The sequence below is a fragment of the Salvelinus namaycush genome, chromosome 13 (assembly GCF_016432855.1).
Source record: "Salvelinus namaycush isolate Seneca chromosome 13, SaNama_1.0, whole genome shotgun sequence".
Taxonomy (NCBI): domain Eukaryota; kingdom Metazoa; phylum Chordata; class Actinopteri; order Salmoniformes; family Salmonidae; genus Salvelinus; species Salvelinus namaycush.
The window spans coordinates 40,789,078-40,851,509 of NC_052319.1; the positions used below are offsets into that span (position 1 = coordinate 40,789,078).

The window sequence follows — 62,432 nt, forward strand, 5'->3', positions numbered from 1 at the left end:
CCGTAACTCAGCTCACACGTTCCACTACCTCGGATGACCTTTTATCAATGACCTCATGGGATCACTACGGTTCTCTCTCAAAATGGCACCCTATTCCCTATTTAGTGCACTACTTTTGACCAGGGGCCCATAAAGCTCTGGTCAAAAGTAGTGCACTATATAGGGAATAGGGTACCATTTGAGATGCAAAACATGACTATTGATATCTCGTAATAACGCCCCGTTTTAGTTTACAGCGCTAACAGAACAGCATGCTGGCTACAGAGCTCTGGCAGTAATCCATTTCAGTGGCCCATTGCACTAGACTAGAGCAACTACCCACTGGGCACACACTGGTTGAATCAATGTTATTTCCACGTCATTTCAATTGAATTACGTTGAACCAACTTGGAAAAGACGATGAATTGACGTCTGCCCAGTCAGAAGGGTTACGATGATGACGTTACATTTTTCTTTTTAAGTAGGAGCATGGATCAGAAAATCAGTCAGTATCTGGTGTGACCACCATTTGCCTCATGCAGCGTGACACATCTCCTTCGCATAGAGTTGATCAGGCTGTTGATTGTGGCCTGTGGAATGTTGTCCAATAAATTTTTAATGGCTGTGCGAAGTTGCTGGATATTGGCGGGAACTGGAACATTCTGTCGTAAACGTTGATCCAGAGAATCCCAAACATGCTCAACGGGTGACATGTCTGGTGAGTATGCAGGCCATGGAAGTATTGGGACATTTTCAGCTTCCAGGAATTGTGTACAGATCCTTGCGACATGGGGCCATGCATTATCATACTGAAACATGAGGTGATGGCGGTGGATGATGAATAGCACAACAATGGGCCTCAGGATCTCGTCAAGGAATCTCTGTGCCTTCAAGTTAAAATGCAATTGTTTTCGCTATCCGTAGCTTCTGCCTGCTCATACTATAACCACTGCCACCATGGGGCACTCTGTTCATAATGTTGACATCAGCAAACCGCTCGCCCACACAACACCATACACATTGTCTGCCATATGCCCGGTACAGTTGAAACCGGGATTCATCCGTGAAGAGCACACTTCTCCATCGTGCCAGTGACCATCGAAGGTGATCATTTGTCCATTGAAGTCGGTTACGGCGCCAAACTGCAGTCAGGTTAAGACCCTGGTGAGGATGATGAGCACACAGATGAGCTTCCCTGAGACGGTTTCTGACAGTTTGTGCAGAAATTCTTAGGTTGTGCAAACCCACAATTTCATTCTCTAAAACGACATTGTTTGGCTTATGGTACAGAAATTAACATGAAAGTATCTGGCAACAGTTCTGGTGGAAATTCCTGCTGTCAGTGTGCCAATTGCATGCTCCCTCAAAACTTGAGACATCTGTGACATTGTGTTGTGTGACAAAACTGCACATTTTAGAGTGGCCTTTTATTGTCCCCTGCACAAGGTGCACCTGTGTAATGATCATGCTGTTTAATCAGCTTCTTGATATGCCACACCTGTCAGGTGGATGGATTCTCACTAACAGGGATGTAAACCAATTTGTGCACACAATTTGAAAGAAATAAGCTTTTTGTGAGAATTGTTGTGTCTTTACTGTCATTAAGGTGATGACGATTATTTTATCAAATCGATTAACTATGTTTAATTATTATGATGATTAAATTAATCCTGTAACAATTAACTCATTAGCAATCTTGGGGAACCACGGAAAAAGTTTAGTTAACGAGTTACCGTTTTCCGAATGAACTCTTAAAGATATAAAGACATTACATTTCAGTCATCAATCAGTCATTAATTAATTTACCTTTAGTCTCATTCTGGATGTTGCAAAATCCTTGGATATCTGCACAACCCCAGCATAAGTGATGAATCAGTGATATACACATTGGCTTAATTTTTTATTTACTAACTAACTAAATAATCACACAGAATTACATAAACGCACAAACAGAATAGCTTACACATTGATTACTACATAATGCAATGAAAAGTCCCTAGTGGACTAAACCGATATGACGGCTTGTTACACAAAATGGCGGATTCAAAAGAGAGGGAAAGGGAGGGGCATGTAAGAAAGAGCTGGAGAAAAAGGGAAAGGACTTCACTAACGTACATACAGCTGAGAACTTATGCTCTGGGAAATGCGAATACTTTGCACATGAACGGCCGCTCATTCGAAAGAATTGCAATGTACACATTTACGTGTGTATGTCTTTGTTGTCTCTCTGTTGAAATCGCCGGTCCGTCTGGGGAGTAATTTGACTGAAAGTCTCTGGTTTGTTCACCAGAGATCAATGGGGGAATCTGGCTCCTATGATCCTCACTCAAAAGGGCAAGTCATGTCAGAATGGAACATTTCTGGGATTTTTTATTTCAGCTCATGGAACATGGGACCAACACTTTACATGTTGCGTTCATATTTTTGTTTAGTATAGTTGATTTTGCAAACTCATCAAAACAGAAGCTTCCGAGATAAATAGTGGGTGAGTGGACAGCGCACTGCATGGCATCTGTCATGGAAATCTGCCTCAATATGACGTTGATGGTCTACAGTAATCCTCTTAAACATTAAGTCCACTATTTGGGTGACTTTGAGCGATTCTGGAACTGTTCTGACCAACATTTTTCTGTACAGAGCGCTCTGTGAATTGCTCCGTGACATCTCTGGTTGTCCTGCTCCGCTCTCATCTGAGACACAGGTTGCGTTCCTCTGCCCAGATCTTACCATGCCAGGATAGGTATTTTACGCATCATCTAACCGCATCATATGTTACAGCAATCTGTCAGTCGATGACACAGTCGATGACGTGGCACACAACCATTGGTTGATGCACGCAATGTCTGAGCAGGGGAACCCGACCCCAGTATGTGAAATCTGACACCTCATTTGAGTAGGTAGCAACATGTCATATTTTCTGGCCTATCCAGACAAAGGATGGAACTCCATTGCCTGTGAACCTCACAGCTTCATTTACAATATGGCATACGAAACGGGAGACTCTAGAGCAGAGGTATTCAACTCTTACCCTACGAGGTCCAGAGCCTGCTGGTTTTCTGTTCTACCTTATAATTAATCGCACACACCTGGTGTCCCAGGTCTAAATCAGTCCCTGATTGGAGGGGAACATTGAAAAAATGCAGTGGAACTGGCTTCGAGGTCCAGAGTTGAGTTTGAGGGCTCTAGCGGTTACAGCAAACATAGTCTCATCTCGCTGTGATGTTCTCAGATGGATTTAGAATTGAAACAAGACTACTTTCTCTTGGTCACAGAGGGCCAAAATCAATGTGTGCTTAAAGCTGAAGTTGTAACGAGCCAGCAGGCATTTGAATGGTTCCAATTGTATATTGTCATTAAGTAAGCGCCGACAGACAGCTCTACTTCTAGGTCCAAAGCACCTTTGCTGTATTTCGTTTTTGTGTGTGTTATTTCTTACATTATTAGCTCAGAGCGTTTTTTGTCTTATTACATACAGCCGGGACACAACTTTTGGATATCAGAGCGGCGGTAACTCACCAGCATTACGACCAGGAATATGACTTTCCCGAATTGGATCCTTTGTTCGTACCCCCCAGGGCAATTGAACTGAAGTCCCAGAGGCTCCAAGATGCCGCCGGCGGAGAAGAGGTATTTAGAGTGGACTTCTAGTCCGGCTCAGGAGGCGTGCACACCATCCACCGCTTACAAGTATATTACTCGCTCTTGTTCAGTCGCTGGACAATAAAGTAGACGAGCTCAGAGCGAGGTTCTCCTTCCAGAGAGACATCAGGGACTGTAACATACTCTATTTCACGGAATCCTGGCTCTCTCGGGATATACTGTCCCCGTCCATACAGCCAGCTGGGTTCTCAGTACATCGCGCAGACAGGTATAAAGAATTTCCGGGAAGAAGAAAGGAGTGGTGTATGTTTCATGATTAACTACTCATGGTGTGATTGTGATAACATAGTCCTTTTTTTCATCCGACCTAGAATACCTCACAATCAAATGCCAACCATATTACCTCCCAAGAGAATTCTCTTCGGCTATAGTCCCAGCCCTCAAGCCGATACCACGACGGCCCTCAAGGAACTACTACACTGGATTTTATGCAAACTGGAAACCACATATCCTGAGGTCGCATTTATTGTAGCTGGGTATTTTAACTAAGCAAATTTGAGGAAAACGCTACCGAAGTTCTGGAAAAACACTCAACTACTGAAAATTCCCCATTCGAGATGCCTACAAGGCCCTCCACCGCACTCCCTTCGGCAAATCAGATCACGACTCCATCTTCTTCTTCAGTGGGGTTTATCGGCGGTTGGCATCCAATGTCATGGTGCATTACCATTCTGGAGTGTGGGCCATAGACAGGGAGAATCTAAATCCTACCTGCCAGCCCCGTTGCTCTTAAAAAAGATAACAACATATTTGAGACTATGTCTAATGACGTTCTACTCAATATACTCTTTAAACTAATTTCCTGAATCCCCTTCTCCCTCATACTAGATCTCAGCCTCTCTCTTTCCCTCTGATACTGCCCACACTGTAGCAATACATGCTGAACTGTCTCGGTTTCCTGGCAATAATCACAATTTCCTGTTGGATGCTTTCCTATCACACTTAAGGTCTTATTCAACTGGCTGTGTCCCACCCTTAATCTTGTCCCTTCCTGCTGTCCTCGTCTCCCTGACTTTCCTCTGTACTTGAAATAAATGCCTGCCCTTAGTATCTCTATTCCACTGCGCCTGCCATCTCTGCACCACTACTGTCCATATCAGGCTTTTTGCCTCTGCCTTGCTCATGGAAATTACAACCTTAACATCCCCAGTACTAAGTGCTTGTTTAGCCAGTACATCAACTGCCTCGCTCCTCTCCACCCCCACATGGGCTGGGACCTAAGTAAATCTTATCTGTATACTCATTACTCTAATCCTGCAATGGGCTTGTAGCATCTCATAAAACATGTTTTGTCTGCTATGTGAGCTAAAGGACTAGAGACTCATCAACACTGCACATGAATCAGAGCAAATAACTACTCTGTCTGGCTTGACTTCCTCCATCCACTGCAAGGCGAACACTATGGCCATCATCTCGGCTGTATACACAGCCAGATGATCTGTAATACGTTTCCTGACTCTGACCCCACATTCCTGCACTACAAATGTTGACCCAGTACGTCCTGTCATTGGATCTTTTGAACCATCTGTGTAAATGGCACAACATCCTGATACACAAAATCCAGACGTCTATTAAACAAATCAGATGGCTCAACACCCTCCCTATCTTCCTGTAGTCTCTCCAACATTTCTAGATCAACTACTGGAGGTGGGAGTAGCCGTGCTGGATTTACAGGAATAGCTACCGTTGGACTAAAGTCCCTTCCATACAGTCCCATCTCATTCGCCTGGGTATTACCCTCCCACCCAAAGCTCGTGTTCTGTCTTCGCTCATGTTCCAAGCATGCCTGTAAAATTCCCTTTGCAGGATGAGGCACCCCATGTCTCTGTAGGTTGACCCAATAATTAATTGCCAGTTGCTGTCTCCTAATCTGCAATGGCATTTCCCCCCATCTCCACCTGTAGTGCAGCCTCTGGGGAGGTCAGAAACGCCCCACTACATATTCTGAGTCCTTGTCCCTGTATGACTTCTAGCCTTTCCAATAAGATCCAGGCTGCAGAACCATACGCTATACTGCCATAGTCTATTACAGATCAGATCAATGCAACATACATGGTCCTCAATGAGGAACGTCCAGCCCCCCACTCCTTCCCCGTCAGACCGGATCAATGCGACATACATGGTCCTCAATGAGGAACGTCCAGCCCCCCACTCCTTCCCCGTCAGACCGGATCAATGCGACATACATGGTCCTCAATGAGGAACGCCCAGCCCCCCACTCCTTCCCCGTCAGACCGGATCAATGCGACATACATGGTCCTCAATGAGGAACGCCCAGCCCCCCACTCCTTCCCCGTCAGACCGGATCAATGCAACATACATGGTCCTCAATGAGGAACACCCAGCCTCCCACTCCTTCCCCGTCAGACCGGATCAATGCAACATTCATGGTCCTCAATGAGGAACGCCTAGCCCCCCACTCCTTCCCTGTCAGACAGGATCAATGCAACATACATGGTCCTCAATGAGGAACGCCCAGCCCCCCACTCCTTCCCCATCAGACCAGATCAATGCAACATACATGGTCCTCAATGAGGAACGCCCAGCCCCCCACTCCTTCCCCGTCAGACCGGATCAATGCAACATACATGGTCCTCAATGAGGAACGCCCAGCCCCCCACTCCTTCCCCGTCAGACAGCGCGTCACATTTAGCACCTTCTTACACTTTCCCACCACTCTCTCAATGTGTTCTGCCCAGGTCAGTCTAGTATCAAAGTTTACCCCAAGGAACCTGAAGGCCCCCAAGCTCTCCAAGTTTCTCCCATATAACCTCAAGCATACCTCATCTTCCACCTTCCCCCTGGTAAAGAACATTGTCTAAATTCTCTACAGAGAACCTGAATTCCAACATTAATGCCTACCACTCTATCTCATCAATAGCTTCCTGTACCTTTCTGACTACGTAAGGCACATTTCTTCCTCTCTTCCATAAGGCCACATCATCTACAAATAACAACCTCCCAATATCCGGCCACACCTGAGAGCAAACATCATTGATCATCATTTCACGACTTCATTTTGCTCCTCCCTTCCTATAGGCAGAAACTCAAACAGGAAATACTAGTGCTAAGGTCTATTCAACGCTGGTCTGACCAATCGGAATCCATGCTTAAAGATTGTTTTGATCACGCAGACTGGGATATGTTCCGGATAGCCTCTAAGAATAACATTGACGTATACACTGAGTTCATCAGAAAGTGTATTGGGGATGTTGTTCCCACTGTGACGATTAAAACCTACCCAAACCAGAAACCGTGGATAGATGGCAGCATTCGCGCAAAACTGAAAGCACGAAGCACGGTATTTTACCATGGCAAGGTGGCTGGTAATATGGTTGAATACAAACAGTGTAGTCTTTCCCTCCGTAAGTCACAATTCAACGGCTGAGACACGAGACGTCTGTGGCAGGGTCTACAGACAATCACAGATTACAAAGGGATAACCAGCCACGTCGTGGACACCAACGTCTTGCTCCAGGACAAGCTAAACACCTTCTTCGCCCACTTTGAGGATAATATAGTGCCATTGACACGGCCCGCTCCCAAGGACTGTGGGCTCTCGTTCTCCGTGGCCGACAAGAGTAAGACATTTAAGCGTGTTAACCCTCGCAAGGCTGCCGGCCCAGACTGCATCCCTAGACGCGTCCTCAGAGCATGCACAGACCAGCTAACTGGACATATTCAATCTCTCCCATTCTGCTGTCCCCACTTGCTTCAAGATGTCCTCCATTGTTCCTGTACCCTAGAAAGCAAAAGGTAACTGATCTACATGACAATCGCCCAGTAGCACTCACTTCTGTCATCATGTAGTGCTTTGAGAGGCTAGTGAAGGATCATATCACCTCTACCTTACCTAACACCCTAGACCCACTTCAATTCGCTCTGCACACTGTCCTATCCCATCTGGACAAGAGGAATACCTTTGTAAGAATGCTGTTCATTGACTACAGCTCAGCCTTCAACACCATTGTACCCTCCAAGCTCATCATTAAGCTCAGGGCCCTGGGTCTGAACCCCGCCTTGTGCAACTGGGTCCTGGAATTCCTGACGGGCCGCCCCCCAGGTGGTGAAGGTAGGAAACAACACCTCCACCTCGCTGATCCTCAACACAGGGGCCCCACAAGGGTGTACTCCTGTACTCCCTGTTCACCCATGACTGTGTGGCCACGCACACCTCCAACTCAATCATCAAGTTTGCAGACAACACAACAGTAGTAGGTCTGATTATACAACAATGACGAGACAGCCTACATGGAGGAGGTGAGGGCCCTGGTGGAGTGGTGCCAAGAAAATAACCTCCCCCTCAACGTCAACAGGAGCTGATCGTGGACTTCAGGAAACAGCAGAGGGAGCACACCCCTGTCCACATCAACGGGACCGCATTGGAGAAGGTGAAAAGGTTCAAGTTCCTCTGCATACACATTACTGACAATTTTACATGGTCCACCCACACAGAGGTGCAAAAGCGCCTCTTCAACCTCAGGAGGCTGAAGAAATTCGGCTTGGCCCCTAAGACCCTCACAAACTTTTGCAGATGCACAATTGAGAGCATCCTCTCCAGAGGGTGGTGGGGTCTTCTCAACGCATCACTGCGCACACTGCCTGCCCTCTAGGACACCTACAGCACCCGATGTCACAGGAAGGCCAAAAAGATCAACAAGGACATCAACCATTCGAGCCACGGCCTGTTCACCCCGTTATCATCCAGAAGGTCGATGTCAGTGCAGGTGCATCAAAGCTGGGACCGAGAGACTGAAAAACAGCTTCTATCTCAAGACCATAAGACTGTTAAATAGCCATCACTAGCGGCTACCACCCGGTTACTCAACCCTGCACCTTTGAGGCTCCTGCTCTATATACATAGACATGGAATCCCTAGCCATTTTAATAAATGAACACTAGTCACTTTAATAATGTTTACATACTGCTTTAATCATCTCATATGTATATACTGTATTCTATTTCCTGTATTTTAATCAATGCCAATCCGACATTGCTCGTCCTAATATTTATATTTTTCTTAATTCCATTCTTTTACTTTTAGATGTGTGTGTATTGTTGTGAATTGTTAGATATTACTGCACTGTTGGAGCTAGGAACACAAGCATTTCACTACACCCACAAAGCATCTGCTAAATATGTGTATGTGACCAAAAAACTTGATTTGTTGATATATTTTACAGTTATAAGACATTTTGTTTATAATTTGATTCTTACTATATTTAGAAATCATTTCGATTATTTCAAGCTCCCACTTTTGTTGTACAGGAAAACTGTGATATGTGACTAGTTTTACCAGAAAGGTGATATTATAATTTTTCTGGCAGTATAGGCATTATTAGTTATTGTTTATGATCCTCTAATGATAAATCATTACTTTTGAGATTGTCCATCTACTGTAGGCGGGAAATCAACATTTAACAGGATCATACTGTTCTGCTTCCTAATCAACACTGGCATATCAGCTCCTCTGATGCCACAACAACAACAGTGGAGCTGTATTAGTCTCAGCTGTATTTTTTTTATTCCCAGCCCTGTGTATTGTATAGGACACTGGCCAACAGCTGCATGCAAATACTGGCACTGTCAATCGATAGCGACTTCATGCATACTTCCCCATCATGTTCCAGCTGATGAAACTTACAGATGAACAATGCAAACAAAGCCAGAGGGAAATAACAAATTATTGATTGAATATTTCACACACACACACACACACACACACACACACACACACACACACACACACACACACACACACACACACACACACACACACACACACACACACACACACACACACACACACACACACACACACACACACACACACACACATAAAGAAAGTGACTGCAGCCAAGCTTATTGAATTTGACCTTAGTATACAGTTACTTCTTCAACCGGATCAGCTTTATTTTTTGTTTCCATTGAACATGCGTTACAAATAAAGGCATTTGAATTATATGAAGAGTGCCTTGGTCCTCCTTTCTTTTTGATGACACATTGTATAATATGGTCTAAGTCTATAAGTAAAATAAGAGTAAGACTGCTAACTAAACAAACTAAACAGTAGAGATATCACCCTACAAAGGATAAATCACCACCACCACACTTACTACCATGATTAAATGTGATATCTTGTATTTGTTAATAAAAACACAAAAACATTGCCATTATCCCTTACCAGTTACTTCTCCACACACAGCCTGGGTGACAGATGAACACAGCACTGTCACAGACACCTTGAAGAGTGGCAAAGTGCTGAGAACATCAGTTTTCTTACTTCAGGAGCCTCTTTCTCTCTCTCAGCCTTAGTTGGTCTCTCCTGCTTAATCTGCCTTTGACACTATTTCTGAAATTCTCCTCAAAAGCACACACACACACACACACACACACACACACACACACACACACACACACACACACACACACACACACACACACACACACACACACACACACACACACACACACACACACACGCTCACACACACACACACACACACACACAAACACACAATCGTTTCTCTCTCTTCTCTAATCCCCCTCAAAAGGAAGCAGAGTGTGCTTCAAATAACTCCAGCAGGCAGAAGTGACTTCTCAGGCTTTTCCTCTATGTGTTGTGTTGTTGGCTGGGATCATTAACTTCCTCTTTGTGTTGTGTTGTTGGCTGGGATCGTTAACTTAGTCCCTGGAGACTTTAGGAGGTAAATAATCCCCCTCCTGTGGTGGGAGGCTGTCAATCAAACTTGGTGGCGGGGACTGGGGAGTCTGGCTTCCAAGGAGACATCCCTGGTTGGTAATTAGGGTACAGCAGTGCCCTGCATGGAGATATATGGGACATGGGGATGGGGATATGGGGGTGGGGATGGGGGGATATGGGGGTGAGGATAAGGGGATATGGGGATGGGGATAAGGTGATGGGGATAAGGGGATATGGTGATGGGGATAAGGGGATATGGTGATGGGGATAAGGGGATATGGGGATGGGGATAAGGTGATGGGGATATGGGGATGGGGATATGGTGATGGGGATAAGGGGATATGGGGATGGGGATAAGGTGATGGGGATATGGGGATGGGGATATGGTGATGGGGATAAGGGGATATGGGGATGGGGATAAGGTGATGGGGATAAGGGATATGGGGACGGGGATAAGGGATATGGTGATGGGGATATGGGTATGGTGATATGGGATATGGGGGTGAGGATATAGGGATATGGTGATGGGATATGGGGATGGTGATATGGGATATGGGGGTGAGGATATGGGGATATGGGATATGGGGGTGAGGATATTGGGATATGGTGATGGGGATATGGGGATGGTGATATGGGATATGGGGGTGAGGATATGGGGATATGGGATATGGGGGTGAGGATATTGGGATATGGTGATGGGGATATGGGGATGGTGATATGGGATATGGGGGTGAGGATATGGTGATACGGGATGGGGATATGGGGATTTTGGGATAGGGAGTTGGGACAGCTGAGCTGGCCTGTATATTGATAATGGAGATAACTTACTCCTATTATTTTGCAATAAGAGACTTGACACATGAAATATATGTGTACTTAGCTATGTACTGTAGATGCATTATTGTTCACCGTACGATTTCACTGCTCATATGCTACAGTTACAAGCGAGTACAGTACGAAAAAAGTATTCAAGTAAGATCCTTTTTAATTGCATGAGAAGGGATGGCATTGAGGAGAGTTGGCAGTGCTTTGGTAAGGCTTTGGTTGCCATGGTGGTGTGCAACAGATCCACAGTGCATCTTGATTCTTGTGCCAAACAGCACTCTAATCTTTTCATGGCAAGTCCTCCAGCTCAGCTCTCTCGCTCCAACTCAGATGAAAGCCTGCTTGTCTCCGAGTCAGGCCCATGGCTGCCAGTCACTCCTGCTCTCCTTGTCTCCACCGCCTACTGTGAAGACGGGTAGAAGGCGAAGCAATTCGTTTACAAAGGCTTTCTCCGCACAATGGGACTGGACGTGTGAAGGGTCTTTCTGTTCCCACCGACCCCAAATATACTCAAACTGACGGTTTGACATGGAGAGGCTTGAGGAGCGGTACAGATGGAATGTTTGTACAAAGGCTTCCCAACAGAAGCGCTCAAGTTGGTGTCTAGTATACCTGCGTCACCTGACCCTCTCTTCACATCGTAGCTTGAGAGGAGCTTCCAATAAAATGGGTCAAAAGCAGCGTGATAATTGTGAAATATGAAATGCATACATCATTATGAAAAATGTCCCTCGTTTCTAAAGATAAGACAAAAAAGATGTACCAAGAACTACTTCGCACATGCTGTATACACACGCCACGTTAGATTATTCTCACTTCGCTTGACAGAAGTACGTCCCCCCCCCCACCCCCTTATTACAGCACGTGACAGGAATCCTCCTGGAAGGCCTGTATTGAAATAGCTCTTATTCTATTCCCTTTGTATAGTTTCCAGGTAAAGCTCCAGAGGAAACAGGATTGCTCCATAATAACATTTCCACTCAGCTTTTTAGAAATGCCACTATGACAGATGCTGCAGTGTCATTGCCTCAGCAGTCCAGGTTATTTGGGGACAAGACTCTTTTTACTGGTAACAACTAGTTTACCAGCAGAAGGTCAAGTCCAATATCACACCCATTTGGAGCTGAAATAACTCTTGAGTGGGAACGTTATTTTGAAACACTCCAAAAGGACATGTCTTGACTGCGGCTTAGCAACTGTCTCCACCTCGCCCACATGAAATCCAACTTGATCCTGAATCCAGGCTGGCAAACAAAGCTGCATTTATGATTTTCTGAGAGAAAAGAGTCAAAGCCTTAAGGTTTTTAACTATAACTCACTTCTAAACAAACTTCCCTCAACAACATAATCATACCGATAACAATGAACTTCTGGTACATAATTGTGTAAGCCACATCTGACAGTGTTATAGTTAACTGAGGTATTACATAGAGTACAAACTGAGACGGTGAGGTTTTAGATGAACATTAGACAGGCAGAAAATACAGGTTCAAACTGAGACAGTGAGGTTTTAGATGAACATTAGACAGGCAGAAAATACAGCTTCAAACTGAGACAGTGAGGTTTTAGAGGCTAATTAGACAGGCAGAAAATACAGCTTCAAACTGAGACAGTGAGGTTTTATAGGCTAATTAGACAGGCAGAAAATACAGCTTCAAACTGAGACAGTGAGGTTTTAGAGACTAATTAGACAGGCAGAAAATACAGCTTCAAACTGAGACAGTGAGGTTTTAGAGGCTAATTAGACAGGCAGAAAATACAGCTACAAACTGAGACAGTGAGGTTTTAGAGGCTAATTAAACAGGCAGAAAATACAGCTTCAAACTAAGACAGTGAGGTTTTAGAGGCTAATTAGACACACAGAAAATACAGCTTCATCCGATCCAGAAGGCTTTGAATATTCATCAATAAATTGAAAGTGGTTATTTTGTTTCATATATACACAGTACCAGCTACAAAAGTCATTTACAACATTAACCATGTCTATACTGTATTTCTGATCAATTTGATGTTATTTTAAGGGCCAAAACAGCTGCATTTCTTTCAAAAACAAGGACATTTCTAAGTGACCCCGAACTTTTGAACGGTAGTGTATATATATATATATATATATATATATATATATATATATATATATATATACACTACCGTTCAAAAGTTCGGTTATTATATATATATATTTATATAAAAGTTTGGACACACTTACTCATTCAAGGGTTTTTCTTTTATTTGACAATTTTCTACATTGTAGAATTGTAGTGAAGACATCAAAACTATGAAATAACACATAAGGAATCATGTAGTAAGCAAAAAAGTGTTAAACAAATCAAAATATATTTTATATTTGAGATTCTTCAAAGTAGCCTCCCTTTGCCTTGATACAGCTTTGTACACGCTTGGCATTCTCTAAACCAGCTTCACCTGGAATGCTTTTCCAACAGTCTTGAAGGAGTTACCACATATGCAGAGTTGCAAAGAAAAATGTATATCTCTGTCCAGTGTGTTATTTTCCCCATCTTAATCTTTACTTTTTATAGGCCAGTCTGAGATATGGCTATTTCATTGCAACTCTGCCTAGAAGGCCAGCATCCCGGAGTCACCTCTTCACTGTTGACGTTGAGACTGGTGTTTTGCGGGTACTATTTAATGAAGTTGCCAGTTGAGGACTTGTGAGGCATCTGTACTCTAATGTACTTGTGCTCTTGCTCAGTTGTGCACCGGGGCCTCCCACTCCTCTTTCTATTCTGGTTAGAGCCAGTTTGCTCTGTTCTGTGAAGGGAGTAATACACAGCGTTGTACGAGATCTTCAGTTTCTTGGCAATTTCTCGCATGGAATAGACATCATTTCTCAGAACAAGAATAGACTGACGAGTTTCAGAAGAAAGTTCTTTGTTTCTGGCCATTTGAAGCCTTTAATCGAACCCACAAATGCTGATGCTCCAGATACTCAACTAGTCTAAAGAAGGCCAGTTTTATTGTTATTTAATCAAGACAACCGTTTTCAGCTGTGCTAACATAATTGCAAAAGGGTTTTCTAATGATCAATTAGCCTTTTAAAATGATCAACTTGGATTAGCTAACACAACGTGCCATTGGAACACAGGAGTGATGGTTGCTGATAATGGGCCTCTGTACGCCTATGTAGATATTCCATAAAAAATCAGCCGTTTCCAGGTACAATAGTCATTTACAACATTAACAATGTCTACACTGTATTTCTGATCAATTTGATGTTATTTTAATGCACAAAAAAGGTGCTTTTCTTTCAAAAAGAAGGACATTTCTAAGTGACCCCAAACGTTTGAAGAGTAGTGTGTGTATATATATAATAAATATGTATATATATAAAGCATTTACCGTTTGCTCGGATGACTACCATAATATAGAACAAATATTCCAAACAGATTAATATTAATCCGTTCTAAATAAGGCCATTAGTAGCCAGGGGCTATTTCCTTGGTGGTGCTTGGCACGACAATTAGAAGATATTTCAGGTTGGAAAAAACCTTCCTGAAAGACAAGATAAGGGACGGAATAGAGAAACACTGAGGCCTAATGGTTCGAAGAGTCTAAAGCACATGGGTGAGTCAGATGTAGGATGTGTCATATTATGGACTGGGTACACACCGTCCATCCAATAATTAATCTACTTCTCCCAGGACTCTTGGTTTAGTCTGGTTATTGAACCGTTTAACTAGTCCATATGATTGCAACTAAACAGATTCATACATGAAGTTTTCTGAACATAATACACTTCTCAAATGTATAGGGTTTCAGGGAAAGGTGTATCAAAACTAGCCACATTATTCCCCATCATCAAACAATAGTTTATTTAGGTTCATAAATATACTAAATAAGAGGATAATGCTCCACAAAAGTAATGTGATATCCTTCAAATACTTCAAACTAGAAACGAAAATCTAAAGGATTCCTGTAACTCACTTACAAGTAAAAGTATACTGTTGATATCATGAATCAGCATGTAAAGAATCTGAAGACTCTACCGCTCTCTATGACATCATAATAAATAGCTACACTCATAAATTACAACAACTTTCCACAATATACAAGCCTTCACAGAGTAAGCAGTACTCACATAATACGTTCCAGGGTGGTCCTATCCAACAGAGAGGAATGATGCAACTCCCACTGAACGGTTATTAAACCCTCTACTGCATGTCACTGGCACATGGATGAAACTCTGCCTCCAAACATAACACAGCCACCTAGTTACTGTGGTGCCTTCCCTCCCTCTGCCTCAGCCCCAGCCCTGGCTGTATGCTCACGGAAGCGTGTAACATGCTGGGGAAGCGTCATTTCCACTGGGTTATTTCAAGGACGCTGCCTCCATTAAGGGCTAGGGCTCTCTATTTCCCATCTATCCCTTCTCCACGCCATGAGACAAAAGGTAAGCCAATGTGAAGACAAAGGCTGGGGAGCAGGGGGAACCTTGGGGACTCTATTGTGATGAGGCTGGGGATGGGGCTGGAACTCACTATAGAACATAACCAGGCTGAAGCCAGATGGGGTCAGCCTCCAAGGCTCGACTGCTTCGCTGCATCCCATCCACACACCCATTCATCATCGCAATAGATAGACAACACTGGTCAATGAAAGCTACTCACGAGATCACGAATGGTCAAATAAATGTTCAATTCCAAGACGACAAAAAGTGACAGTGAGGTTTTAGATGAACATTAGACAGGCAGCAAATACAGCTTCATCTGATCCAGAAGGCGTTGAATATTCATCAATACATTGAAAGTGGTTATTTTGTTTCATATATACACAGTACCAGCTACAAAAGAAATTTTCAACATTAACCATGTCTATACTGTATTTCTGATCAATTTGATGTTATTTTCTAGGATCTAGGGTGGAAGGGCGACGTCTTCATTGATGTCTCCGATGTTAGCATGGTCAGCTGTGAGAACAGAGATGTAATGCAAGTGAATGCGAGCATGTTTTAACGATAAATGTTTATCAGATTTATTATGAGGCTGTATTGAATATTTCTGCATTCATCCAGCCAGGAGACTTAACATTAAATTGAGGGTTAAATCCAGTATCAACGACACTGTACTGAACTAAATCTGCATCATTCTGTGAGAACCCTATCATTGTTTTATTCTACCTTTATTGTCCCCCACAGACAGTTCTATTGGCAATGTAGATTAGCATCTGATGTGGATGTGCCCACGGTAACCATGGCAAAGGTTCAAGATTTTAATTACTCTGCTGCCCCATCAGTAAGAGGATCTCCCCCAAGGCTCACTTCTGAAAAACACAAGGCTAATGAATCAAATAAGGGATAAACGTACACGTTCTGTACATTACCTTGGAAATAATGGACGACGCAGCAGGACGAGGCTGAGTCCCTTGGAGGAGTTCATCCCCCCCAAGGTAATGTACAGAACAGAGGAATTATCCCGCTTATACCACAGCTGCCAAAGAAAACAATATTCAAGCATAAATTTATCCGTAGAATATTTTTTTATTGTAGTTGATATTTTCATTATAAGCAAATTCATACTTTATTATCTTTTGGTTGTATATTTATGGACGTGACCCAGTTGGATGAAAGAAGTGCAGGAGCTGTCTTTTTCCAAGTCAGTTCGTTAGACTATGTTCACAGAAATTCCCAAACGACAGTATGCTATAGAGACCTCTGATTATTCACTGCTAAGGGTTCATACACATTTTGACAGATGGAATTTCAATGACTTTTCCATGACTTCTCCATGACTTTTAAACAATTTTTACAAAAATTATAAATAATTGGTAGCGTCTCTATATAGCCTACATTAAAAAGTATTCATAAATGTGGTATTGACACTAGAAGGCTGCTGGTCTCTGATCCCATGTAGACCTACTATTTCCTGCCATTGCGCTCTCAAATCAATCAAGGCTCCACAAAGTAGAATAACTGCACTGTTAGGCTACTGTATAAAACACATGTGGTCCACCCTGCACCTGGAGAGGTACTGGGCGCGCAGGCTTTTGATCTAGCCCTGAAACACACCGAGTCTGCTTATCAAGGTCCTGTTGAGAAGCTGGTGTTTAGGCTATATCAAATCAAATTTTATTGGTCACATACACATGTTTAGCAGATGTTATTGCGGGTGTAGTGAAATGCTTGTAGCTTCTAGCTCCAACAGTGCAGTAATATCTAACAAGTAATATCTAACAATATCACAACAATACACACAATACACACAAATCTGAAAGTAAAGGAATGGAATTAATAATATATAAATATACTGTTGTGTGTTAGAGCAGGGCTCCAATCAAAAGCCAGCACACCCAGTAGGCTTATTCCTCCTGGAGGACGGCTGGCAACCCTTTACATAAAAGGTTGTAACATTACAACCAAATAGTTTTCTATCTTTCTACAATTATTCCCTGATTCAATGATTCAGCGATAAAATGGATAAGGTAGGCTACTTCAAAGCAAAGTAGCTAATACATGTTTATCTATAACCTTGAAAAGGCTAAAATATTAATGTTTCAGGGGAGATCTATGCACAGCATGGAAGTTATTTGTCAATTAGGCTATTCTTTGGATATTTTTAACATTGTCTGAATTACATAGCCTACTATTTAATAGAGGGGAATCCCAGCTTTCAAATAACAATGTCAGATTTATTTCTCAACAGTGCTGGTGTTGTGCCAAAAATCTCCCCCCTGCCAGAATTCTCCCCCCTTCGCGTTCTTCATTGCTGCGACTTGCTTGCTAGTTGAGATATCTGCTCTTCACTCAGTTTTCGGTTGAGCTATTTATTTCAAGTGTATGTGGTGGTTCTAGCTTGTATGGCGCCCTTGGCAAACTCCCCCCTTCAGCGCCTGCGCCCGCCCCCTCCCGCACCCGGGGGAGCCCATGTCCGCCCCCGGCAAGATGCCGCCCTGGGCAGCTGCCCATGTCGCCCGTACCTAAATCCGCTACTGATTTGTATTAGTCTATAAATAAATCTCTTTGCCAAAATTCGTCATCTCTCCCATGTCTTATTCAACTAGTATTTTTGAAAGCGTAAGGATAATAATTCAGCCATAGTTGTTCTGAAATGTGTATTGTTTGCCTACATTTGACACCCTCCTCTATGTTTAATATAACACACATACATTAATTAGTAATTTTGCTTGCCTATCCTGATGTGAAGATTGTTCTATAGAAAGTATTTGACTCTGATGTGCGCCACAGAAAGTATTTGACTCTAGCCACAATATTAAGGAAATTATTATGAGGGGGGGGGGGATTCTGTCAGGGGGGAGATTTTCGGCACGAGTCAAAGACATTAATGCTTATAGCTAAATAGTTAACTAGCGAGATCAGTAGCCATGCTACAAGCTATGTTTTGAATCGACTATATAGTAAGTATATCATTATTTTGATTGGCTACCTGCTTCTGAAATGTGTCTCTCTCCTCGGGCAACGGCACGGCACACTCACACACAGATGATGCACATCACACTGTGTGTGTGCTGGCCTAATTCTGATCATGTCTGATATGTCGACTTTTAAGTGAGTGATGATATATTTAGGAAAGAGGAAAACACTATATTAAAATTCCATGACTTTTCCAAGATTTTCAAGACCATAAGAACCCTCATTTGACAACTTGGAACACCGTATCCTGCCCATTCAGGCTGGCGCATTCTCAATCTGTGCATTCTGAAGCTGACACCATATACTGTAGACTGGCACGCATACACCGGATTCACAGACTAGCAGCAAATAAACTTAAACAAAGCGAAATAAGGACATGAATTCCCACTCTCCGTTGCTATTCAATGCCGCTCCCGTCTTCATTCCGCTTTGATCAAACTTTTTGTGTGAATCCAGGCCGGTGATAGGCCATTTTGTTTTATAGAGGAGCTGAAACGCAGTTCCCCAAAAATTGAAGGTGCTGGTACAACCCTCCAGACAGCTTAGACCCAAGACAAGCACTGGTTGTTTGTTTTATATGTTTCACTGCCATGCTCGCTGGCAACGTTCTTGTCCCATGCTCGCTAGCTAGCCAACTAACTATGGCGAACACAGTCACGACCTCTGCAGACAGAATAAAAGCAAAGGAGCTGCATTTGCGTTTGTTTAAGCTGTTTTCTTTTGACATTCATTTGGATACATCCAAATTAAAGATGATGCCTAAGTTTGCCTGGCAAAGCTAGAAAATGTTGGCTTCTCGTCAAGACACTCAACACTGTACATTACGAGGAAATCGCATTGCATATCAAACTCTAGGCTAGAAACTAGCTACCTTAGCTAAATAGTTTGTTGCTAGCAAACCTGCCAAGATGACAACCAAATGAACAAATATTTGCTTGAAACAGATGGTAAAACTAGAAACATGGGAGGATTTGACAGCATAGAGCCACTTGTGTCATGACTGCAACAGTAGGGACCAGAGCAATTCATGGTCAGCACTCACCACGTCAGGTCATCAGATGCTCCCAATAAATAGATGTCTATTATAGATGTCTGTTTTTCCTCCTTGAACCTGCATTTACAATGTATACAATTTCAGTTTGTGTGGTTGTTGGTTTAGCTTTCTGTAACTTTGCAGCATGTAAAGTTGTGTAGGCACATGTTGCGTCATGATTTCAAGGTGTCCGGGATAACTATCCGAACAGAGTCCCGATATATTTTACAAATGTAAGTTATCTGGTTTAAATACCCATTTGAGAATTCCCTTCTAGCCAATCAGAAACGAGTATTCAACAACGCTGTGGTATAAATCAATATAGAAATGCGTTTACAGCTGCATCACAGAGTCCTACAATAACTAATTAACCTACTTTTAACTCTGTCAAAAATATGACTTATAGAATAGCGATAGAATAGCAATGCCGATGCCTAGTATCCTCATAACATTTGTTTGTTGTTTTCAGTTTGAGAAGCTGTGGTTTAGTGTCTAGCGCGTGGAACTGGAAAGCCAAATGTATATACGCCACAGCAAGAGATCCACTGAATGTAAACAACCTTTGAACTGCTTTCTGATTAGCCCGGATAACATATAGTTGTCTATGAGGGGCTATAGGAGTCATTGACCTGGAAGTGATGCTTTTCCTCTGGCTGTAGGCTGCTACGGTATACTACAGCGTGATTGGCTCCATGGCTACGGCCCTGCCTGCCAGCACTGTGGCATCACACGAGCTGTAGCCAACCAACAGCAGCCATGGTCTGAACTGACACAGTGTAGGATGTTATCAGGAGCATAGAAAAAGACTTGGAGGAACTGTATGCTGTTTAACAGTGTAATATGGAGGATGTCTACATTTCCCATGTTGCTTGGGTGGGGCATTCCCTAGTCAATATTACTCTGTACAGTTCTTATCTACCGATACGCTGTAGACTCTTAAAATATCATAACAGTGCTGGTATGTGTATCAAACAGCACCTCTACCACGATTAAGACTATACAATAACTTTTGCATAAAGAGATGACTTTGGAGTTTCACCTCTGGTGGTCCACTGTGTTCCTGATACCTGACTCAAAATGTCAGAGGTCATGTAATCTCCTTTCAAAGACAAATGTCAGGATTAGACTGTTTACGATGAGGCAGGTTATGACTAGCTAGCCTGGCTCACTCTACAAACCCACAACTTGGACACAAAGCCTGCAGACAATGTATGACTCAAATGTCCAGCACAGATAAATCTGTGGTTTAGAGCAGCACAATGTGATACTGAATATCTGTCGTTTTCCCAGTTAAACAGGGAGTAACTTATGGGAAAATAAGGTCTTGTGTTGTGTTTAGTTCCACAGAATAGCCCATAGCCAAAGACTGTTTGCTTTATTTTTTTCTTGAAAAAATGTATCATTCTTTTGTAGGACTGTGGTGAAAGCCAGCCACATTCTTTACTGCTTGGAGAGCCCTATAATTGCTTCCAGCAGGTTCTGAGGGTTTTCTGAGACACTGTTAGACTATGAGATGTCTTCATTAAGCATCATCACAACTTAAAGGGGCAATCTGCAGTTGCTTCATCCATTTCTGGGCTTCTGAATTAATTAAATGAATCCATTGATTCTTGAAGAATATAACTTAGAAACACCTCATGAGCTCAGTTCAACTGTCACACTCCATGAGAACCAAAAATATAAGCTTGTTTTACTCCAATGTTTGTAAACAAAGCAAAATGTAAACAAACACTATATACGGTAGCCTCAAAACATGGTTAAAACTACAATTTTGATATCATGGATGGTCAGTCCTTGCATCCATAGTTCTGTCTAGGAATGTGTCCAGCCCTATCCCTCAGATTTTTACCGAAACAGGGGTGGGGATTTGGCTTTGTAATTGTTTCAACTGCTGATTGACACATTAAAGATGTTTTTCTCAATTCAGATGAGATAAGAAATGTCCAGGTCATACATTTACACAGCTAACAACTGCTTAATTAAACTTATAGTAGTCATTAGTACATTCATGATACCCCTGATCAAATCATCACTTAACTTTAATACAGACCCTATTGTACTGTGCCTTGCATCCTCCCACAAACAAACAGTCTTAAAAAACTGAACAAAGTGGAGACTAGACTACTACTATCTAGACTACTGTGGCCTTTCCTAGGACAGGCTGAGCACTGCTGGAGCCAAGCTGTTAGAGACCTGGGTCGGAGCTCTGGGTCTGAGCTCGGGGTCTGGGTCGGAGCTCTGGGTCTGGGTCTGGGTCTGGGTCTGGGTCGGAGCTCTGGGTCTGAGCTCTGGGTCTGAGCTCTGGGTCTGGGTCGGAGCTCTGGGTCTGGGTCGGAGCTCTGGGTCTGGATCTGAGCTCTGGGTCTGGGTCTGAGCTCTGGGTCTGGGTCTGGGTCGGAGCTCTGGGTCTGGGTCTGAGCTCTGGGTCTGGGTCTGAGCTCTGGGTCTGGGTCTGAGCTCTGGGTCTGGGTCTGGGTCTGAGCTCTGGGTCTGAGCTCTGGGTCTGAGCTTTGGGTCTGGGTCTAGGTCTGGGTCTGCGCTCTGGGTCTGGGTCTAGGTCTGGGTCTGAGCTCTGGGTCTGGGTCTGAGCTATGGGTCTGAGCTCTGGGTGTGGCTGGGTGCATTCCATCCTAACTAGACTACTGGCTCTGAGGGATCATCAAAACACTAACCCTACTTTATTCCCTCACTGGGAATGGTCACATGCTGGGTTGTTGGATGGCAGAATAGCTTATCACAGTGGATATAAGTTAGCTATCACTTGTCGGCATATATCATTGTTGTCCTACATGATAATTGAGAAGGTTCTGGTTAGATGGTGTTGAGTAGTCTATCAGTTTACTGACATAGCTGAAAGTTTAATTGCTTTGGCCTACTTGAGGAATGCAGAATATCCTTCTTTCACTCCTTCTCCATATGTATCTCACATGCTTTAAAGTATTTGCAGGACTCATTCCCCAAACTTGGCTCGAACAATAGACTCCCATTTCAAAATGGGTTAAACGGTCGCCTTATCCCTTGAGCTCAGATTGTCTTCTCTGAGAACGAGAGCTTGTGCTCCAGCCTACAACAGCAGAGGAGTATCCAACCACACGTTGTGGTGACTGACACACAGACTCAGCATCTCTCCTTCCACAGTCGCTATTATGGCACAACACTGGGGCTCACATCAACACAGAGTCGTGTTCCTTCACAACACCCAGGTCTGGGGAACTCACACTCACTAGTGGCCTTGCCTCTATTGATCTGTGATTTACTGTATGGGTTTACTGTACTTATCATTAAGGAGAACAGTATTGAGGCTGAAGTGGCATTTAAGAGGTGATAAAGCAAGAGCAACAAAAATTCACACTTTTAAACGTAAATACAAAAATCACAAGAAATCCACATATTCATGAGATATTAGCTGAAAAAAGGAGTTGGGTAAGGAATTCCGTCCAGCAGTGAGAGAAAGGTTCTGTTTAGCTCAGTGTGTTAGAGCATAGTGCTTGCACCATGCCAGGGTTGTTGGTTCAATTCCCATGGGGGACCAGTAGGAAAAATGTATGCACTCACTACTTTACATTGTTCTGGATAAGAGCATCTGCTAAAAGGAAAAGGCACTACAGATGAATGTAGAGAGAAAATACTACTGCGTCAGTCCCTTTAATATGAAGTCTACAAAGAGTCTCTAGAGTGTTCAAACACCACCAGATGCTTTTTTGAGGAAACCAAAATGAATTTACCAGATTCCCACTTTTACAAGTGTTGGCACAGTTATATGTATTTTATCCTTTCCTAAAATAACATGGCATTGGTGTCATTTTAACCAAAAAGCTTTAGGTTAAGATATATGCCATAATGTTTATTTCAAATGATAAGCTTTATAGTGTAAAGTTACATGGAATGGAAACCCGCTGTCCTTAAGTACAGTAGCTGCCTGACAGATAAATGGTTGCCTGAAAATAAGAATGCAATTCACAGGAGGCTGCTGAGAACGGATCATAATAATGGCCGGAACGGAGCCAATGGAATGGCATCAAACACATGGAAACCTTGTGTTTGATGTATTTGATACCATTCCACTATTCTGCTCCAGTCATTTCCATGAGCCCTTCCTCCCCAATTAAGATGCCACCAACCTCCTGTGGTACGCATTCCTTTTTCTGTTTAATAAGCCAACGGCAGACCAGTTTCCTCTTTGTGTTACCTGGTAACTCACTGGACCAGTCATACCAGTTTCCTCTTTGTGGTACCTGGTAACTCACTGGACCAGTCAGACCAGTTTCCTCTTTGTGGTACCTGGTAACTCACTGGACCAGTCAGATCAGTTTCCTCTTTGTGGTACCTGGTAACTCACTGGACCAGTCAGATCAGTTTCCTCTTTGTGGTACCTGGTAACTCACTGGACCAGTCAGATCAGTTTCCTCTTTGTGGTACCTGGTAACTCACTGGACCAGTCAGATCAGATTCCTCTTTGTGGTACCTGGTAACTCACTGGACCAGTCAGATCAGTTTCTTCTTTGTGGTACCTGGTAACTCACTGGACTAGTCAGATCAGTTTCCTCTTTGTGGTACCTGGTAACTCACTGGACCAGTCAGATCAGTTTCCTCTTTGTGGTACCTGGTAACTCACTGGACCAGTCAGATCAGTTTCCTCTTTGTGGTACCTGGTAACTCACTGGACCAGTCAGATCAGTTTCCTCTTTGTGGTACCTGGTAACTCACTGGACCAGTCATACCAGTTTCCTCTTTGTGGTACCTGGTAACTCACTGGACCAGTCATACCAGTTTCCTCTTTGTGGTACCTGGTAACTCACTGGACCAGTCATACCAGTTTCCTCTTTGTGGTACCTGGTAACTCACTGGACCAGTCAGATCAGTTTCTTCTTTGTGGTACCTGGTAACTCACTGGACCAGTCAGATCAGTTTCTTCTTTGTGGTACCTGGTAACTCACTGGACCAGTCAGATCAGTTTCCTCTTTGTGGTACCTGGTAACTCACTGGACCAGTCAGATCAGTTTCCTCTTTGTGTTACCTGGTAACTCACTGGACCAGTCAGATCAGATTCCTCTTTGTGGTACCTGGTAACTCACTGGACCAGTCAGATCAGTTTCCTCTTTGTGGTACCTGGTAACTCACTGGACCAGTCAGATCAGTTTGCTCTTTGTGGTTCCTGGTAACTCACTGGACCAGTCAGATCAGATTCCTCTTTGTGGTACCTGGTAACTCACTGGACAAGTCATACCAGTTTCCTCTTTATGGTACCTGGTAACTCACTGAACCAGTCTGATCAGTTTCTTCTTTGTGGTACCTGGTAACTCACTGGACCAGTCAGATCAGTTTCCTCTTTGTGGTACCTGGTAACTCACTGGACCAGTCAGATCAGTTTCCTCTTTGTGGTACCTGGTAACTCACTGGACCAGTCAGATCAGTTTCTTCTTTGTGGTACCTGGTAACTCACTGGACCAGTCAGATCAGTTTCCTCTTTGTGGTACCTGGTAACTCACTGGACCAGTCAGATCAGTTTCCTCTTTGTGATACCTGGTAACTCACTGGACCAGTCAGATCAGTTTCCTCTTTGTCTCAGATGGTATGATTCATGTTCACACCAGTCTTAACTTATTCTACCTCAGCAATTCCTGCTCCTCCTTAATCTGAACACACACTTTCTCTCTCACACACACACGCACACGCACACACACACACACACACACACACACACACACACACACACACACACACACACACACACACACACACACACACACACACACACACACACACACACACACACACACAGTCACAGTAATTCACTTACAGCCCATTTCTATTCTGCTGTTTATCAGAGTGGAAGGAAAAGCCAAACAACGTTGGGCTCTAAGTATCATGAATATTCATATAAAAGAGATTGATGAAGTCTTTTTATGGTCCCTTCTAAGGCAATACTGAGGATGTGTTATCCTAATCACTCTGCAATCCCTAATCAAATCACATTCTCTGCCTTGTGCACAATGTGCAGGGGAGACAACAATGTTGAGTCAGCAGCAATTTAGAAGCTGAGAGACGCAAGTGAAAGTCATGGAGAAAGTTATGCAAAAACTCAATCATGAACACAATTCACAGTTTCATCACTAATCCAGTGTTGTCACTGCCTTCCTGAAGACAAACAATGTATACGAAATGCTTCAGTCTGGTTTTAGACCCCATCATAGCACTGAGACTGCACTTGTGATGATGGTAAATGACCTTTTAATGGCGTCAGACCGAGGCTCTGCATCTGTCCTCGTGCTTCTAGACCTTTGTGCTGCCTTTGATACCATCGGTCACCACATTCTTTTGGAGAGATTGGAAACCCAAATTGGTCTACACGGACAAGTTCTGGCCTGGTTTAGATCTTATCTGTTGGAAAGATATCAGTTTGTCTCTGTGAATGGTTTGTCCTCTGACAAATCAACTGTAAATTTCGGTGTTCCTCAAGGTTCCGTTTTAGGACCACTATTGTTTTCACTATATATTTTACCTCTTGGGGATGTCATTCGAAAACATAATGTTAACTTTCACTGCTATGCGGATGACACACAGCTGTACATTTCAATGAAACATGGTGAAGCACCAAAATTGGCCTCGCTAGAAGCCTGTGTTTCAGACATAAGGAAGTGGATGGCTGCAAACGTTCTAATTTTAAACTCGGACAAAACATAGATGCTTGTTCTAGGACCCAAGAAACAAAGAGAACTTCTGTAAAATCTGACAATTAATCTTGATGGTTGTAAAGTCATCTCAAATAAAACTGAGAAAGACCTCGGCGTTACTCTGGACCCTGATCTCTCTTTTGACGAACATATCAAGACTGTTTCAAGGACAGCTTTTTTCCATCTACGTAACATTGCGAAAATCAGAACTTTCTGTCCAAAAATGATGCAGAAAAATTAATCCATGCTTTTGTTACTTCTAGGTTAGACTACTGCAATGCTCTACTTTCCGGCTACCCGGATAAAGCACTAAATAAACTTCAGTTAGTGCTAAATACGGCTGCTAGAATCCTGACTAGAACCAAAAAATTTGATCATATTACTCCAGTGCTAGCCTCCCTACACTGGCTTCCTGTTAAGGCAAGGGCTGATTTCAAGGTTTTACTGCTAACCTACAAAGCATTATATGGGCTTGCTCCTACCTATCTTTCCGATTTGGTCTTGCCGTACATACCTACACGTACGCTACGGTCACAAGACCCAGGCCTCCTAATTGTCCCTAGAATTTCTAAGCAAACAGCTGGAGGCAGGGCTTTCTCCTATAGAGCTCCCTTTTTATGGAATGGTCTGCCTACCCATGTGAGAGACGCAGGCTCTGTCTCAACTTTTAAGTCTTTACTGAAGACTCATCTCTTCAGTGGGTCATATGATTGAGTATAGTCTGACCCAGGAGTGTGAAGGTGAACGGAAAGGCTCTGGAGCTACTAACCGCCCTTGCTGTCTCTGCCTGGCCGGTTCCCCTCTCTCCATTGGGATTCTCTGCCTCTAACCCTATTACATGGGCTGAGTCACTGGCTTACTGGTGCTCTTCCATGCTGTCCCTAGGAGGAGTGTGTCACTTGAATGGGTTGAGTCACTGACGTGATCTTCTTGTCTGGGTTGGCACCCCACCTTGGGTTGTGCCGTGGCGGAGATCTTTGTGGGCTATACTCGGCCTTGTCTCAGGATGGTAAGTTGGTGGTTGAAGATATCCCTCTAGTGGTGTGGGGGCTGTGCTTTGGCAAAGTGGGTGGGGTTATATCCTTCCTGTTTGGCCCTGTCCGGGGGTATCATCGGATGGGGCCACAGTGTCTCCTGACCCCTCCTGTCTCAGCCTCCAGTATTTATGCTGCAGTAGTTTATGTGTCGGGGGGCTAGGGTCAGTTTGTTATATCTGGAGTACTTCTCCTGTCTTATCCGGTGTCCTGTGTTAATTTAAGTATGCTCTCTCTAATTCTCTCTTTCTCTCTTTCTTTCTCTCTCTCTCTCGGAGGACCTGAGCCCTAGGACCATGCCTCAGGACTACCTGGCATGATGACTCTTTGCTCTCCCCAGTCCACCTGGCTGTGCTGCTGCTCCAGTTTCAACTGTTCTGCCTGCGGCTATGGAACCCTGACCTGTTCACCAGACGTGCTACCTGTCCCAGACCTGCTGTTTTCAACTCTCTAGAGACAGCAGGAGCGGTAGAGATACTCTTAATGATCTATTAAAAGCCAACTGACATTTACTCCTGAGGTGCTGACTTGCTGCACCCTCGACAACTACTGTGATTATTATTATTTGACCATGCTGGTCATTTAAGAACATTTGAACATCTTGGCCATGTTCTGTTATAATCTCCACCCGGCACAGCCAGAAGAGGACTGGCCACCCCTCATAGCCTGGTTCCTCTCTAGGTTTCTTCCTAGGTTTTGGCCTTTCTAGGGAGTTTTTCCTAGCCACCGTGCTTCTACACCTGCATTGCTTGCTGTTTGGGGTTTTAGGCTGGGTTTCTGTACAGCACTTTGAGATATCAGCTGATGTAAGAAGGGCTATATAAATACATTTGATTTGATTAGTCCTTACACATGTAGGATCTAAATTTGAACCAGTTTGCTACATCAGAAAAATAATCCTGTAGCAACAGGAAATGTCAATTATTATTTGGATTATAATTAATGGACATTTTTGTAGGGATTGAAACATTCTTTCTTAAGGGTACATTTCAAAGTGGAAATTACAAACTTTAGAAGCCATTTAAAACCTCAAATACACTACAAGTTTAACATTTTCAGGAAAGTTCTCTTCCAACCGGGTGATCAAATTAGGATACTACATTTGTAGACCTCTAGAGCAGGGTTCCCCAACTGGTGGTGCCAGTTATATACACTGCTTGAAAAAATAAAGGGAACACTTAAACAACACAATGTAAAACCAAGTCAATCACACTTCTGTGAAATCAAACTGTCCACTTATTGTCCACTCAACACTGATTGACAATAAATTTCACATGCTGTTGTGCAAATGGAATAGACAAAAGGTGGAAATTATAGGCAATTAGCAAGACACCCCCAATAAAGGAGTGGTTCTGCAGGTGGTGACCACAGACCACTTCTCAGTTCCTATGCTTCCTGGCTGATGTTTTGGTCACTTTTGAATGCTGGCGGTGCTTTCACTCTAGTGGTAGCATGAGACGGAGTCTACAACCCACACAAGTGGCTCAGGTAGTGCAGCTCATCCAGGATGGCACATCAATGCGAGCTGTGGCAAGAAGGTTTGCTGTGACTGTCAGCGTAGTGTCCAGAGCATGGAGGCGCTACCAGGAGACAGGCCAGTACATCAGGAGACGTGGAGGAGGCCGTAGGAGGGCAACAACCCAGCAGCAGGACCGCTACCTCCGCCTTTGTGCAAGGAGGAGCAGGTGGAGCACTGCCAGAGCCCTGCAAAATGACCTCCAGCAGGCCACAAATGTGCATGTGTCTGCTCAAACAGTCAGAAACAGACTCCATGAGGGTGGTATGAGGGCCCGACGTCCACAGGTGGGGGTTGTGCTTACAGCCCAACACCGTGCAGGGCGTTTGGCATTTGCCAGAGAACACCAAGATTGGCAAATTCGCCACTGGCGCCTTGTGCTCTTCACAGATGAAAGCAGGTTCACACTGAGCACATGAGCACATGTGACAGACGTGACAGAGTCTGGAGACGCCGTGGAGAACGTTCTGCTGCCTGCAACATCCTCCAGCATGACCGGTTTGGCGGTGGGTCAGTCATGGTGTGGGGTGGCATTTCTTTGGGGGGCCGCACAGCCCTCCATGTGCTCGCCAGAGGTAGCCTGACTGCCATTAGGTACCGAGATGAGATCCTCAGACCCCTTGTGAGACCATATGCTGGTGCGGTTGGCCCTGGGTTCCTCCTAATGCAAGACAATGCTAGACCTCATGTGGCTGGAGTGTGTCAGCAGTTCCTGCAAGAGGAAGGCATTGATGCTATGGACTGGCCCGCCCGTTCCCCAGACCTGAATCCAATTGAGCACATCTGGGACATCATGTCTCGCTCCATCCACCAACGCCACGTTGCACCACAGACTATCCAGGAGTTGGCGGATGCTTTAGTCCAGGTCTGGGAGGAGATCCCTCAGGAGACCATCCGCCACCTCATCAGGAGCATGCCCAGGCGTTGTAGGGAGGTCATACAGGCACGTGGAGGCCACACACACTACTGAGCCTCATTTTGACTTGTTTTAAGGACATTACATCAAAGTTGGATCAGCCTGTAGTGTGGTTTTCCACTTGAGTGTGACTCCAAATCCAGACCTCCATGGGTTGATAAATTTGATTTACATTGATAATTTTTGTGTGATTTTGTTGTCAGCACATTCAACTATGTAAAGAAAAAAGTATTTAATAAGAATATTTCATTCATTCAGATCTAGGATGTGTTATTTTAGTGTTCCCTTTATTTTTTTGAGCAGTGTATATATATATACACAGTTGAAGTCGGAAGTTTACATACACCTTAGCCAAATACATTTAAACTCAGTTTTTCACAATTCCTGACATTTAATCCTAGTAAAAATTCCCTGTCTTAGGTCAGTTAGGATCACCACTTTATTTTAAGAATGTGAAATGTTAGAATAATAGTAGAGAGAATGATTTTATTTCAGCTTTTATTCTTTTCATCACATTCCCAGTGGGTCAGAGGTTTACATACACTCAATTAGTATTTGGTAGCATTGCCTATAAATTGTTTAACTTGGATCAAACGTTTCGGGTAGCCTTCCACAAGCTTCCCACAATAATTTGGGTGAATTTTGGCCCATTCCTCCTGACAGAGCTGGTGTAACTGAGTCAGGTTGGTAGGCCTCCTTGCTCGCACACTATTTTTCAGATCTGCCCACAAATTATCCTATAGGATTGAGGTTAGGGCTTTGTGATGGCCACTCCAATACCTTGACTTTGTTGTCCTTAAGCCATTTTGCCACAACTTTGGAAGTATGCTTGGGGTCATTGTCCATTTGGAAGGCCCATTTGCGAACAAGCTTTAACTTCCTGACTGATGTCTTGATGTTGCTTCAATATATCCACATAATTGGACTGGTGTCAGTCCCTCCTGCAGCAAAGCACCCCCACAACATGATGCTTCCACCCCCGTGCTTGACGGTTGGGATAGTGTTCTTCGGCTTGCAAGCCTCCCCCTTTTTCCTCCAAACATAACGATGGTCATTATGGCCAAACAGTTCTATTTTTGTTTCATCAGATCAGAGGACATTTCTCCAAAAAGTACGATCTTTGTCCCCATGTGCAGTTGCAAACCGTAGTCTGGCTTTTTTATGGCAGTTTTGGAGCAGTGGCTTCTTCCTTGCTGAGCGGCATTTCAGGTTAGGTCGATATAGGACTCGTTTTACTGTGGATATAGATACTTTTGTACCCGTTTCCTCCAGCATCTTCACAAGGTCCTTTGCTGTTGTTCTGGGATTGATTTGCACTTTTCGCACCAAAGTACGTTCATCTCTAGGAGACAGAACGTGTCTCCTTCCTGAGCGGTATGAAGGCTGCGTGGTTCCATGGTGTTTATACTTGCATACTATTGTTTGTACAGATGAACGTGGTACCTTCAGGCGTTGAACCAGACTTGTGGAGGTCCACAATTATTATTTTTTTTCTGAGGTCTTGACTGATTTCTTTTGATTTTCCCATTATGTCAATCAAAGAGCACTGAGTTTGAAGATAGGCCTTGCAATACATCCACATGTATACCTCCAATTGACTGAAATGATGTCAGTTAGCATATCAGAAGCTTCTAAAGCCATGACATCATTTTCTGGAATTTTCCAAGCTGGCACAGTCAACTTCGTGTATGTAAACTTCTGACCCACTGGAATTGTGATACAGTGAATTATAAGTGAAATAATCTGTCTGTAAACAATTGTTGGAAAAATTACTTGTGTCATGCACCAAGTAGATGTCCTAACCAACTCGACAAATCTATAATTTGTGGAGTGGTTGAAAAACGAGTTTTAATGACTCCAACCTAAGTGTATGTAAACTTCCGACTTCAACTGTATATATAAATATATATATATGTATATATTTATATATATATATATATATATATACATACATACATATATACACACGTATATATATTGTTGAACATAAAAGATTGTAGAAACACAAAAGCATTTCCACGCCTAATAGATATAGGTTAGATGATCGTAATCAAATGGAAGCAAGATTTGAAGTGATTATGTTTTAGTCAAATATTATTACAATTTTGGAAATATGTTCCAAAGTATTCCTATGCATAACAGAGAGATACTATGTGGTCTTATACAAACGTAAACAAGGTTTGAAATTATGTTTTAGTCAAATATTATATCTGTTTGGGTTTCTTGCGGTCAATTTGCAGTCTACAAATGATTTGTAATTATGTTTCGGCCCCCTGACCATCCGCTCAAGAAAAAGGTAGGCCCACGGCTGAATTTAGTTGATGATCCCTGCTGTACAGTGTGCATCTTACCTGGCTCCCCATGGCTGCCAATCCTGCCATGTTTGAGACTGTCTCTTCCAGCTGAATAATGGCAGAAAAGCAGAACCAGACAGAATGTCTCCGTGAGACAGCAGTCAGCCGGTAGAGGATTCCTCTGGTGAAAACAGACAGGAGACAGGAGGTTGGAAGTTGTTCTGTCTCACTGCTGTACCCTCCTCTTCATCAGGGTGGGTACACACACACACATACTTTATTGACTCACACTCTGCTTCTCATCTGCCTTACAAGTTTACACAGGATCACAGAGAGCTGGGCTGAGGCCTTCTGCCCCCAGGGGAGCTGAATTACGGTAACGCCTTTAACTTTACAGTTCTTTCCACAAACACAGTGTACAACTATTTCCCTTTTCATTCACCTTCGTTATACTCTAAAAAAATATTCTCAAATATTCATCCCCCGACCCACCCATATGGTGGGAGAACTTCTCTGTTCTACACCTAAGAGGCTGTAACTTTGGAACTTCATGATTCGCTTTTGGTCGTTTGCTGTAAAAGCCAAATGAAAGATGGAAATAAGGGGAAAGTCACTGTGTTTGCTAGGACCAGCTGTGTTAGTAGCTGTCAGTGTGTTTACTAGGACTAGCTGTGTTAGTAGCTGTCAGTGTGTTTACTAGGACTAGCTGTGTTAGTAGCTGTCGGTGTGTTTACTAGGACTAGCTGTGTTAGTAGCTGTCAGTGTATTTACTAGGACTAGCTGTGTTAGTAGTTGTCAGTATGGATACTAGGACTAGCTGTGTTAGCTGTCAGTATGTTTACTAGGACTAGCTATGTTAGCTGTCAGTGTGTTTACCTGGACTAGCTGTGTTAGCTGTCAGTGTGTTTACTAGGACTAGCTGTGTTAGCTGTCAGTGTGTTTAATAGGACTAGCTGTGTTAGCTGCCAGTGTGTTTAATAGGACTAGCTGTGTTAGTAGCTGTCAGTGTGTTTACTAGGACTAACTGTGTTGGTAGCTGTCAGTATGGATTCTAGGACTAGCTGTGTTAGTAGTTGTCAGTATGGATTCTAGGACTAGCTGTGTTAGCTGTCAGTGTGTTTACTAGGACTAGCTGTGTTAGCTGTCATGTGTTTAATAGGACTAGCTGTGTTAGCTGTCAGTGTGTTTACTAGGACTAGCTGTGTTAGCTGTCAGTGTGTTTACTAGGACTAGCTGTGTTAGCTGTCAGTGTGTTTACTAGGACTAGCTGTGTTAGTAGCTGTCAGTGTATTTACTAGGACTAGCTGTGTTAGCTGTCAGTGTGTTTACTTGGACTAGCTGTGTTAGCTGTCAGTTTGTTTACTAGGACTAGCTGTGTTAGTAGTTGTCAGTATGTTTACTAGGACTAGCTGTGTTAGCTGTCAGTGTGTTTACTAGGACTAGCTGTGTTAGCTGTCAGTGTGTTTACTAGGACTAGCTGTGTTAGTAGCTGTCAGTGTGTTTACTAGGACTAGCTGTGTTAGTAGCTGTCAGTGTGTTTACTAGGACTAGCTGTATTAGCTGTCAGTGTGTTTACTAGGACTAGCTGTGTTAGCTGCCAGTGTGTTTACTAGGACTAGCTGTGTTAGCTGTCAGTGTGTTTACTAGGACTAGCTGTGTTAGCTCTCAGTGTGTTTCCTAGGACTAGCAAATGTTAGCTGTGAGTGGAAAATCAGTTCCCGATTATGAGGATAAATGTTCTTTCATCCTAACAGTTTATCCCACAGAGAAGACTCTGGAAGATAAAGACATCTGGAACAGAATGGATCATCTTCCTAAGCGTCATCCTACACCGACAGGCAACAAACCCATTGTTATTAGAAACAGGCCAAATTGGATTTCTCAGCTAATTACTTTAAACCCTGCAGGATTCATTGCGATGTTTGAAAAGGAATGATTTCATCATCACAATAGGGAGATCATATGGGTGTGGAGTGCACAGGAATCTCCCTACCTCCCTAAAGACAAGTCATCTGTATGCTAACTGGACTTTGAAAAACCTTGAAGAAATTCCCTCAGTGTCAGTGACTCCAATAAATGTAAATGACTGCTTATTATCAAGTCCTATCTTCTGCTTAATTGCTGCTTGCTTTCACTGGATGTTTCTTTGAGGCATAAAACACATGATTATATGGTTGGAAACTAGATTTATCACTGTCTACTACTTTAGTCTGATCACCAATGTTTGCTGCAATCTATCTAGTCAGCAGTATAATTGATTTGAAAGGAATGCCTTGGAATGTTAGCTAACATAGCCTTCACAACGTTGTCTCCAGTGAATACTGGTAATTACCTTTGGGGAATGTAGATCTGAGAACCAGTGGGGTGTTTCTACTGATTTACTTTCTGGGATCTTTTTTAGGTTTTTCTCCCCCCCCCCCCCCCCCCCCTGTTCAAATTCTTTATCTCGAAATCCCCCAAACTATCCTAAAGGGGACAAGAAAATTGCATACGCTCAACATTTGTGATGATTGGCCAGCCTGTCATTGCAAATAAGAGTGTGTTCTCATCTGGATGAATAAAGTTGATAATGCTTCTTCTATTGCAGTCCCACCTGAAACAACACAGATCCATGGTCTGTAATATCAGTTGCAGAAACCAACATGCACACACTTGACAATATTTCCCAACATTACATTCATATTTTGTCGATGACTCCAGTAGCATTACAAAGCAAGAATAGTATGGAGAACAAACAAGAGCTGTGGAGCAATATTTCAGTTTCTATCATATTTTACAGTCACTTCTGAGAAGCCACATTATAAAAAAAACATCTGTTTACAAACATCAGGTTTTTCAAATCATTTGTTAACAAGCAGATGACTGCTCTGGACCGTCTGCAGGACAACATCTGTAGCTCTGGACCGTCTGCAGGACAACATCTGTAGCTCTGGACCGTCTGCAGGACAACATCTGTAGCTCTGGACCGTCTGCAGGACAACATCTGTAGCTCTGGACCGTCTGCAGGACAACATCTGTAGCTCTGGACCGTCTGCAGGACAACATCTGTAGCTCTGGACCGTCTGCAGGACAACATCTGTAGCTCTGGACCGTCTGCAGGACAACATCTGTAGCTCTGGGGAGAGGAGAGCTGCTCCTTGGTCCAGTTCAGTTGAACAATTCTCTGATTGTTTGAAAGTTGGATGGCGACACAGTTAGGAACGCCCTTTTTTGGTGAATATGACGAAGTAGAGTGATAACACATTTTATAAAACAACAATTGTTTAGAATCAAGTGCCAGAATAGGGAACATATTGAGGTTGACCCAAATTGATTTCTTGTTCCACCATGTCCAAGGCATCTGTATCCCAATCGTGCTAAAGTATCATACCATGCAGATGATTTAAGCCAATACATAGAAACATGATCTCTCTCCTAGGGAATACCAATATTTGAAATGTTTTTCAAGGCACACACATCTTTATTTTAATTTCTTATGACACTACAAGTATATAGTGAGAATTAAATAACTCTTGTTAGCTCAACTACAAAAAGTAGACACATTATACTTCCTTTTGGATCGTTAACTTGTCATTTAAATAACACACATTCCCTTGGTTTCACATGGAGGGGAAGCTGAGTTCTAGAGTTCTAGAAGACTGAATAGGAGGTTAAAACCGAGCTGCCAGTTGAGAATAAAACAAAGCAGACCCTTCCAGTGGTCTGTCAGTCATAGTGGGAGCAAGAATGTTTCACATTAAATGACTCACATTAAGAAGGAAGGTTGTAATTATATTTTCCGGGCTGAAACATTGAATACAGGATCAGGGACTACACTGAGCTAAAAGTAGTAATGTAGAAATTTAAAAAGTCCTAGACCAATGTTAATGTAGCAAGTTGTATTTATTTGTATGGGGACACATATAACTCATCAGGGTTTGTGTCAGTTGAAAGCTATTTTCTTATCTAAATATGAATCCAGTAGTTGTCCCCTGCTATTTAAATACATTCTCTTATCGCAGCACTAATATTTGAATAAAATATAAAGTAAACCAGTTTCATATAATAGATGTTTTCAAATGTTTTCTTGCGCGTTTCAAATAAAAAGGTATTGCTCAGAATCAAAAGTTTGACAACAAAATGCACCCAATAACCTCAGCCTATTTAAAAAAATATATCTTTAAAAGCCTTGGTAATAATCTGAAGTCAAGAAGAAGAAAAGCATCCCTTTAAGAAGATAATGATTTCGTCTGGGTTTAGAGGCTTAATGCAATCAGTGTTAATCCTTTAATCTGAGAGGAAATTATCTCCGACATGAAGTTCATAACCCTAACCAGTAATGTGTAGGCCGTCATTGTAAATAAGAATTTGTTCTTAACTGACTTGCCTAGTTAAATAAAGGTTACATAATTTTTTAGATATATTTTTTAAATAATGGGTGTTTCATTGGTAATTAGTGTTTTAGTAGAAAACTAGGAGCAATAGTAAAAGCTAGTTAATACATAAGAAGTCCTTCTAGACGGGAAGTAATAATATTGCAGTAATAAATCTTTAACATCATTTCAGGGTTGATCAATGTCTCTATTGGAAGTTGTCACTCATATTCAATAATATGCGTTGAAACAGCTCAGCAGTTGATCACATCTTTAATAAAACACGTGACAGGTCTACAGAGTTTGTGTGTGGAGTGCAGACATAACCTCCTGCTCTTGGAGGAGTTCTAATGGATGTTCAGTGGTTCCTGGTGTTCTGTGGATCCTGGATGTCCACCCACTGTCTCAGCTATAACCTTCCTCTGTCCTCCCTACAGCTGCTGCTGCTGCTGCTGCTACCAGTAGACCCAGACAGGATGGACCCCCTGTAGACAAATCCGACCCCTCTCCCGTCCCCTCCTCCCCACCCCTCCTCTGCTCCCTTCCTCCCCTCCTCTCCTCACCTCCTCTGCTCCCTTTCTCTCCTCTCCCAGCCAGTGGATCAGTGGTGGTGGTGGTGGTGGTGGAGGAGGTGGTGGAGGTGGTGGAGGAAGTGGTGGTGGTGGAGGAAGTGGTGGTGGAGGTGGAGGAGATGGTGGTGGAGGTGGTGGAGGAGGTGGTTGTGGTGGTAGAGGAAGTGGTGGTGGAGGTGGATGAGGGGGTGGAGGGGGTGGAGGAGGTGGCGGTGGTGGAGGAAGTGGTGGAGGTAGAGAAAGTGGTGGAGGAGGTGGAGGAGATGGTGGTGGAGGTGGTATAGGAGGAGGAGGAAGTGGTGGTGGAGGAGGTGCTGGAGGAGGAGGTGGTCAAGGAAGTGGTGGTGGAAGAGGTGGGGGAGGAAGAAGTGGTGGTGGAGGAAGTGGTGGTGGAGGTGGTGGAGGTGGAGGAGGTGGTGATGGAGGTGGTGGAGAAAGTGGTGGAGGTGGAGGAGGTGGTGTGGTGGAGGAGAGGGTGGATGAAGTGGTGGTGGAGGTGGAGGAGGCGGTGGAGGAACTGGTGGTATAGGAAGTGGTGGTGGAGGTGGTGGTAGAAGATGTGCTGGTGGTGGAGGTGGAAGTGGAGGTGAAGGTGGATGAGGAGGTGGTGGAGGAAGTGGTGGTGTTAGAGGAAGTGGTGGCGGAGGTGGAGGAGGTGGTGGAGGAAGTGGTGGTGGTGGAGAAGGAAGTGGTGGTGGAGGAATTGGTGGTGTTAGAGGAAGTGGTGGTGGAGGTGGTGGAGGTGGAGGAGGAGGTGGTGGAGGTGGAGGAGGTGGTGGAGAAGGTGGTGGAGGAAGTGGTGGAGGTGGGAGATGTGGTGGAGGAGGTGGTGGTGGAGGTGAAGAAGGTGGAGGAGGAGAAGGTGGTGGCGGAGGAGATGGTCGAGGAAGTGGTGGAGGAAGTGTCGGAGGTGGAGGACGAGGTGCTGAAGGAAGTGGTGTAGATGGATGTGGAGGAGGAGGTGGTGGAGGAGGTGGGGGGTGGTGGAGGATGTGGTGGAGGAAGTGGTGGAGGTGGAAAAGGTGGTGGAGGAAGTGGTGGTGGAGGAGGTGGTGGAGGAAGTGGTGGAGATGGATGTGGAGGAGGTGGTGGAGGAAGAGGTGTAGGTGGTGTAGGAGAAGGAGGAAGTGATGGTGGTGGAGGAGGTGGTGGTGGTGGAGGAAGTGGTGGTGGTGGAGGAGGTGGTGCGGGGAGAAGTGGTGGTGGTGGATGAGGTGCTGGAGGAAGTGGTGGAGATGTATGTGGATGAGGTGGTGGAGGAAGTGGTGTAGGTGGTGTAGGAGGAGAAGGAAGTGGTGGTGGTGGAGGAGGTGGAAGTGGTGGTGGTGGAGGAAGTGGTGGTGGAGGAGATGGTGGTGGTGGAGGAAGTTGTGGAGGTAGAGAAAGTGGTGGTTGTAGAGGAAGTGGTGGTGGTGGATGTGGTGGTGGTGGTGGAGGTGTATGTGGTGAAGGAGGAGGTGGTGGTGGAGGTGATGGAGGTGGTGGTGGTGGAGGTGGTGGAGGTGGTGGTGGAGGTGTTGGACGCGGTGGACAAAGTGGTGGTGGTGGGGGAATTGGTGGTGGAGGTGGAGGAGGAAGTGGTGGAGGACGTAGTGGTGGAGGAGGTGGTGGTTGAGGTGGTGGTGGTGGTAGAGGGAGTTGTGGTGGAGGTGGTGGAGGAGGTGTTGGTGGAGGTGAAGAAGGTGGAGGAGGAGAAGGTGGTGGCGGAGGAGATGGTGGAGGAGGTGGTGGAGGAAGTGTCGTAGGTGGAGGACGAGGTGCTGGAGGAAGTGGTGGAGATGGATGTGGAGGAGGTGGTGGTGGAGGAGGTGGGGGTGGTGGAGGATGTGGTGGAGGAAGTGGTGGAGGTAGAAAAGGTGGTGGAGGAAGTGGTGGTGGAGGAGGTGGTGGAGGAAGAGGAGGTGGTGGAGGAAAGGGTGGTGGAAGTGGTGGAGGAGGTGGTGGAGGTGGAGAAGGTGGTGGAGAAAGTGGTGGTAGAGGAGGTGGTGGAGGAAGAGGTGGAGGAGGTGGTGGAGGAAAGAGTAGAGTTGGTGGTGGTGGTGGTGGTGGTGGTGGTGGTGGTGGTGGAGGTTGAAGTGGTGGTGATGGTGAAAGTGGTGGAAGTAGTGATTGTGGAGAAAGCGGTGGAGGTGGTTGTGGAAGTGGTGGTGGTGGTGGTGGTGGAGGAAGTCCTGGTTGTGGTATAAGTAGTGGAGGAAGGTGTGGAGGTGGTGGTGGTAGAAGTGGTGGAAGTAGTGATTGTGGAGGAAGCGGTGGAGGTGGTTGTAGAAGTGGTGGAGGTGGTGGTAGAGGAAGTGGTGGTAATGGGGGTGGAGGAGGTGGTGATGTTGGAGGTGGTGGTGGTAGTGGTGCATCCAGACATCCTGTTCTGTCTCTCTGGCCTGAGAAATGTGGTTAAACTTTGTGGGCCACAGCTGGCGAGGCAGATGTTTAAAGTTTAACCACATTTCTCAGTGTTGAGAAAACCCCCTGGCTTAGCCTAACAAGGAGTAGACTGCTTTATTATGACAACAGAAAGCTAGATGTCCTATTTGTTCCAACGAATAGTAGGGTGGTGACTGGACATGATGTCAAGCAGCACTTTGTTTTTCGAGTGACTTGCTGAGTTTGATCACTACACTGTCTACGTTGAGAGACTGAGCTTAGACACATTCTGTAAATATATTTTTTTTAAACGTCAAAATGGAAGGATACACAACCATTTTTATGGATATTCAGCAAGATAACATACAGTGCCTTCAGAAAGTATTCACACCCCTTGACTTATTCCATATTTTGTGTTACAGCCTGAATTCAAATGGATACAATATTTTAAATTATCAATACCCCAAAATGACTAAGTGAAAATATGTTTTTAGAAATGTTAGCACATTTATAAAATAAAACATTGAAATATCTAATTTACATACTGTAAGTATTCACACCCCTGAGTCAACACTTTGTAGAAGAACCTTTGGCAGTGATTACAGCTTTGAGTCGTCTTGGGTATGTCTGTATCAGCTATGCACATCTGGATTTGGGGATCTATTTTCATTCTTGCTTGCAGATTTTCTCAAGCTATGTTAAGTTAGATGAGGAGTGGCAGTGAACAGCTATCTTCAAGTATTTCCAAAGATTTTCAATAGGATACAAGTCTGGGCTTTGGCTGGCCCACTCAAGGATTTTTCACATTCTTGTTCTGAAGTCATTCCAGTGTTGCTTTGGCTGCATGCTTGGGGTCAATGAGCTTAGACTGGGGCCCCCACTTATTCACTCTGAAGAAGGTGCCTGTATTTGGCTCCATCCATTGTTCCCTATATCCTTACCAGTCTCCCAGTCCCTGCCGCTGAATAGCATCCCCATCGCATGATGCTGCCACCACCATGCTTCACGGCAGGGAGTATACCACATCAGTCACCAGCTTCATTAATAATTTTTTACATTTTTTTGAATTTAACCTTTATTTAACCAGGTAGGCTAGTTGAGAACAAGTTCTCATTTACAACTGCGACCTGGCCAAGATAAAGCAAAGCAGTGCGACACAAACAACAACACAGAGTTAGACATGGAATAAACAAACATAGTCAATAATACAATAGAAAAAGTCTATATACAGTGTATGCAAATAAGGTAGGATACGGGAGGTAAGGCAATAAATAGGCCATCGTGGCGAAATAATTAAAATATAGCAATTAAACACTGGAGTGATAGATGTGCAGAAGATGAATGTGCAAGTAGAGATACTGAGGTGCAAAGGAGCAAAGTAAATAAATAACAGTATGTGGATGAGGTAGTTGGAAGGGCTATTTACAGATGGGCTATGTACAGGTGCAATGATCTGTGAGCTGCTCTGACAGCTGGTGCTTAAAGTTAGTGAGGGAGATATGAGTCTCCAGCTTCAGTGATGTTTGCAGTTCGTTCCAGTCATTGGCAGCAGAGAACTGGAAGGACGGGCGGCCAAAGGAGGAATTGGTTTTGGGGGTGAACTATACCTGCTGGAGCGAGTGCTACGGGTGGGTGCTGCTATGGTGACCAGTGAGCTGAGATAAGGCGGGGCTTTACCTAGCAAAGACTTATAGATGACCTGGAGCCAGTGGGTTTGGCGACGAATATGAAGCGAGGGCCAGCCAACGAGAGCATACAGGTCGCAGTGGTGGGTAGTATATGGGGCTTTGGTGACAAAACGGATGGCACTGTGATAGACTGCATCCAATTTGCTGAGTAGAGAGTTGGAGGCTATTTTGTAAATGACATTGCCGAAGTCAAGGACCGGTAGGATAGTCAGTTTCACGAGGGTATGTTTGGCAGCATGAGTAAAGGATGTTTTGTTGCGAAATAGGAAGCCGATTCTAGATTTAATTTTGGATTGGAGATGCTTAATGGCAGCGATCGGTTGAAGAGCATGCATTTAGTTTTACTTGCATTTAAGGGCAGTTGGAGGCCACGGAAGGAGAGTTGTATGGCATTGAAGCTTGTCTGGAGGTTAGTTAACACAGTGTCCAAAGAAGGGCCAGAAGTATACAGAATGGTGTCATCTGCGTAGAGTTGGATAAGAAAATCACCAGCATCAAGAGCGACATCATTGATGTATACAGAGAAGAGAGTCGGCCCGAGAATTGAACCCTGTGGCACCCCCATAGAGACTGCCAGAGGTCCGGACAACAGGACCTCCGATTTGACATACTGAACTCTGTCTGAGAAGTATTTGGTGAACCAGGCGAGGCAGTCAGTTGAGAAACCAAGGCTGTTGAGTCTGCCGATTAGAATGTTGTGATTGACAGAGTCGAAAGCCTTGGCCAGGTCGATGAATACAGCTGCACAGTATTGTCTCTTATCGATGGCGAATATGATATCGTTTACAATACTACTACACCGCCTCGAATACTACGACACCGGCTTTGATGCCCGTCACATGTGGCAGGGCTCACAAACTATTACGGATTACAAAGGGATACCAAGCTGCAAGCTGCCCACTGACGCGAGCCTACCAGACGAGCTAAATGCCTTCTATGCTCGCTACTAGGCAAGCAACACTGAACCATGCATGAGAACACCAGTTGTTCCGGACGACTGTGTGATCACGCTCTCCGTAGCCGATGTGAGTGAGACCTTTATTTTTGTAATGATCTTTTATTATAATTTTAACAGGGGTTAAATAAACAACCAAACAAAGTGCACCATACAGACCAAGTACAATAAAATGAATATGGATACAGCAAAATATTAAACAAAAAGCCGTCATAAAATGAAGAAAAAAAATACAAACATCACAGCTATAACATGGGGCATTTATGGGAGGTTTTCTACATAGGACCACAATAGAGACCAGATTTTACAATATGTGTCAGACTTCTTGTGTAAATCAAAGGTAAGTTTCTCTAGGGGTAGAATAGCAGAAGCTTGAGAAAGCCACATTCTCGCAGATGGTACTTTAGGTGTGGACCATAATAACAATATAAATGTTTTGGCTAAGTAAACAAGGGTATTGAACAGACGTTCAGAGTCAGGGTCAAACACATTGTTATAATCAAAGTAGAGCAAATATTAATTTGGTGAAAAAGCTAATTGTCTACCCAAGATCCTTCTGGATGTGTAAATGAATATAATTCCAATAAGACTGGATTCTGCTACAGTACCAAAAAACGTGAATGAAATAAAAAAAATCAAGGTGCCAGTATCCTGTTTATATCTGAAACATTAAGGGCAATCGGATTAAGGGAAATCGGTTGACAATCAGAGGGATTTATGGTCTGGAATCTGCAAGTACCATTTAAGGCCAGGATTTTTTCAAAGCTATTAATAAATGATAAGGAAGCTATGGCTTTTGGATGACATGCTATTAATTCCATCCCACCCGAAAAGTAAGTGGCATTTGTTTAGGCACCAACTAAACATGTGCTTGATCTGAGCAGACCAGTAATATAGTTGCAGATTTGGCAAAAGAGACCCCTCTTAAATCATTAGGCTTAAAATTAGTTTGGTAAATTTGCTTCTATGTTTCTTATTGTTCCACATATATTTAGAGATATTGGCATTCATTTTCTTAAAAAATGACTGAGATAGATGTCAGGGGATATTTTGGAATAGATCATTTAGCCGAGGAAGGATATTCATCCTGACGACATAAATCCTGCCAAAAAAAGAGTTTGGTACGGTAGACCAGTTAACCAAGCCCTGTTTAATCTTTGTGCCCAAAGGCATGTCATTTGAAGTGAACAGGTCTTTAAGATTTGGAGTAACATAGATGCCCAAGTATTTTAAGACTGTTTCAGGCAATTAGACTGGAGATATAGTTTCTAAGTTGATTGTAGCTGGGATATTCAAATCTAAAGCCATGGATTTATCCACGTTAATTTTGTACCCTGACAGGTTTCCATATTCAGATATGATGTTCATTACTGCAGTGACAGAGGTCTCTGGTCTGGATAAAAGCACATCATCAGTAAATAATGGAATTCTATGCTCTTCGTCACCAATAGAGACGCCCCTGATGTTATTACTATAACTTATTGCCTCAGCCTCAGCTATGATGAACGAGAACAGAGCAGGAGATAAAGGACAGCCTTGACGACAGCCCCTGCCGTTAGGAAATCTTTCTGATAATTTACCATTTGCTTTATCTGCCGCTGATAGTCAGAATAAAGTAATTTTACTAAATTAATAAAATGGTCAACCAGATTACCAAACAAATTTTAAGCCTAAGAATTTAAGAGGGTTCTCCTTTGCTTTTTCTAATACAGCAAAGAATAATTTCCTCTCAACTCTATCGAAGGCCTTTTCTGCATCGAGAAAGACAATGAGGGCAGGGTATTTCATTCTGCCAAGGTTTCTTTTTTTTTTTTAGGCGTCCTCACATTCTAAATCTGGATTTGACAAAGCCAGTCTAATCAGGTTTAATGAAGTCTGGAAGTAGGACCTCCATCCTTTGAGCAAGTGTCTTAGCGACTATTTTAACATGAACTTCTAACAAACTGATAGGTCTAAACGAAGAGCAGTTTAATGGGTTTTTGTCCTTTCATAGTATCAGGCTAATGGATGCAGTTTTTCAGGACTCTGGAATGATGTCTCTTTCGAACATTTGAAAGCATGAAGATAGGGCATATATCAGGTCAAAACTTGTAGAACACTGCCGGGAAGCAGTCTAGGCCGGGTGCCTTGCCAGAAGGCATTGCCTTAATAGTTTCCCAAACCTCTTCAGGAGTAAAGAGAACATTTAGTTTATTTTTATGCTCATCTGATATAGTGGGCAAGATGATCTTATTCAGATATTCTGTCATTTTGTTTTATGATCTTGTACATTGTGAAGTATAAAGAGATTTATAGAAATCACAAAACATATTCTTGATAAGAAATGGATCATAAGAAGTGGAGCCATCTGCCATCCTTATAGACTTAATCAATCTTTAATTCTGTTATTTTTTAAGTTGGTGTACAAGTAGATGGCTCGGACGGTTATAATATTTTTACATGCTTTGTATGCTCTAAATAGAGTTTGGCCTTAGCACAAGCTAGTGACTTCCTGTTTGCCTGGGTTGGTTGTTGTTTATGAAAAAGTTTACTGAATCTTTACTTCAGCCTCCAATTTTTCCCTTTTTTTCATTCTAAGCTTCTTGATCAGAAAGGCTTGGGAAATTATATAACCTTTATGGTTGCTTTAGCAGTACCCCAGACAGTTCTAGCTGAGACAGGAGAGAGTTCATTGCCGCTAGATTGCAATGCGCCCTGTCGATGACTGGGGGGCCTGTCAAATGTCTCTCCGCCAAGGAAGTCTTGCAGGAAAGAGGCAATGAACTGGGTAGGATTGTGCCCTTCCGTCCCTTCTGGGATTCCGGTCACATGTATGTTCTGTCTCCCCGGGAACGGTTTTCCTGTTCATCTAGACTAACCTTCAGCTTCACATTCTCAGAGGTAAGCTCGTCGTTTTTGGTTGAAACCGCACCCCTTCGAGTAAAAACTTTAAACAGGTTAACATTCACAAGGCCCCAGGGCCAGACGGATTACCAGGAAGCGTACTCAGAGCAAGCACTGACCAGCTGGCATGTGACTTCACTGATATTTTCAACCTCTCCCTGACCCAGTATGTAATACCTAGACGTTTCAGGCAGACCACCATAGTCCCTGTGCCCAAGAACTCCAAGGTAACCTGCCTTAATGACTAAACCCCGTAGCACTCACATCTGTAGCCAGGAAGTTATTTGAAAGGCTGGTCATGGATCACATCAACACCATCGTCCCAGAAACCCTAGACCCATGCCATACTGCCCCAACAGATCCACAGATGACGCAATCTCTATTGCACTCAACACTGCCCTTTCCCACCTTGACAAAAGGAACACCTATGTGAGAATGCTGCTTATTCACTACAGCGCAGCGCTCAACACCATAGTGCCCTCCAAGCTCATCACTAAGCTAAAGACCCTGGAACTGAACACCTCCCTCTGCAGCTGGATCCTGGACTTCCTGACGGACCGCCCCCAGGTGGTGAGAGTAGGCAACAACACATCCACCACACTGACCCTCAACACAGGGGCCCCTCAGGGGTGCGTGCTTAGTCCCCTCTTGTACTCCCTGTTCACCCACGACTGCAAGGCTACGCACGACTCCAACACCGTCAAGTTTTACGACGACACGACGGTGGTAGGCCTGATCCCAACCTATAGGGAGGAGGTCAGAAACTGCCAGGAAAACAACTGCTCCCTCGATGTGAGCAAGACAAAGAAGCTGATCATGGACTACAGTAAAAGGAGGGTCAAGCACGCCCCCATTCACATCGACAGGGCTGTAGTGGATCGGGTCGAGAGGTTCAATTTCCTTGGTGTCCACATCACCAAGGACCTATCATGGTCCAAACACACCAAGACACCAAGACAGAAGAGGGCATGACAACGCCTATTCCCCCTCAGGAGGCTGAAAAGATTTGGCATGGGTCCTCAGATCCTCAAAAAGTTCTACAGCTGCACCATCGAGAGCATCCTGGCTGGTGGCATTACCGCTTGGTATGGCAACTGCTCGGCATCTGACCGCATCACTATAGTGGGTAGTGTGTACCAGTGGCGGTCAGTGTCGTTTAAGATGAGGGAGGACAAAAAATGTTTTTATGCGCATGGCCTTATTTCTATTACAGCATATTGGATGACTGTCATTCATATTCCATTCTCCCAGTTCAATGTAACAGCGAAAGGTTTAGGCTACTACATGGAAGTCATTTTTTTCCTATACCGATCATGCGGTTGTTATAATCTAGCCTATGAATGATCGTTTACAACGTACAGTACCAGTCAAATTTTGGACACATCTACTCATTCAAGGGTTTTTCTTTATTTTTACTATTTTCTACATTGTAGAATAATAGTGAATACATCAAAACTATGAAATAACACATATGGAATCATGTAGTAACCAAAAAAGTGTTAAACAAATCAAAATATATTTTATATTTGACATTATTCAAAGTAGCCACCCTTTGCCTTGATGACAGCTTTGCACACTCTTGGCATTCTCTCAACCAGCTTGATGAGGTAGTCACCTGGAATGCATTTCAATTAACAGGTGTGCCTTGTTAAAAGTTAATGTGTGGAATTTCTTTCCTTCTTAGTGCATTTGAGCCAATCAGTTGTATTGTGACAAGGTAGGTGTGGTATTCAGAAGATAGCCCTATTTTATAAAAGACCAAGTCCATATTATGGCAAGAACAGTTCAAATGTGACTCACCACCTGGATTCGGTCTTATGTACAAAATGTGAAATTGTGTTTTTTATATTGGATAAAAGTAGCGACTTAGAGCTACAAAATGGTATATCATACACTGCATTTGAGGACACTGGCCATATTCAATGGGTGTTGTACACACGTCACGTAACGTTAGCTAATGAGCCAGCCAGCTAGCCAGCCAGCTACGTTAGCTAGTTAAAAAACAATGAACAAAGTGCCAACAATGCCTAACATTAGGCTCTATCTAGAAAAGCAAACAGCTCTAGGAAACAAATAATAACATTTGCTAGGGAGCCAGCCAGCTAACGTTAGCTAGCTAGCTGACAGTACACTTTAGCTTAAAACATATAGGTAGCTAGCTAGGTAAACAATGAACCTAGCTAGGTAAACTACGTTTAAGATCACACACATCACGTAACGTTAGCTTACGAGCCAGCCAGCTAACGTTAGCTAGTTAAACAACAATGAACAAAGTGGCAACAATGTCACAGTGCTGGGAGATAACCAACCAGGTTCAATGTTAGCTAGCTAACATTAGGCTCTAACTAGAAAAGCAAACGGCTCTGGGAAACCAATAATAACATCAGCTAGGGAGCCAGCCAGCTAACATTACCTAGCTAGCTAAGAGTACATTTTAGCTTGAAATTAAAACACTTTCTGTCAAAATTAGAAACGTGCAATATCTGAAAATGTAGCTAGATAACGCTAGATTATCTTAACGTTACCTGTATACATCATCATGCAGGATGGATGCGTCTCCCTGTCAGGAATGCCATACCGCGATTGCCCTTAGTTTAAAGATGTAATCCGGAGACAGGTGTTTTCTCCATCTCCTTAGCTATCATACTCTAATTCCACTGATTTCAAAACTTGATCCTCCAGAAAGTGGAGAGAAACACTAATGCAGGTCCACTACACAATAAAAAAAATTAAAAGCCGCGTTAGACAGGATTACTAACACAGACTGACGAGCTCAAATATACAGCATCCTTCTATATGGCAGACCAATCCGAACTCCTCTCTCTGCATGTCCAGCCCACTAATTATCTCAGCCATGGCTAGTGGAAAAGTTGCTTGCTTTTTCTGTGGCTTAACCAACAAGGCTCGTAATTTAACAATTGTATTCGTATTTACAGATGGCATTCAAGTTTGTTATTAAGGCACATGAAAGTTCACATGTTCGAGAAGGCATTTTGCATTTAGATAATTAAAAAAAAATTACATTCAAACGGCTCTTCTGTGAAGTCTTGACTTGCGACATTCAGCCTAGTTTCCTGAATTGGGTCCCAAATAAGCAAAGAGAAATGACAGTCCATCATTACTTTAAGAGATGAAGGTCAGTCAATCCGGAAAATGTTAAGTTTATTCAAGTGCAGTCACAAAAACCATCAAGCGGTATGATAACACTGGATCTCTTGAGGATCGCCACAGGAAAGGAAGACCCTGAGTTACCTCTGCTACAGAGGATAAGTTCATTAGAGTTAACTGTACCTCAGATTGCAGCCCAAATAAATCCTTCACAGAGTTCAAGTAAAAGACACATCTCAACATCAACTGTTCAGAGGAGACTGTGTGAATCAGGCCTTCATGGTCGAATTGCTGCAAAGAAACCACTACTAAAGGACACCAATAAGAAGAGACTTGAGTGGGCCAAGAAACACGAGCAATGGACATTAGACCGGTGGAAATGTGTCCTTTGGTCTGATGAGTCAAAATTTGAGATTTTTTGTTGCAACCACCGTGTCTTTGTGTGGCGTAGAATAGGTGAACAGATGATCTCCCCATGTGCGGGTCCCACCGTGAAGCATGGAGGAGGAGGTGTGATAGTGTGGGGGTGCTTTGCTGGTGACACTGTCAGTGATTTATTTAGAATTCAAGGCACACTTAACCAGCATGGCTACCACAGCATTCTGCAGTGATACGCCATCCCATCTGGTTTGCACTTAGTGGGACTATCATTTGTTTTTCAACAGGACAATGACCCAACACACCTCCAGAAAGTGTAAGGGCTATTTGACCAAGAATGAGAGTGATGGAGTGCTGCATCAGATGATCTGGCCCCCACAATCACACAACCTCAACCCAATTGAGATGGTTTGGGATGAGTTGGACCGCAGAGTGAAGGAAAAGCAGCCAACAAGCGCTGAGCATATGTGGAAACTCCTTCAAGACTGTTGGAAAAGTATTCCAGGTGAAGCTGATTGAGAGAATGCTAAAAGTGTGCAAATCTGTCATCAAGGCAAAGGGTGGCTATTTGAAGAATATCAATATAAAATATATTTACATTTGTTTAACACTTTTTTGGTTACTACATGATTCCATATGTGTTATTTCATAGTTTTGATGTCTTCACTATTATTCTACAATGTAGAAAATAGTAAAAATAAAGAAAAACCCTTGAATGAGTAGGTATTTTCAAACTTTTGACTGGTACTGTAGGTGCACACAGGTCAAGAGACACATTTGTTATAATTTCTGTTTAAGTCTATGGAAGGGGGTGTGAACCATGAACCTCCAACGTTTTGTATTGAGGTCAGTGTACCCAGAGAAGGAAGGAAGCTAGCTGTCCTCCGGCTACACCATGGTGCTACCCTACAGAGTGTTGTTGAGGCTACTGTTGACCTTCTTTGCAAAATAGTGGGATTTAATCAATTATTTGGTGATGTGATTATATGTAGTATCGTTTTATCTAAAAATTATAACTTTAATGTTTTATAATTAAAACATTTATGAAATTCACTGAGGAGGATGGTCCACCCCTTCCTCCTCTGAGGAGCCTCCACTGGTGTGTACGGCCCAGTACATCACTGGGGCCGAGCTTCCTGTCATCCAGGACCTCTATACCAGGAAGGTCCAAAAAATGATCAAAGACTGTTCTCTCTGCTACCGCATAGCAAGCGGTAGCACCAAGTCTGGGACCAAAAGGCTCCTGAACAGCTTCTACCCCCAAGCCATAAGACTGCTGAACAGTTAATCAAATGGCTACCTTGACTATTTGCAATGACCCCCTTTTTTTATTCGGATTTATTATAATTGTTTTGCACGGACTCTTTTGCACAGGCTCGACGTACACTCACTGGACTCTAACCACACACTCACACATACTACACTGACACTAACACACACACACGTGCATATTGACGCTACACACACACACACACACACACACACACACACACACACACACACACACACACACACACACACACACACACACACACACACACACACACACACACACACACACACACACACACACACGCTCTGCTAATACTCTGTTTATTATCTATGCATAGTCACTACCTCTACCTACATCTACAGTACATATTACCTCCATTACCTCGACTAACCCGTACCCCTGCACATTGACTCGGTACCAGTACCCTTTGTATACAGCCCCATTATTGTTATTTTATTGTGTTACTAATTTTCCTTAATTTTATTTAGCAGATTTATCTTACTTACTTTTTAATAAAAACCTGCATTGTTGGTTAAGGACTCGTAAGTAAGGAAATCCACGGTAAATTCTTAATGTTGTATTCTGCGCATGTGACAAATAAGATTTAATTTGATTGTTTGAATTAGGAATGGTGTTAGACGGGTGATGAGCTGTGTGTTATTTTCCAGACATAGCGCTTTGCATTCAGTCCAAACAGTTCCGTTTTTGTCTCATGAGACCACAGAATCTTTGACGTGCCGTTTTGTAAACTCCAGGCGTGCTGTCATGTGCCTTTTTTCTCAGGAGTGGCTTCCATCTGGCCACTCTCACATAAAGCCCAGATTGGTGAAGTGCTGTAGAGACATCTCAGCCAAGGAACTCTGTAGTTCTATCAGAGTGGTCATGGGCTTCTTGGTCGAAAGTCCTTCTTTCCCGGTTGCTCAGTTTGGTCGGACATTCAGCTCTGCTCAGAGTCGAGGTAGTTCCTTATTTTTTCAATTTCCCAATGATGGAGATTATTGTGATCTTGGAAACTTTCAACACTCTAGAAATTGCTTTATACCCTTCCCCAGATATATGCCTCATCACAATGCATGTCTGAGATCTACGGACAGTTCCTTGGACTTCATGGTACTTGCCCGACTTAAAGGCTCAGTGCAGTCAAAAACATTTATATATATTTCCACACTATGAGGTTGGAAAAAAACTGTGAAATTGTGACAATTATGCTAATGCCGTTTTAGTGTAAGAGCTGTTTGAAAAGACCGCCTGAAATTTCAGCCTGTTTTGTTAATAGACCAATAAGAAAGACAATAACAGCACATTTTTTGTTTCCCCTCCCCACTCAAACCACTCACAGACAGTCCTAGCAAAATGATTGCGATAAATTTCTATTTGCTAACAAGCTATTTTTGTTTCTTTTTGACCATTTTAATTGAAAACAATCACAGTAAGGTTGTTACCCCCAAAATATTGAGATATTGAGATAAAAACAGCTGCATTGGACTTTTAAAGTTGGTCATAAAAAGATTAGGCAGTAATCAGGAAGCCAGTTTGCCTGTGGTCCAGTCCGGGAGAGGATAGGTGAACTCCCTGTGGCTATGTCTGGGACCCTCTGTTCCACTTCCTGGTGAGTGAGAGAGTTCTCTCACAGGCCAGACAGCTCTGGCTCTTGCACTTCATTACCGTGTTGAAATGTGCCAGAATTAAATCTTTATAGAGTCCGAGGAGCTGCCAAAACAGCCACCTTCCGCTTCAGTTCATTAGAGAATGAACCACTTACATTGTTCCTGACTTCCCTTTACACAGAATGGGAACATAATAATTAAGAGCAAGAAGAAATCAAGCATTGTAGTAGTTGGAGGATATTGACACAATTCTGAAGTAGAAGTTAAAAGGCTTTTTCAAAGAGAGTAAGGGGTTATTGCCACACAACTTTTCACGTCACTTTCAGTTTCTATGCATAGTTTTACAGATGATGAAAACAAGACGATAAAAATACTAATATCCCATTTCATCCATCACGGAAGACAAAGGAAAATGCACATACGGTAATACAATCAGGCTGAAGGGTTCAAGCTGGCAATATACAGAATGAAAGCAGCTTAATTGCAATGAAAATACTGATGAGGCACAAGGTACAAAAGCATTACTATTAGCATGTAATGTAATGTTAAATCAATGTGAAAATGAAAAAGTCTTAAAGGCAACCTCATATCAGAGACATTAACTGTCATTTTTACTGAACAGATCATAAGGCCTAATGTTTGCCCGGGACAAACAAACAACTCACTGGGCACAGACGTCAATTCAACGTCTATTCCACGTTGGTTTAACGTATTTGAATTTAAATGACGTCGAGACAACTTTGATTCAACCAGTGTGTTTGCCCAGTGGGAATATTTGCCAGCAAATATTCAAACAACAAAAATCTTAGTGAAAGTAAGGTATATATTAGTACAGTACCTTCATTTCCCCTTAAGATGTGGGAGCAGAAAAAACTTGGTACATTTCATAACGGTGGCATTCGAAAACAAACTAAGATACTTTGGTTCTAGCTTGAATATTGGGGAATTACATTCATAATGCTCTGTGTGTTCAAGTTTCATTTCCCCATCATAATAAACACACAGGTGGATGGCAGTTACACTTGTGTTTGGATGAGTGAATGGATGAATATTAGAATCAGTTACAGCTGTGAATGGATGAATATTAGAATCAGTTACAGTTGTGAATGAATGAATATTAGAATCAGTTACAGCTGTGAATGGATGAATATTAGAATCAGTTACAGATGTGAATGGATGAATATTAGAATCAGTTACAGATGTGAATGGATGAATATTAGAATCAGTTACAGCTGTGAATGGATGAATATTAGAATCAGTTACAGCTGTGAATGGGTGAATATTAGAATCAGTTACAGCTGTGAATGGATGAGTGAATGGATGAATATTAGAATCAGTTACAGTTGTGAATGGATGATTATTAGAATCAGGTACAGCTGTGAATGGATGAGTGAATGGATGAATATTAGAATCAGGTAAAGTTGTGAATGGCTGAATATTAGAATCAGTTACAGTTGTGAATGGATGAATATTAGAATCAGTTACAGCTGTGAATGGATGAATATTAGAATCAGTTACAGCTGTGAATGGATGACTATTAGAATCAGCTACAGCTGTGAATGGATGAATATTAGAATCAGTTACAGCTGTGAATGGATGAATATTAGAATCAGTTACAGCTGTGAATGGATGAGTGAATGGATGAATATTAGAATCAGTTACAGTTGTGAATGGATGACTATTAGAATCAGTTACAGCTGTGAATGGATGAGTGAATGGATGAATATTAGAATCAGTTACAGTTGTGAATGGATGAATATTATAATCAGTTACAGCTGTGAATGGATGAGTGAATGGATGAATATTAGAATCAGGTACAGCTGGGAATGGATGAGTGAATGGCTGAATATTAGAATCAGTTACAGTTGTGAATGGATGAATATTATAATCAGTTACAGCTGTGAATGGATGAATATTAGAATCAGTTACAGCTGTGAATGGATGAGTGAATGGATGAATTAGAATCAGTTACAGTTGTGAATGGATGAATATTAGAATCAGTTACAGCTGTGAATGGATGACTATTAGAATCAGTTACAGCTGTGAATGGATGAATATTAGAATCAGTTACAGCTGTGAATGGATGAGTGAATGGATGAATATTAGAATCAGTTACAGTTGTGAATGGATGATTATTAGAATCAGTTACAGCTGTGAATGGGTGAATATTAGAATCAGTTACAGCTGTGAATGGATGAGTGAATGGATGAATATTAGAATCAGTTACAGTTGTGAATGGATGATTATTAGAATCAGGTACAGCTGTGAATGGATGAGTGAATGGATGAATATTAGAATCAGGTAAAGTTGTGAATGGCTGAATATTAGAATCAGTTACAGTTGTGAATGGATGAATATTAGAATCAGTTACAGCTGTGAATGGATGAATATTAGAATCAGTTACAGCTGTGAATGGATGACTATTAGAATCAGCTACAGCTGTGAATGGATGAATATTAGAATCAGTTACAGCTGTGAATGGATGAATATTAGAATCAGTTACCGCTGTGAATGGATGAGTGAATGGATGAATATTAGAATCAGTTACAGTTGTGAATGGATGACTATTAGAATCAGTTACAGCTGTGAATGGATGAGTGAATGGATGAATATTAGAATCAGTTACAGTTGTGAATGGATGAATATTATAATCAGTTACAGCTGTGAATGGATGAGTGAATGGATGAATATTAGAATCAGGTACAGCTGGGAATGGATGAGTGAATGGCTGAATATTAGAATCAGTTACAGTTGTGAATGGATGAATATTATAATCAGTTACAGCTGTGAATGGATGAATATTAGAATCAGTTACAGCTGTGAATGGATGAGTGAATGGATGAATATTAGAATCAGTTACAGTTGTGAATGGATGAATATTAGAATCAGTTACAGCTGTGAATGGATGACTATTAGAATCAGTTACAGCTGTGAATGGATGAATATTAGAATCAGTTACAGCTGTGAATGGATGAGTGAATGGATGAATATTAGAATCAGTTACAGTTGTGAATGGATGATTATTAGAATCAGTTACAGCTGTGAATGGGTGAATATTAGAATCAGTTACAGCTGTGAATGGATGAGTGAATGGATGAATATTAGAATCAGTTACAGTTGTGAATGGATGATTATTAGAATCAGGTACAGCTGTGAATGGATGAGTGAATGGATGAATATTAGAATCAGGTAAAGTTGTGAATGGCTGAATATTAGAATCAGTTACAGTTGTGAATGGATGAATATTAGAATCAGTTACAGCTGTGAATGGATGAATATTAGAATCAGTTACAGCTGTGAATGGATGACTATTAGAATCAGCTACAGCTGTGAATGGATGAATATTAGAATCAGTTACAGCTGTGAATGGATGAATATTAGAATCAGTTACAGCTGTGAATGGATGAGTGAATGGATGAATATTAGAATCAGTTACAGTTGTGAATGGATGACTATTAGAATCAGTTACAGCTGTGAATGGATGAGTGAATGGATGAATATTAGAATCAGTTACAGTTGTGAATGGATGAATATTATAATCAGTTACAGCTGTGAATGGATGAGTGAATGGATGAATATTAGAATCAGGTACAGCTGGGAATGGATGAGTGAATGGCTGAATATTAGAATCAGTTACAGTTGTGAATGGATGAATATTATAATCAGTTACAGCTGTGAATGGATGAATATTAGAATCAGTTACAGCTGTGAATGGATGAGTGAATGGATGAATATTAGAATCAGTTACAGTTGTGAATGGATGAATATTAGAATCAGTTACAGCTGTGAATGGATGACTATTAGAATCAGTTACAGCTGTGAATGGATGAATATTAGAATCAGTTACAGCTGTGAATGGATGATTATTAGAATCAGGTACAGCTGTGAATGGATGAGTGAATGGATGAATATTAGAATCAGGTAAAGTTGTGAATGGCTGAATATTAGAATCAGTTACAGTTGTGAATGGATGAATATTAGAATCAGTTACAGCTGTGAATGGATGAATATTAGAATCAGTTACAGCTGTGAATGGATGAATATTAGAATCAGTTACAGCTGTGAATGGATGAGTGAATGGATGACTATTAGAATCAGTTACAGCTGTGAATGGATGAATATTATAATCAGTTACAGCTGTGAATGGATGACTATTAGAATCAGCTACAGCTGTGAATGGATGAATATTAGAATCAGTTACAGCTGTGAATGGATGAATATTAGAATCAGTTACAGCTGTGAATGGATGAGTGAATGGATGAATATTAGAATCAGTTACAGTTGTGAATGGATGACTATTAGAATCAGTTACAGCTGTGAATGGATGAGTGAATGGATGAATATTAGAATCAGTTACAGTTGTGAATGGATGAATATTATAATCAGTTACAGCTGTGAATGGATGAATATTAGAATCAGGTACAGCTGGGAATGGATGAGTGAATGGCTGAATATTAGAATCAGTTACAGTTGTGAATGGATGAATATTATAATCAGTTACAGCTGTGAATGGATGAATATTAGAATCAGTTACAGCTGTGAATGGATGAGTGAATGGATGAATATTAGAATCAGTTACAGTTGTGAATGGATGAATATTAGAATCAGTTACAGCTGTGAATGGATGACTATTAGAATCAGTTACAGCTGTGAATGGATGAATATTAGAATCAGTTACAGCTGTGAATGGATGAGTGAATGGATGAATATTAGAATCGGTTACAGTTGTGAATGGATGATTATTAGAATCAGGTACAGCTGTGAATGGATGAGTGAATGGATGAATATTAGAATCAGGTAAAGTTGTGAATGGCTGAATATTAGAATCAGTTACAGTTGTGAATGGATGAATATTAGAATCAGTTACAGCTGTGAATGGATGAATATTAGAATCAGTTACAGCTGTGAATGGATGAATATTAGAATCAGTTACAGCTGTGAATGGATGAGTGAATGGATGACTATTAGAATCAGTTACAGCTGTGAATGGATGAATATTAGAATCAGTTACAGCTGTGAATGGATGACTATTAGAATCAGCTACAGCTGTGAATGGATGAATATTAGAATCAGTTACAGCTGTGAATGGATGAATATTAGAATCAGTTACAGCTGTGAATGGATGAGTTAATGGATGAATATTAGAATCAGTTACAGTTGTGAATGGATGACTATTAGAATCAGTTACAGCTGTGAATGGATGAGTGAATGGATGAATATTAGAATCAGTTACAGTTGTGAATGGATGAATATTATAATCAGTTACAGCTGTGAATGGATGAGTGAATGGATGAATATTAGAATCAGGTACAGCTGGGAATGGATGAGTGAATGGCTGAATATTAGAATCAGTTACAGTTGTGAATGGATGAATATTATAATCAGTTACAGCTGTGAATGGATGAATATTAGAATCAGTTACAGCTGTGAATGGATGAGTGAATGGATGAATATTAGAATCAGTTACAGTTGTGAATGGATGAATATTAGAATCAGTTACAGCTGTGAATGGATGACTATTAGAATCAGTTATAGCTGTGAATGGATGAATATTAGAATCAGTTACAGATGTGAATGGATGAGTGAATGGATGAATATTAGAATCAGTTACAGATGTGAATGGATGAATATTAGAATCAGTTACAGATGTGAATGGATGAATATTAGAATCAGTTACAGATGTGAATGGATGAATATTAGAATCAGTTACAGCTGTGAATGGATGAATATTAGAATCAGTTACAGCTGTGAATGGGTGAATATTAGAATCAGTTACAGCTGTGAATGGATGAGTGAATGGATGAATATTAGAATCAGTTACAGTTGTGAATGGATGATTATTAGAATCAGGTACAGCTGTGAATGGATGAGTGAATGGATGAATATTAGAATCAGTTACAGTTGTGAATGGATGAATATTAGAATCAGTTACAGCTGTGAATGGATGAATATTAGAATCAGTTACAGCTGTGAATGGATGAGTGAATGGATGAATATTAGAATCAGTTACAGTTGTGAATGGATGAATATTAGAATCAGTTACAGCTGTGAATGGATGACTATTAGAATCAGTTACAGCTGTGAATGGATGAATATTAGAATCAGTTACAGCTGTGAATGGATGAGTGAATGGATGAATATTAGAATCAGTTACAGTTGTGAATGGATGATTATTAGAATCAGGTACAGCTGTGAATGGATGAGTGAATGGATGAATATTAGAATCAGGTAAAGTTGTGAATGGCTGAATATTAGAATCAGTTACAGTTGTGAATGGATGAATATTAGAATCAGTTACAGCTGTGAATGGATGAATATTAGAATCAGTTACAGCTGTGAATGGATGAATATTAGAATCAGTTACAGCTGTGAATGGATGAGTGAATGGATGACTATTAGAATCAGTTACAGCTGTGAATGGATGAATATTAGAATCAGTTACAGCTGTGAATGGATGACTATTAGAATCAGCTACAGCTGTGAATGGATGAATATTAGAATCAGTTACAGCTGTGAATGGATGAGTTAATGGATGAATATTAGAATCAGTTACAGTTGTGAATGGATGACTATTAGAATCAGTTACAGCTGTGAATGGATGAGTGAATGGATGAATATTAGAATCAGTTACAGTTGTGAATGGATGAATATTATAATCAGTTACAGCTGTGAATGGATGAGTGAATGGATGAATATTAGAATCAGGTACAGCTGGGAATGGATGAGTGAATGGCTGAATATTAGAATCAGTTACAGTTGTGAATGGATGAATATTATAATCAGTTACAGCTGTGAATGGCTGAATATTAGAATCAGTTACAGTTGTGAATGGATGAATATTATAATCAGTTACAGCTGTGAATGGATGAATATTAGAATCAGTTACAGCTGTGAATGGATGAGTGAATGGATGAATATTAGAATCAGTTACAGTTGTGAATGGATGAATATTAGAATCAGTTACAGCTGTGAATGGATGACTATTAGAATCAGTTATAGCTGTGAATGGATGAATATTAGAATCAGTTACAGATGTGAATGGATGAGAATGATGGATGAATATTAGAATCAGTTACAGATGTGAATGGATGAATATTAGAATCAGTTACAGATGTGAATGGATGAATATTAGAATCAGTTACAGTGTGAATGGATGAATATTAGAATCAGTTACAGCTGTGAATGGATGAATATTAGAATCAGTACAGCTGTGAATGGGTGATAATATTAGAATCAGTTACAGCTGTGAATGGATGAGTGAATGGATGAATATTAGAATCAGTTACAGTTGTGAATGGATGATTATTAGAATCAGGTACAGTGTGATGATGATGTGATGAATATTAGAATCAGTAAAGTTGTGAATGGCTGAATATTAGAATCAGTTTACAGTCTGTGAATGGATGAATATTAGAATCAGTTACAGCTGTGAATGGATGAATATTAGAATCAGTTACAGCTGTGAATGGATGAGGTAATGGATGACTATTAGAATCGTTACAGCTGTGAATGGATGAATATTAGAATCAGTTACAGCTGTGAATGGATGACTATTAGAATCAGTACAGCTGTGAATGGATGAATTTATGAAATGTTACAGCTGGAATGGATGAATATTAGAATCAGTTACAGCTGTGAATGATGAGTGAATGGATGATATTAGAATCAGTACAGTTGTGAATGGATACTATTAGAATCAGTTACAGCTGTGAATGATAGTGAATGGATGAATATTAGAATCAGTTCAGTTGTGAATGGATGAATATTATAATCAGTTACAGCTGTGAATGGATATGATAGTGAATGGATGAATATTAGAATCAGGTACAGCTGGAATGGATAGTGAATGGCTGAATATTAGAATCAGTTACAGTTGTGAATTGGAGAATATTAGAATCAGTTACAGCTGTGAATGGATGAATATTAGAATCAGTTACAGCTGTGAATGGATGAGTAATGGATGAATATAGAATCAGTTACAGTTGTGAATGGATGTGAATATTAGAATCAGTTACAGCTGTGAATGGATGACTATTAATCAGTTACAGTGTGAATGGATGAATATTAGAAGCAGTTACGATGTGAATGATGAGTGAAGGATAATATTAGAATCAGTTACAGATGTGAATGATGAGTGGATGAATATTAGAATCAGTTACAGCTGTGAATGGATATATTAGAATCAGTTACAGCTGTGAATGGATGAGTGAATGGATGAATATTAGAATCAGTTACAGTTGTGAATGGATGACATATTAGAATCAGTACAGCTGTGAATGGATGAGTGAATGATGAATATTAGAATCAGTTACAGCTGTGAATGGATGAGTGAATGGATGAATTTTATAATCAGTTACAGCTGTGAATGGATGAATATTAGAATCAGTTACAGCTGTGAATGGATGAATATTAGAATCAGTTACAGTTGTGAATGGATGAGTGAATGGATGCATTTTATAATCAGTTACAGCTGTGAATGGATGAATATTAGAATCAGTTACAGCTGTGAATGGATGAATATTAGAATCAGTTACAGCTGTGAATGGATGAGTGAATGGATGAATATTAGAATCAGTTTACAGTTGTGAATTGATGAATATTAGAATCAGTTACAGCTGTGAATGGATGAATATTAGAATCAGTTACAGTTGTGAATGGATGAGTGAATGGATATTTTATAATCAGTACAGCTGTGAATGATGAATATTAGACATATTACAGCTGTGAAATGGATGAATATTAGAATCAGTTACAGCTTGAATGGATAGTGAATGGATGATGATATTAGAATCAGTTCAGCTGTGAATGGATGAATATTAGAATCAGTTACAGTGTGAATGATGAATATTAGAATCAGTTACAGCTGTGAATGGATGAATATTAGAATCAGTTACAGCTGTGAATGGATGAGTGAATGGATGAATATAGAATCAGTTTACAGCAGTGAATGGATGAGTGAATGGATGATATTAGAATCAGTTTACAGCTGTGAATGGATGAATATTAGAATCAGTTACAGCTGTGAATGGATGAATATTAGAATCAGTTACAGCTGTGAATGGATAATATTAGAATCATTACAGCTGTGAATGGAGAGTGAATGATGAATATTAGAATCATTTACAGTGTGAATGGATGAATATTAGAATCAGTTACAGCTGTGATGGATATGAATGGATGAATATTAGAATCAGTTACAGCTGTGAATGATGATATTAAATCAGTAGCTGTGAATGGATGATATAGAATCATTTACAGCTGTGAATGGATGAATATTAGAATCAGTTACAGCTGTGAATGGATGAATATTAGAATCAGTTACAGCTGTGATGGATGAGTGAATGGATGAATATTAGAATCAGTTACAGTTGAATGGATGAATATTAGAATCAGTTACAGCTGTGAATGGATGAGTGAATGGATGAATATTAGAATCAGTTACAGTGTGGAATGGATGAGTGAATGGATGAATATTAGAATCAGTTACAGTTGTGAATGATGAATATTAGAATCAGTTACAGCTGTGAATGGATGAATATTAGAATCAGTTACAGTTGTGAATGGATGAGTGAATGGATGCATTTTATATAATCAGTTTACAGCTGTGAATGGATGAATATTAGAATCAGTTACCAGCTGTGAATGGATGAAATTAGAATCAGTTACAGCTGTGAATGGATGAGTGAAGGTGGATGAATATTAGAATCAGTTTACAGTTGTGAATTGATGAATATTAGAATCAGTTACAGCTGTGAATGGATGAATATTAGAATCAGTTACAGCTGTGAATGGATGAGTGATTGAATGCATTTAAAATCAGTTACAGCTGTGAATGGATGAATATTAGAATCAGTTACAGCTGTGAATGGATGAATTTAGAATCAGTTACAGCGTGAATGAATGAGTGAATGGATGATATTAGAATCAGTTACAGTGTGAATGATGAATATTATATCAGTTACACTGTGAAGGGATGAATATTAGAATCAGTTACAGCTTGTGAATGGATGAATATTAGAATCAGTTACAGCTTGAATGGATGATGAATGGATGAATATTAGAATCAGTTACAGCGTGAATGGATGAGTGAATGGATGATATTAGAATCAGTTACAGCTGTGAATGGATGAATATTAGAATCAGTTACAGCTGTGAATGGAATGAATATTAGAATCAGTTACAGCTGTGAATGGATGAGATATTAGAATCAGTTACAGTGTGAATGGATGAGTGAATGGATGCATATTAGAATCAGTTACAGCTGTGAATGGATGAATTTAGAATCAGTTACAGCTGTGAATGGATGAGTGAATGGATGAATATTAGAATCAGTTACAGCTGTGAATGGATGAATATTAAATCAGTACAGCTTTGAATGGATGAATATTGAATCAGTTAACCTGTGAATGGATGAATATTAGAATCAGTTACAGCTGTGAATGGATGATATAGAATCAGTTACAGCTGTGAATGGATGGAATGATGAATATTAGAATCAGTTACAGCAGTGAATGGATGAGTGAATGGATGACTATTAGAAATCAGTTACAGCTGTGAATGGATGAATTTAGAATCAGTTACAGCTGTGAATGGATGAATATTAGAATCAGTTACAGCTGTGAATGGATGAGTGAATGGTAATATTAGAATCAGTTACAGCTGTGTGAATGGATGATGATATTAGAATCAGTTACAGCTGTGAATGGATGAGTGAATGGATGAATATTAGAATCAGTTACAGCTTGTGAATGGATGAATATTATAATCAGTACAGCTGTGAATGATGATATTAGAACTCAGTTACGTTTGAATGTGATGAAATATTAGAATCAGTTACAGCTGTGAATGGATGAATATTATAATCAGTTACAGCTGTGAATGGATGAGTGAATGGATGAATATTAGAATCAGTTACAGATTGTGAATGGATGAATATTAGAATCAGTTACAGCTGTGATGGAATGATATTGAATCAGTTACGCTGTGAATGGATGAATATTAGAATCAGTTACAGATGTGAATGGATGAGTGAATGGATGAATATTAGAATCAGTTACAGCATGTGAATGGATGAATATAGAATCAGTTACAGCATGTGAATGGATGAATATTAGAATCAGTTACAGATGTGAATGGATGAATATTAGAATCATCAGTTACAGCTGTGAATGGATGAATATTAGAATCAGTTACAGCTGTGAATGGGATGAAATATTAGAATCATTACAGCTTGA

The 62,432-nt window shown here is 41.8% G+C and overlaps 1 pseudogene; it reads left to right on the forward strand.

Annotated features, from left to right (window-relative positions):
- Positions 1 to 5,768: 5,768 nt before the first annotated feature.
- Positions 5,769 to 39,383, forward strand: LOC120058134 (annotated as a pseudogene).
- The last annotated feature ends 23,049 nt before the right edge of the window (positions 39,384 to 62,432 follow it).